Source organism: Chaetodon auriga, chromosome 6 (assembly GCF_051107435.1).
Source record: "Chaetodon auriga isolate fChaAug3 chromosome 6, fChaAug3.hap1, whole genome shotgun sequence".
In the NCBI taxonomy this organism is placed as follows: domain Eukaryota; kingdom Metazoa; phylum Chordata; class Actinopteri; order Chaetodontiformes; family Chaetodontidae; genus Chaetodon; species Chaetodon auriga.
The window spans coordinates 8,953,441-9,011,263 of record NC_135079.1 but is presented as its reverse complement, the minus strand read 5'-3'; the positions used below and the strand labels follow the sequence as shown (position 1 = coordinate 9,011,263).

Below are 57,823 nucleotides of genomic sequence, written 5' to 3'. Positions count from 1 at the left end.
ATACTGACCTAAAAAACAATTTATGTTAAAAAGCACACTGAGCCTGAAAATCTACATACGACATATAAACATAAACAGCACATACAGTGAAGAATCTGGTGAGGTAAATATTAGGAATCAGCTCCATCTGCTGTTACTTAATAACCATTAAATTAGTTCTTAAAGCAGATAAAACGTTTTTCACTGGAGCTAAGATACAAATTATGATTATCTTACCATTGCTAGTATAAATCCTGAAATAAATACTGAAAGAGTCACATAGTACTTTTAGATATCATGTGATATTTTATGGTGAGCGTATTGAGGGAAAAGTTGGTTTCTTCTACATGAATAAACGTTGTAAAAAGGCACTTTTGGAGGCAACCTTCCTATCAGTCTCGGATTATGGTGACATTTTATACACCTCTGCTTCAGCTGCGACTCTGAAGCCTCGGACGCTGTTTATCACTCTGCACTAAGATTTATGACTGGTGATATTCAGAATACTCATCACTGAGAGCTGCATGTTCAGGCTGGGTGGCCCTCTCTCTCTCTGTAAGCCACGTTAAACACTGGGATTTATTTATTTATAAGGCCCTTTCTGCTTTCGTGCCCCCTTGCATTAACTCTTGGCTGTCTTTTAACATGGGCGTTTATCAAATACACTGAAATGATTGGACGTTGCAGGGGCTGGCTGCTTTTACCAAACTTGGAAAATCCAGTTTCTCACATTGTGCACCCGCAACCTGGAGTAACATGCATCTCATTTTTATCCTAAGGGTAATTCAAATTGTTTAGCCTCATCTGATAACTTCTAGCTGTTCGTGTTAACTTGATTTGTCTGCTTTAAATTACAATTGCTTAATTTATCCCAAAGGTTTCATTATTTTATTGATTTGGCTTTTTATTGCCGTTATAACCATGCTTCCTATTCCTGTCTCTTGCTCTCCAGGATCTTCTGTCAATGTTTTTTACTCGACTGTATCTCTACCTTAATGTACTGCTGAGATAAAATGAAGGCAAACTGAAAGATTGGAACTGATACTGTCAATCAAAATGAAATCTTCTGCAAATAATTCGAGAAACATGACTGAAAGATGTTTTTATTTTCAAATACCTTGACCATCATTTTCTGTCCGCATTAATTTGTCCATAAGATGGATCCATGAATTACCAAGTGCTGCCCATTGTCGCCTTCTTGGTGCATTCTATACACAAATCTATGTACACAATTACTTCAGATCCACATGATGATGATGTCAAACATTTGACAAGGGTTGCTGCCCGATCCTTTGGATTGGCAAACGAATAAGAAATAAAGGTTATAACCTTTAGCAAAAACAACATCTCACAAATCGATTCACATTGACACGTATTTTTTTCCTTGAAATTATTAGAAAATAAAAAAAAAAGCAAGACCATGTAGGAAAGTGGTGAAAAACACACCGTTCTGATTCCTTCAAAATACAAACAAAATCTGAAGAAAAAGGAACGGCCTGGAGACGATGACGCATAAAATACTATGTACAATAAAAAGCGCAATCTACTATGCAGGTTTCAAGGGTTCATTCCTGAATGGGCCTGGAGTTGATTTTAATCGTCCTCTTTGTGAGTTGTGCTCTACTGACTGGTTACTGAGGAGTCAGAAGAAGGAGCAAGGTAAGAGTGAAAACAGACTTCCCATAGGATGCTGTGTCATAAATACAGTACGTTATGACCACTTAGTGATCGTTCTGCGGAGCACTCTGACTGGCTGTCGACTTTTCACAGTCCAATGTTCCAATTACAAATGGCACAGCGTGTCACACCCCAGAGGCCGTCTGGCTATTGTAATCGGTGGACTCCATTTTGAGGATGTACGGGATGATGCTGTCAATCTGCACGTTGCCAATGAGGCCAGCGAAAAACAGCTCCTCGGTGACAGCTGCACTTATCAACCTGAGGGCAGGAAGACGCAGCAACAGCTTGGATAACCTGAGAGCAACGAGGGAGAAAGGAGGCATTAATTTGAAACAAACCGTATCGAGTACATCTATGTTACTGTCATGAATCTGTCTTGCTAAATATAAAGCAGAAGCAAAGCCTACTGACCGATAGGAGTCTTCTGGGTAGGTACTGGTTACGTAGTCCTGCAGCTCCATGTAGGCCTTCTCCTGAAACCGTTCTATCTGTGGAGTATTATCTATGCCGGGGTGATCTGGTACAAAAACAACATATGCTCACAGTCAGACATTTTTCAGGATTTCCCTCTAAGGGTTCTGTATGTCGTTTTCATTTTGTAAATTAGCCAGCTGTGCGCACCGGGACTAAAGAGAACGATGGCTTTGAGGTAGGCATATTCATAAGAGTCTGGGGACAGCTTGGTCATGCTGTTACAGAACTCCTGCATCCTCCAGATGTGCTCCATGACCAGTTTTACTCGATCTGGGGACAGCTTGTCTGCAGGAGACAAAAAGGTTCAGAGGAGTGAAGGATGCATGGGGCCGAGCACGAGTGTAGCTCTTAGCAAATTCAAGACAAACAGTGTCGCAAATGTAAACACGGCAGGTTTGCAGGGCATATCTTGGTTTCCCTTTTGTATCACACAGAAAAACATTGTAATCCTCTTGTCTGTATTGTATTCAACGTTAAATCTTGCCGGCAAGCAGCAGCAGAGCCCTCCTACCTTCCTGTAAGCTGGTCTGCAGATGGTTGATAATGGCACTTAGGATGGTACCAACATTCATAACGTTGGAGCACTGTGCCAGACCCAGGGCAAACAGTTCATTCCAGCAGGCTTTCATCAAGTTAATGTCATTGTCCTGACCACTGCGAAATAAAATTAGATCAATTGAAATGTATTACGGTATTACAGCTGCCATTTTGCAAATGACATGTAATGACACAGTCTGATAGCTGTATTTATGAAACAGTGAAAAATCTTGCGACAATGGCTCACCCAAGGGTTTGAAAGGCAGGAATGGAGCGTGCCCAGTGCATAGAGAGGAAAAGTAGCCGCGAAGCTGACTCACAGATGTAGTTGACATTGAGGTACTCTGGCACAGGCAAAGGCATCATAAGCTGCAAGAACAAATTACAGAGTTGAGGGAGAAAACATGACTGCAGTGTTTATCTGAAAAATGTGCGACTCAGTAAAACATAAGCAGGGGTTTTGGATTTCATCCCAAGGATCGAGGTCAGCGGTCACATTTACCTTGAAAGGGATATGGCTGTCAGAGAGCAGAGGTCCTTCCAACTCCACCACGGGACCCGACTGGTCCCCTGACATCAGCTGCATTGTGGTCTCCAAGGACTCTGCTTCTGTGCCATCACCAGGGTGTAGGACTTTGGCCAGGGTGTCAAAAGCTCTAATAATGTGCAAAATATAAAGACAAACAGTTCACATTAAAAGATCCACATTCTGATTTAGACATTTCATATAATGCAGCTCAAACAGACAGAAAATACAGCATAGAGCTCAAAGCACTGCAGTGCACCCTTGGCATACGGTACATTTTTGATTAACTAGGGGTGAATCTAATTAAGTCCATACGAGCGGAGTCAGAAACCACATGGCCCTACAGGAAATTGTATTAAAGCTTTGTGACAACCATAAAGACACAGCCCCTTGGTTTGTCTCGTGCTCCTGCAGATCTCCTGTATATAGATCAATTTATTCACAAACAACTACTGGTCAGTGTCAAAGTCACTTGATTCTTTATGACATCTCCCTCACCGAGTGATATCACTTGCAGTTTGCTCATCTCCTTGGATGTCTGTCATGGAGCTGTCCCCGTTGCTAAGCGTTTCATCTCCCATCATGTCATTGCCACTGTCACTTGCCTCCCTGGTCTTGTTGAGGTGGGCGAGGGATGTCACTACATTTGCCAGCGTGCCGAGGTCACCTTGAGATGGGTCATCCTGCTGAACAGTCATTATCAAGCATGTTTCATAAACACAGAAGACTGAATTTGCTTGCACTGCATTGTCGCTTGTGCCCACCATTGAACTACTTCCATAAAGAAGAAGGATATAGTAATAGCATGTCAGACTTAAGTCAAATGTACTGTCATGTGGCTACATCAGCGTTACCTTGTCAGGGGATGCTGGAATCAGGATGGTGTTTTCCAGCTTGGAGAAGGGTTGTTGGATGTTGAGCAACATGCTTGACTCAAGCAAACTTGTAGACCTGAAGTGAGAGATTTAATATTTCAAATTACATTATGTGATAAGGAAACATGTACTATAATGTAAACTCAAACTCTTAGCAGTTTATTTTGAACATGTGCACAATCTGATTTAATCCGTTCCAATGCAATGTCACACGTGTATCATACAAAAATACTGTTTAGATCAGTGCAATTTATTGTATCATATTAGACTGTACTGTATTCTAATAATTGGCTGTACCTGGCAGTTTCCTTGTCAGACACAAAGGTTGGTGTGGCAGCCAGGGGGCTACACAGGTTCTTGCGGATGTAAATTTTCTCAGTGGAGGCTGCACAGTTGAGAGATTTCTCACGGGTGGTCACCTCAACAGGCTTCCTCTCACACTGCACAGCTAAAGACAAAACACAGGCATCACACCTTATTAATGTGAGTCCGAAACAACATATCCACGACTGTTTATATAGGTTATTAGAGTCTCTTACAATCCTGTTTCATGCCCAGAGCTATGCAGCGCTGCAGTCGACAGTACTGGCAGCGGTTTCGGTGGAGCTTGTTGATGGCACACTCTCCAGAGCCCCTGCATGTGTACACTAGGTTCTTTCTAATGCTGCGTTTGAAGAAGCCCTTACAGCCCTCACAGCTGACAGCTCCGTAATGACGCCCTGAGAGATGAAAGACTTGATGGTTGGCAATAAATTGTACATGTGTGTTAATGCAAAATGAATAATGTTAAATCGAATTAATTTCATTTCCTACCTGAAGCCTTATCCCCACAGACAACGCAGTATTCCACAACCGGCTTCACAATAGACTGGTCTGAGCCTTCAGTCACAAACTGACAAACAACCGGAGACAATGGAGTAATTTAATACAGCAAACACTGCAATAAGTCTAGACTGACTAAACATGTTCATGCTTCAGTCATAAGACCTTTCAGTAATTTGTTTATCAAAACTGGCTGAAAGAGGTCACTAATATCCTCCGGCAATACCTGAATCTGCTGCCCAGCCAGTTCAGAGGAGGCAAACAACAGCTGGTTAACCCCAGAGCTGTCTGAAGAGGCGAGGATGACCTTGTTGTTGGGTGCACCTTCCTGCTTGGCCAGGATCACCTTCCCACCAGGGGAATAGTCAGCATTTGCTAAGATAAACTGCTGTTTTCCAGGGGAAGATGGCTCAAGTGCTGTGACGATCTGGATCTTCTGGCCAGTCTGCTGATCAGTTACAATCTATTAGAAATAAAAACAAATAAAACATGAGTACTGGCTGTGCATGCAGATTGTGGGAGAAGTTAAGCTAAATAAAAAACACAAAACAGTGTTTATCATTTGACTACTAAGGAGCAATCGTACAAATTTTAAGATTAAATTAAACTATTCAGCTATTCTTTGCAATTATGTGCAAATTGTGCAAATGTGTTTATTCACAAAAAATGTAAATAGTGTAACAGTCTCTAGCTGTGAACACGCTGCCACATCACCTGGATTCTGTGTCCTAATGCCATACTGCTGTCCGCTGACACAAGTTGAATCCTCTGGGTCTGTCCATCCATTCTGTTACTTCACACACCTTCTTCCACTGCTCTTCACATTAGTGCCCCATGAGGCACGCACACCTGTAGAAATATGTTGTATTTAACATTTTATTAAAGCAAACACTGGATTGGGTGGAGTACCTTTGAAGATCGGACTGACTTTACTTTTTTTTCCCTACTGTCATCAAATCCCATGAACAATAATTCTCAGTACCTTCCGACTTCCCTGTCCTGTCTGTGACATTCAGGCCCAAGCCCATTATATCCTACTGAATCTTTAGAAAATGGTCACAAAGAAATAGATACATTGTTTAAAGGTCAAGCAATTTCCCATAACAGCTTGGCATTGTAGGTTGTCACAAGTATTTAAAAGCAGCAAATAATGATTTTGCTGGGGACTGTTTTTACGCAGATTTGCACACAACTGGGGCACTGGTTAGTATCTATAACCAGTGTTGGATTGTCTAAAACTAAAACTTTTTGTCATTTCATGGGGATTTGTTGACAAGAAGAAAAACACAGAATATCACCAGCCTTATCCTTCAATATATGTTTGAGGTTTGTGTTGAATTAAGCTCCCATGGAACATTTCATTAAACTTTGACCACGTGTGTAGCTCCAATTCTGTTGTAATAATACTGATGTGTGTGAAGAGACCCGGAGCTCGGACTAAAATCATTTCCAATATAACACACTGTACCATAGCTCAGAGCTGTTATTGAGATGACCACTAAGAGCCTGTAAGTCTAACTAATGTTAACATTACAACTACTCCTATCCCTAACGTTTACTAATTTACCTCTCCCGTTAGCTGGAAGATGTGTCTAATGCTTGATCAGTGTTTCTGAGCACAGTTAAGAGCAAACCAAGTCAAATTTGTCTTGAAAGGATCTGTTACGAACCAACTGGTAAACTACAAACATCTGATCTATTTCATAGCGTGTCACAAACTGTTAGTTTGTGGCCTGTTCTAACGAATCTAGCGTTAGCCTGCGTTAGCTCGAAACTGTACTATTGGTGGCCTGATTGTACAAAAACAGCTTGTAATCACTGTAAAGTGACAAGGACTGAGCGGTAAAGCCGTAGCAGCAACATAAACAAGCTCTTGACAGCCCACTATTTAAAATCGATACGGAAGATAAAGGTATTTCTTTTCCTGTGGGTGAAAGGTCAACATTGAAGGGTTAAAGCACGCTAGGGTTCAGGGCCCACGATGCGAATCGCAGCGTCAATGGCGGGACTACGGTTTTGACAACTAGGCAAAACTGTCATTAATTTTTTGCACCGGACTTCCACATTACTCAGCAATTAACGAGATAGCTGATGATTTAACAGTACGACACGCCGCTGTCACCTTCAGAGTTAAATGAATGATGTGGCTGGTTAGTTTATGGAGACTAGTTAGCAAAGCTAGGACAGCAGCTAATGTCAACTAACGGTAACAAGGTTAGCTAATACGGCTAAGCCTGCCGGCTAAGTAGCGTTTCCGTGAACAGTACTATTGTTGCCGAATCGCTTGTCACAGCTACACGTAGGCATGTGAAGTTTGTCAACGAATCTGCTATGCAATCGAATACACACAACAGCATTATTGCATACTTGCGATTTTTAATTTGCGCTGGGCTCCGGACGACAGTGCTAACGTGCTAGGTTAGCTGTTTGCTAGCTGGTAGCTAATGGCTGCCTCCCTGCTGTAGACCCACTGAACACTCCCTCCCTTCCTGTGTTAACGTTACTGGCCCTTCGTGTCTCTTTCACAAACCTCTCATGCGCTCACATTAGTTAACATTTCTTACCTGTGAAGAAAATGTTAGGTCAGATGGTGTACACTCCTCAATAAATTAATATTTTAACTGTTTTGCTGCAGTTGGTGGGAGGGTCAGAGTTCGTGACCTTTTTTCATCAATAAAAGAGTTGTGCGCATGCGCAGTTGGTTTGCCGGACTTCATGGCTTCCCTGGTGTGTGTATGTTAACAAAATGTTATTTTCCTATGACTTAGCCTCATCTATTTTTAGTATATTTTATTTTATTTTAGTCACAGGACCAATACCGTGTCTCTGACAGCATTGTACTACAATATTTTATTCCGGATTAATTAAAGCTCATTCAGAATAATAGTTTTTCTAAAGGGATAAGAGGCCACCTTATTGAAGGTAATATTATGAATTCAGTTAGCCAAGAATGAAAGTTCAAGTTTTAAAACTGATGATACAATGAGCAATGAATCACCCTGCTGCTCTCCGCTGGCTACTCAAGGAGCCACAGTTGCATTATTGCTGGTATTTCTGTGACACTTTAACCATGTTTTTACAATTAAATGGATTTTTCATAGTCCCATATTTCAGTACAAAAAACTTCGGCAAAAAATATGACTACTACTACACAGTCAGTTACAGTACAATGAATACAACACTTATTTCCGCATTTTCTAACTATTCACATTTTTTCCCCTCTTTGTACAGTTGACCACCACAAAAACAACAGCCAACCAAATTTTATTTCAGTGAAATTTGAGAACATTTCATTTACAATCCACTATATTGTACAACTGATTTGTGTGTTGAGATATAATCTATGTATAGCCATTTGAGTTGCTTAAGTGCAATACACATTATGGTACAGTTATGTTCAAACAGTGAATATTCCCCACGATACACTATTAAGACTGAAGGTTAGTCTCAAAGTTACAGAAAGACTTCATGATACAATGTGAGAGCTTCTTATACAAGCATTAAGAGTGCACATTGTGTGTTCTACAGCCAATTTCACACCTGTGAAATAAAGTAATTATTCCCAAACAACACAAATCATCTGTAGGATTTGTTTCAACCTCTAAAAGTTATTTGGTAGATATGAGCAGGTTGCTAAAAAAAAATAATTAAAATGTGAAAAATCAAAGTGCAGCAGTCTAAAATAGCTGCAGATGATTGCGGCGTGATTCCACCACCACAGAAGTGCTCTAAAAACAGAGTGAAAGGTAACAAGAGTATCTCTGATAAAAACAATAAAATATTTGGATTTTATTTCAGTGCAACGGCAACTGAGATTAAAGCACTGTGGCTTCTTTGAATGAGTCGATCCATCTGTTAAAAAAAGAGAAAAAGATTATTATTAGTAGAATTACTGCTGTCATGATAGACAATGACGAGTGTCTCCCGTCTTTATACTGTACCTCTGTGCTGTTTTGACGTCATCAGCTTTAAAAATGTAGTAAAGGGTGTTTTTGTGGTAAAGCTCAAACTGTGTCTTCTGCAAAGAATTGACTTTCAGCATAAACCCTAACAGGGGTTGACTCTCTAAGGCTGCGACATCCTGCGTGAAGACACAATAAAAGATGATGTTAGATGGACATGAACTCCTGACACCCTCTGGTTGAATTAGGACATGACGCTGGTAAAAGCAGGAGACCTTACCTCACTTGCAGCGTACGTGTACAGGACCTTGTCTTTGATGACGAACCACAGCCTCTTCCCCTGCTTCTTATTGCCCTTTGACCTCTGCAGGTACCCACTCATGGAGGAGTCTGTGTTCGCCGACACCTGAAACAAGTAAAAACCCATGTGATGAAACATCAGGTCATTATCAGAGCTGAGGGCGATCGGGACAAAGCGTGACTCACCTCTTTGAGTGCTGCAGGTATCTTCTTCTGCTTCCTGGAGAATGCAAAGGTAGCTTTGTTTCCAGGGGATACGGCTGCTGACGGCGCTTGCCCGCCTGATGAACAGAAATGTGCAACACGGAGTTGTTTATATATAGAGAAAATACAGAGAACACAAGGTCTCCCTGTGTCTTATCCACAGTGATGTTTCAGCCTCAGAAAACATTAAAATATGAGGATGAGAGTGTGTTTGGATCAGAAGGCAAACAATGTTGGAAGGAGGCCAGACTCACTTTTCTGTTGGTGAAGAACAAGGAAACACTGGTCACACACTCTTGCCAGTTTGTTCTTTCGGTATTGAAGACAGTGTTTGTTAGAGGAACAAGACTGGCACACCACCTGATGGGAACATAAATAAAACCCACTTGGTAATGACAGTAAAAGAGAACAAGGATGAAAATAAAAACAAAGACAAAGCATAGCATGAATAAAACCACATCTCAATAAAATGTGCATGAAATCTGCACGCTTTTTTGTCTCCTCACCTTCCCACATGCACGGCAGTGGTGTCGTCTCCATGTTAGGGTGAAGTCACAGGTGCAGATCATACACATGGTGGTGCGTGTGTCAGGGATCCATATAGGGGCTTTGGATCCCAAAGGAGCACCATCAGCACCATTCTTCAGTTCTACCTGTAAAGAAATATAAAAACACAGGATTTAACTATGGTTCCTCAAACACACACTGTAAAATAGACTTGTTTGTATTCATCACTGTAACAGGCTCAGACACTGAATAAAAAGAAGTACAGGAGGTTCACTTTTAAGTTGTTATCTCACCTCTTCTAGCGACTTGCCAGATATAAAACTGATCTTCTTCCTGGTGTAGTCACTGATCGCCGTGGAAATTGCCTCAAGCCATTCATCTCGCTCTGTGGCTGAACTGCAGAGAGAAAAAAATGAGACTACACACCTACACAGCGTTCGCAGACCTGTGCACTTCAAGGAAAAACACTGGATGACTGTTATGAAATGACTTATGAAACAACATGTTCTTAAATTCTTATTATCTTTGATCATTACCTCGCTGAGAGAATGAAGGAGCGCTCCACGCTCTCGATGTTCAGCTCATTCTGATAGGCCTCTTGGCTTGGTTTGCTAACCTGTAATTATTTTCATTGTGAGCCGTGATGGCAGCGTAAAACATATCTTGTGATAATTTAGAACGCATACATGTGAAAAGATGAAGAGTGCAAGGAAATAAAGCGTGAAGTTCTCACCTTCATCCCAGCCAGAGACAGCATGTTGTTGAGCTTGCACTGGCCTGACTGAACAGGAGTGGTATACAGCAATGTGTCGTTAAACTAAAGGAGAAATGCCAGAGAAACATAATTTATTTGCTTTTTGACACACCAAAGAGGAGCTCTGAGTAAGATTAAGAAAAGGCATGTTTTAGACTCACTGATGGTAAGAGAGTGTGCAGGAAATCAGCTTGGGCAGGTGAGTGCACTATTAGTGTGATTCTATTATATACAACTGAGAATGAAAGAGGGAAGAGGGAATTTTTACTGTACCAGGAAGAACATTCTGGGCTGCATGACCTTCCTGGACAGCTTGTTAAGGATCCCCTCTTTCAGGAAGATCTGGACCACAAAAATGTCATGAGAACACATTGAGTCATGTTTGTTGTTTCACTCATTAAAGTTACTGTGTTTGATGGTTATCGTCTGACTCCTGAATGTAAAAATGTCACTCAAATTTACAGCAGATAGTGCAGACAGTGTGGTTGTTCTGCTCGTGTGATTTCCCGTTTGTTGCATTAATTCTTACAAATTAACAACCTCATTACTGATACTATTACTTATTACAAAATCTAATGTGAGTACTTCTTAAAACAGACTTACTCGCCCAGGCAGGACGATCTCATGGTGGCCTTTCAGACTGCACTGCACCTGGATCAGCTTCTGGAAGTTATCCTGAGACGAAAAAAGTGGACATCAGCAACGTGCATGGGGCCTTTTATCAACATGCTAATAGGAGATAGAGTAGATGCCTGATTTCTTGTTAGCTCTCACCCCTTGTTTCATGATGTCGTTGGCATGATTGGCCACCTCTTTCACTAGTGCGAGGGCAGCTGAGTGGATAAAAGAGTGAAATGGTCATTAATATGATGGACAGTGTTTTCATTCTGTTGACACCATCAGGTGGGTTTGATGCACTTTAAAAAAAAGGCCTGGGTTTACCTTGTGTGTCCCTGTAATCGGCTGAGTCTTGGGACAGGTTTTTCAGATAGTCTGAAACGTAAATTGCACACACTGAATAGTCAGGATCAACAGTCCAACCAAACAAGTGAAAATGCCTTCACACACTGGGTTAGAAGTGCTCAGTATTCTGCAGTAAATTCCTAGAATGTAATCTGAAATTAAAATCCTGGATGAAAAGGTCTGCAGGTGCTTACATAATACAATTATACAAGAGTGACGCCAGGAACATTCTTCGCATTTTGGTACTGAGGGATCGGCCCTGAGCCATTAGATTCATGAAACACTAAGCTCACTCATGTAAGAGCTCGTGTTATGTCACCAAATCTGATTTGGGCTGCACTTCAAAAATCTTATTATATGAGGATTGAAGGAGCTGAACAGGAATTCCAAACTATTGTTGCCTGTCTGGACAGCAGAGGGCAGCATGGTGCCTGTGATGAGACACGACAGGTTGGTGAAACGTGCAAAGCTCAGGAGCCCTCAACACCAACGCTGAAGTGAGGCATGACTTGACTTAGAGATACTGGGTCAAGAAATTAAATGAAATATGAATGTGATGATGTGATGCTGTGAAACGACTTGTTTGCATTCGTACCTGTGAGCAACAGCTGATACTGAGGAATCCTCTGAACAGGCTTCAGCAGGTAATGCTTCAGAGCCAAGTTAGCACAGCATGGACTGGCCTTGGGCCAAAGAAACAAAACAAAATGACAACACATCCCCGACACATGACTAAACAATGAAACCTCAAAGACCCAAAGGACACACCCCCTCAGACACAGAAAACAGGTCAAGCAAGCGTCATTACCTCGAAGTCCCGTACCACCCCGCCAAATGCCGGGTTCTTCTTAGTCTGCTCTTCCAGTAGAGCCACATTCTTGCCAAACTCTTGGATGTATGAGGAGTACATCTTCAGAAAGGGCCCTTTCACCAGGAAGATGTCTGCTAGCCGTGCATTTTCATCCCTGCATACAGAAAAAAGCAGAACGAGATAAACCACACACATCCTTCAGTGTAACATACGGTGGAAGCTGCTGGAAATTCTATATTTCAGTAGGAATAATTCCACAGTATTATTTTGGATTGTGACAAAATTCGTTTTTTAACAACTTTATATAATTATCATTTACAGAGAATATGAATATTTATGTGTAACATTTAAGTTGCTTATTCATGTTTCCTTGTCTGTATTGTTTTAAAGGGGAAAGGAGGGACTCTCAGGCTGACAGACTGGTGGCAGTGGTGAGATTGGGTAGTTTTTCCAGTTACTCTGGAGTGTGGGAAACAAGTGGGCCATAGGGCTTCTTATAAAGGAATAAAACCTCAATCAATACCAAGACAACAAGACAGTAAAACACCCACCTTCTCTCCCTCAGGGTCCACATCACGCTCTGACCATGGTGCACTGCACAGTTTAGTTACCTCACCTTATTTATTGATGTGTAAATAATTACAGAAAATCAAAATGTAATGTGCACGAAAGCTGCAACGATTAATCGTTTAGTTATTAAATATTAGCAGCAGCTAATACAACTATTAAATTAATCGCCAGCTATTTTGACAATCGATTAATTAATTTTTCAGTAAGTAATTTTTTTAAGGAAAAAAAAAATCAAAAGTCTCTGTTTTCTTAAAGTACACAGTACATGGCCAAAAGTATGTGGACACCTGAACATTATACCCATGTGGTTGTTGAACTGATCTAATTGAATAACTGTGAGTGTTAATATGCAACTATAACACCCCTCACCCTTCTAGGAAGAGTTTAGAAGCTAGCTGCAGGGACTTTCTCCCATTCTGGCACAGCAGCATGAGTGAAGTTGCCCACTAATGTTGGCTTACAGCTTTTGACCCAGTTTGTGCCAAAAATGTTGAACAGGGTTGAGGTCAAAGTTCTGTGCAGGCCAGTAAACTCTTTGAATAATGCATAATTGAGTCAGCATTAATACACACACAATGCTTCTGTAATGATTAAATTGTACCAGTTGGCCACTCTCAGCTCCAGCTCTCTGAGCAGGTCTTGATTGAGTTTGTAGAGCTGTGGGAGGTAGTACAGGATCTGGTCGAGGAGCTGCTCCTCAATCACAGGCTTCCCATTCTGACGAGACGCTTTGGACACGGCATCACGGAAGTCCTGTGGGTCAGATCATAAGAGAGACAAAGAGTCAGCTGGTCAAAAACAGGAAGTCAGACACAGAGGGGAAAACCTAGAGTGTGCCAAATGAGGTATTCACTAAAATGCAGTCTGATATAAAAGGATCACAATGGTGATCCAGTATTGAATCTCAATGAGGATGGACCGAAAAAATACAGGTCATGTATCATGGTTTCCGAAAACAGAACTACAAGTGAGTAAAGCTCCATGAAGCTTAAAAGCAGACTGTCCCTTTAAGTTAAAGTCAGAAAAATACTGCTGACCCATGACCTACACACCTGACTCGCATTAAGCATTCTTAAATTTCCAGGATACTGTGAATCACAAATAAAAAAAAGCAAAAAAAGAGCCTGAGGGTGCTGTTTGTGCTCCTCTTTCTGATGATGTGGTGGTTTTTTTGGGGTGGTTTAAGGGGACACATGGCAAATAAAACTGCTTGCAGACTCAGCAGCCTGTTGAGAGCTCCTGTGGTTAACATGCGTGATCTCTTCCTACTACAACAGCTGACTGCGCAGGAGAAGCGTCATGTAGAAAACGGTTCAGAAGGGGAACTCGTAAGGAATACTGATGTTTCATGACATAAGAAAAGATAACAACAACAGGGTTTACGAGAAGCTGTATACTTCAGTGTGATTTTCATAGAGATTACATGCTCGCCTGTGGGTTGAGAATATTCTCTGAACGCTGTGGACATAGACAAAACCATGCATTTTCATCAAGCCAAAAATCAAAGCTGTTTTATCTTTCTGTTGCTGGAAACGGTGAATTTTCACCTGACAGAATCAGTAAACAGAGCATAACACAAGCACTTCTGAAAATATGGCTGAACTGATAACTCTGATAAAAACACACAACAAATGGCACGTTATGTTATCGTCTATCACCGTGTGGAGAGCTGGCCGGGTGCCTCGTCGAGATGGAGAAAGAACAAATACTAAGTCACCTCAACATTCTTTTGAACTTGTTATGACTGTTTCTCATTACTGGACTCCATTCCTCCACAGTCTGCAGAGACCCGAGCACATCCTGTCTGTGCTCTGCAGTGAGGAGTCATCATTTATGACTCAGTACTACTACAATCTCTTTTCATGGCCTTTTTCTCCCCAAACATCTGCTCATATGAGCACGCTCATCCTTTCTTGTGAAAATAAAGAAGTGGAAAAACAACAGCTCAGGAAAAAGATCTTTAAATTTCAAGTAAGGGACCTGAACTGCGAGCACAGGTTCACATAGGCCTCAGTTAAGGCGTCAGTATGCTCCAAACAAAGTGTCTGTTGACTGAATAATCTATGAAATCTTTCTGACTGCAGGGCTGCATCTGCAAATGTCTGTAAAGGTGGAGGCACACTTGAAAAAAAACTAGTTAACATTTGAAGGTGGAGTTTAAAGCCAGCAGTCAGAGAGAGGGGGGAGAAGCATTATTGTTTAAATTTGGGGTTAACGGCACACATCTTTGGGTAATCTTTCCTGGATAGCATTTAAAGTATAAAATGTACACGCCAAAAGTGTCAGAAATTGTTGTTTATGAAGAACGAAAGCAGACCCTGAGAGAGAAGTTTAAATCCTGCTTCTCATGCACACCTGGCTAATTGCTGCATGAAGTGGGCGTGAACACATGAGTGTCGGTTTCGGAAAGTTACAGAAATTGTCAGATGCCGCCTCCACAAGTCCAACTTTACCTTTCCGAAACCAAAAATCTGACAAGGCCAGTTCACGTGATGATTGTCCAGGTGGGAGGAGGTGAGAGAACAGGGTTCTTCCTCTCTCTCAAGCTCTCCATCTCTATTTCTGACACTTTTCATGTGAAAAACCAAATGAAACTTCCAGAAAAGACTGTCTGAAAGTGTGTGCCATTTTTCCCCAAATGTAAACAATTATTGCACGTCAGACCTCGTTATGATGCTCATTCTGTCTTTGGGTTTGTGCCATTCAGAACAACTATAAACACTTTTGCCCTCGGAGATGGTCAGATGATGTGTCATATGACCTAGTTCTTTTAGAGCATAGCTCCACCTTTAACAGGAATCTTTATCAAATAGTTGTTCACTTTCAGCCTGTGAGTCCTGTTCTTCTTGCAGAGTTTGATATTCAGGATACTGTCATCTGTGTGCATGAACTGTTTTTTTGTCTAAGGGAGTTAAGAGATTCATAAATTTTACATGGAGTTTTGTACAGTTATATCACAGGCAGTGGATCTTAATGTAAGTAATTTCACTTTTAAGATCATAAGAGGATGATTGAAAGCCAGTTAATACAAATATTAGGTGTGTTTTCTGACATTGTTTCTCAAATATATTTTGGGGGATTTACAGCAAAGAAACCACATCATCATATCATTTTGGCGGCTTCTATCCGTCATGGATTAAATTTGTCAAACCACCACGAGGAGAAAACAGTGACGTCCAGACAAGGGTTGTGTTACCATCAGATCACACTACGACTGAAAGTCAGGGGAAAACCGTGAGGAATGTGAGGCGTGCGGGCGAGACTGTGGGGAGTCTGGTCTACGCTCAGCCTTATCCTGCATGGGGTGCGCCCCAGTGGCTCGCATAATCAAACACATATGGAGAATGTGGGCTCAGACGGTAGACTAGCACTAGATACACAGAATAACACCGTCTTATCATAGCAAACATGGAGCTTGTTTTTGTGTGCAGCAAAGGGTGATGTGTGGGAGTACTCACAACATGGAGCAACTTCAGGACGTCAACAAACCTGGGAGGACAAAGCATTACAGACGTTAAAGAGGTTATCAAGGATGAGTGGAGTTAAAGTGTTACTTCAGTCTAATGGTAGCCATGCTGATAAATGTGGTTTTATTTGCCAAGGTTTTGAGATATACTGTGGTTTGGAACGGAATAATGTCTGTGATGTTCACAGCATGAAAACACATTACATTTTAGAAATTCAAAAGCCAAGCAGACCTTGCTGTGTTTTCATTTTTTTTTTTACTAGAGAAAAAGTCCCTGTGAAGCCTGTTGACAGGGGCGTGTGTGGATTAACCAGAGTAATGGGAACAACCATTTCTAGGATGAGGTTCAATGTTGTGAGCAACACAACTTTTTTTCCTCTCAACTCAAATGAACTCAAGCAGAGGTAGAAATCTCAAAACCTGGGGAAATAACAACAAAACCATGTCCATGGCTAAACACCCCAGGGTGTTTTCAGAATTTGACTGAAAAATTAGGACTCTTACACTCTCTCAGAGCTCATAATTTCTGTGGCGATGTGGTGAATCTTGCTCTTCTTCTGTCCATTCTGTGTCTGACAAAGGTGCAGAAACACGGATTAGAATTACAATGCACTGCAATAAATCACTGTGTCGATCACGTCTGCTCAAACAAACCTTCTCACAGCGGACACGCGCTGTGCATCATAATGTATTCATGCAGAACTCCTGTTAGCTACAGCACGTAGCTGATATACATGAGGTCAACACAAAAGAGTTAAAGGGTCAAAAGGAAGAAAGGTTCTTCCCCATGTGAGTCTGTGAGAGGCTGCAAAGAACAAACCCCGTGAGATGACTCCAGGAAGTATTTCTGAGCACTTCCAGGGACTAAAGTCATAAATCAAACAGTGTCTGCTTCTCACCGGACTCTCCTCGCGCTGCTCAGGGTCTCCTCTACTCGAGATGGAGCTGCTGTCATCCTCCTCATCTGAGCTGCTGGCCAGGATGTCATCATCAGAGAGGCCATCATCCAGGGATGCCACCTCCTCATCGTCAGAGTTCCTGTCAAAAAGGCGGGATGTTAGAGTCAGAGGAGAATAGAGGCCACTGCCAGAACATGAACACATGTACAGGTGTTTTTGGACACACAGATGCAGCTGCAGGCATCTATCAAAAACCCTGTGAATGCAGCACCCGATGACACACATTTAGTCATTCACGTGCTGCATGATTTGTACAAAAAGCACAAAAACGTGAGGATGCTTTTTATAGAAGATGGGAAAAGAGATGAGGTTTGAAATAAAAACACCTTTGTCAGCATCTAATCAGGGGGAGAGCGTCTTTCTGAAAGAAAAAATGTCAGTCCAGCAGTATTCAAACATTTCCTGCTCTGATCTAGTGGGAGTCATAAAAAAGAACACACAGGAAAGGGAGCACTTGACACAACCGGAAAAAAACATTTGGTGATAATCATCAGCACTGTCACATAACCCTAGCCTTGGGTCCGGCTGCCTGTATTCAGTCACAGAGCAGCAGTTTGGCTAAATGCTGCCATGTCCAATAGAAACTGAAACACCGGACAAACCAAACACACTTCATCGCACACTTTGCTTATCTGACCCTGCAGCGCTACAATGACTACATGTGAATCGCGGAAAGAAAACTGCACCAAAGAGAAACTACGTAGCTAAAATGCCACAACTCCCTGAGGGAGCGCTACATGCGAAACAGCGGCACCTCCCTGAACAAAAATGCAGAAAAAGACGTGGGCCAATGCTGAGTCTTACACTGTGTGGCAGGTTTGCATTAGCTGCTGCATTCGACTGTGACTGGTCTCTGTTTGTGAGCTGCTCAGCGTGTTTTTAAGCATGTGACTGTGGCACAGTTTGATCTAAAGAGGGGTGACACACTAAGCTGCGCGAGTGTACAGTTACACAAACCGTAATCCTATTTTTCCAACTGACTTCTGCTCACTAGTCATTCACAAGACAACAGACTTTGCATAAAAGGATCATTAAAAGCAACACATAAACATAATTAAAGTTTTACTTTGCTAATTAAACACCAGGCCGGCTGTTCTGTTCTTCACCTTCCTGAGAGCTACTGTGTATCTGCACATATATCTTTACTTTCGATCCCATGTTTTGAGCATTTCAAAACTGAATTAGAAAAGGAACAGCAGCGTCTTGTTCCAGTAGCAATGTCTCTATTACTCTGCTTAATTCACAAACCTCACTATTTAAGAGACTGTTAAAAACTTTCAATTACCGGCAACATGTGCTGCTGCTCTAATAACAAGTTTTACTGCTTTATTGCTTTAAACAGCACAAATCAGATCTTTGTATTTGAGTGAGTCTCAACAACTGATACTGTCTCTGAAAACCTGAGTAACAACAACAAACATTATGTGCAAAGGCTACAATAGAGATTAGAGCTGAATGATATGCAAAAACTATCATATTGACAGACATTGCAAATGCGATACGAGTCACATTTTAGTGGGAACGTTCATTTTTGTAGTGGAAAAACATAGAAAAATGATGATGTGATCATTGTTGAGGCCTATACCAAACAAATAAACTCTCCTCTGTTGGCCAAGACATCTGTGTAGCACCGATTTAATCCAATATATATACCGATTTCAAACATATTTTAATTAATTGCAACTCTACTAGAGATACTAAAAAGCGTCTTTAAGAATAGAAACACTTGGAGTTTAAACGCCTTTTTAGTGCTTCCACACTGCAGTGCACTGGAGCACTGCACCCTGTAGGCTCTACATTTCTTGACAGACATTTTGTAGTAATTGCACAGATACTCCTGCCTTCTGGCAAAAGGTCATCTTTTGTTAGTGTTGCTGCTGATAATTGCTTACGGCTTTGTGCATATGTAAAGTTATGAGCAACCAACAAGCCATCAACACTGTGTAAGCACGTGCACCACTCGTCAAACTCCCCTGACGGGAACCTGTAACAAAAGACACAGAAACAATGGGACCTGCTTCTCTGCCATCTTCCCCTTTTACAAATGACTGGCCAATCGGGGGCAGAGTAGGACGGGTCTTGACTTCACCATCCTGGGCAAAAAAAAACCTGTATGCAGTATGGTGAAAAAAGCAGTTACAGGTGAAAGCGGTTCTGGATTTTCAAATGAATGGTGGGACACAAAAAAACACAAACTCTCCAATTATATTAGTAGGACAGGATGAAGTCATTCTATAATTAACTAGATCGTTTACAGATAGAGCCTCTGGTGGTTTCCTGCATCTCTTTCAGGAAACAAGGGTAATCACCTACAGCATAATAGTAAGATTGCAGAAACGCAGAGACAGAAATGAAAGCCATCATTATCTACCTCTCACAGTCTGTTGGTGTCTGACACTGTTGGTGTCCAGTGTTTTTCTCGAAGGACATATATGGCTCCTGCTCCTCATAAATGCCCTCATCACTATACACTGGGTCACGCCAGGCCGTCGGCTGCGACAGGGAGGCCTGAGGGGATGTCACGGCCGGTCCAACATGCGTGTTCATGTAGTCTGGTATCTCCTCGTAGTGAGGGGCGTTCTCATAGTAAACAGCGCCTTCTCTTCCAGGCGAAAAGTCCTCTCCGTCCACGCTTTGCTCTACTCCAATCAGCGGGCAGGATAATTTCCGTTCAGCCCTGGGATGCTCGTGGAGGTTCTGAGACCTGTCCTGGTCCCCGTCCACACTTTGTTCGTTATCATTGGCGGTGCGGTCTGGGCTCTGGCCTCCTTTCCCTCTCAGCTTGGGAAGCATCTTCACCGAAAGCTTCAAGTCCAGCAGTTTCAAGAAGGAGTTCCTCTTCTGTCCGTCAGAGCGAACGAGGTCGGCACCAGAGAACGACTTGGCCCTCTGTTTGCCCAGGCTGGACCGAGCAGGCTTGATGGCCTCGGCTCTAAAGAGGTTTCTGCTTGTTTCTTCGGCTGGAGGAGAAGGCAGCTTCCTCATTACTCTCTCTTTCAAAACACAGTCGTCCACAGAAAGGTCCGGCCTTTTCTCCTTATCCTCTAATTTTTGTTCTTCTGTCTCCTCAGAGGACTCGTTCTTCTGCATCCATGCCAACGGGCTGCTGTGTCTCTGGGGCTTCTTTGGAGCTACCTTGACCAGTACATCCTCTGCCGTCACAGTGATGGCAGGAGGCTGGCTGAGCTCTGGTGGATTGAGCGAGCCGCTAGAAGGAGGACTAAAGTCAGTGTAGACTGCCTCCTGATCATGCGCTCCTTCTATCTCCTTCTCCACCTCTTCATCCTCCTTATCAACCGATACCTCCATCTCATGGCTGCTGCTGTCCCAACCCAGGTCTTCCTCCTCCACATCCTTTGGGAGTGTCTGAGGAGCAGAGGTCGGTGCTTTCTCAGGTGCAGACAGTAAAGGCTTTTTCCTGGGCGGAGGGGCTGGCATAGCACAGGCTCTTCTCGCAGACAGAAATATTGGCGGCTTGTTTTCAGCAGGTACGCTGACACACACTGACGAGCTGCCCTTCCCCTCTGATGACACCTTCACCTCACTGACGTTCATACCCCTCCTTTCCTGGCTAATAGTCTCTTCCCTCTCCTCCTCCACCTTTTCCTGGCGGGTCAGCACAGCCATCCTGGGTTTCCGTGGCACAGGGACAGGGACGGGCTTCCTAGGGATTGCTGGGACTGGTTTGGGTTGGGGCACGCAAGACATTTGCTCCAAGCCAAGAGCATCTTCCTCCTGTCCTCGCCCAGGTGCACTGAGAGGTATTATGTTACCATTTGCCTCATCGCTCCATGTTCTGTGAGGAAGGGACGGCCTAACAGTCACTGGATTGATGTCTGTGTTGAGATTTTTGTCTGAAGTAAATGTTTCTTGAAGAGGTTTGTGGTTTGTGAGGTGAGTATTAGTGGAAGCAGTGATCATTGTCTCTCCACTGTCCTCCACACTACCTTGAGATGTGGGAAGAAGCTTTCTGTTTTGGTCAGTTTTACCCTTGTGCAGCGTTGTCAAGTCTCTCTCCAGTTTGTCTGTGTTTGCTGATGAGTTACTGATGCACATGCAGTTTTCATGGTTACACAGACAAATAGGAATAATATAATCCCAATCTGGCTTTTTGTTCTCTTGCTGTATTCCATTTTGGAAGTTAAGAAGACCTTCGGTCCGTGGGCTTTCTGTTCTGTTCTGTACAGATGTTTGGTGCAGGCTCTTTGAAGCCAGTGGTTTGGATTCCACAGCAGTGGTGAGTTTGGAGAGGCAAGGTTTGGGGGCCAGTACTGGTTTAACCCTCCTCGGTGTGCCAGGAGACGGGAGCGAGAGGCCCTCTCTTCTGGGGGTTGAGGGAGACAGCCCTGGCCTCAAGGGTTGGGCCAGCTTTGGTTTCGGAGCCACAGGTGGTTTGTGCATACCTGAGAAGAGAAAAACAAAAGATATGCAGGTTAGGTTTGATGTAAAGTTTTTTCCTCTGAATAAAAACAAAATCTAATATATAGATCCAGATGTCATCTGACAGATGTTGCCCTAATTAGAGTTCACTCTTTAACTCTGTAGTACTGATCCTAACCTAGTGACAGCTTAGTTTAAAACGACTGCAAAGTGCTAAACCCCACCGGGGGGTTCAGATATCACATGCCATTTGTTTGTCACTCCACACGGCAGCACAGTAATCCGGCTAATGGCCCATGTCAACAGGCAGAGGAGGAGAAGGAGGAGGAGGAGCAGATGGGAGATGAAGAGGGGGAGAGAAACAATGGAGGTGGTGCAGGAACTGGAGAAAAGTCACGCAAACTGGTACATCTGGCTGAACTGGTGTCGGAAAATTTTCTGCGGTCGACTTAACAGTAAGATGCTGCCAGGGAAAGATGTTGTTATTTTTCCCCTCAGTAAATCACGTATTTCCTTATCCAGCAAGCCACGGTTCAACTCTGAACAAATCTACAAAAACACTTTAATAAAGCTTGATTTTGAGATCCTGGGAAAAATCAACCACTGACTGACAGTCATAGAAATGAGTGAGATATGTTGCATATATGAGTGACACACATGTTAAAGGACAGCAGATATTTCACCTCAAACACTACAATGTATTTCTAAAAATCACATGATTACCAGTCATTAACCTGCACAGACACACACAGACAAACATATTCACGGCTATTTTATCTGATCTGTTGTTTTTATCTTCTTAAAACACTAAAGAAATTTGTTTTGTTGTTTTAACTTTTAATTCCAAAAGCGTAACAGGAGACTGAGAGCTGCAAATTAGCTCCAGCGAGACGCACCACAGTAAATACTCTACATCTGTTGCATTGCTTCTCCCTGTGTAACACGGTATATCTGTCCCAAATTAATAAAAAAAACACGCTTCCATCGGAATTTAATTTCCTGATTTGTGGTTTATTTCTCTTCGGTGGCCGCGCAGCCACCGACCAGAATCACCGAGTAACAAGTTTCGGTCACTTACCTGAGTTCATCATCGCTGCACTCACTTGAGTTTCTCTTTTATCAGCTCTTATAAATCACTGCAGCGGACACAGATCGTGTTTTGCGTCCCGGAACATTGCAAGAAGTCGATCCAAAAGAAGTTGTGTGTCAAAAAGCCACCGCCTCCGCTTTTAGTCCGAGCGGCGTGTGTGATCCTGCGGCGCACAGTTCATTCTCACTACAGCGGCACTGGCTGCCTGCCAGCTATATGAACCTCTGAGCTTCCTTTTTGTTTCTGTTAACAGTCCACTAGGGGTCCCCGGGAGCCACAAACCACCAGAACCCATCAAATCAAAAGGTTGGTAACTGCAGAGTGTGAATAAGTGCACCATTAAGCCCTAAGAGAGAAGATCCTGAATGCTTTCATGGCAGGTTGTTGTTGTATAAACTACAATCTGCTCCCCATCAGATCAACATTTCTACACTCTACAGACTTTGTTATTGCTCATCATTACGCAGGAATTTTCCAGTACCGCGTGCACATATCTTTCCACATACATCATCATCATCATTGCTAATATTAACACCACTGGTATGACTAAGAAGCCAGGAAGATGAGTGGGAGCCAACTGATCCTTTGTCAGCTGTATTTGATGCTCAGTTGAGGAAGTAAAACTAAAAAAATAAACCATCATTTATCGGTAGTGTTCTCATCATGCAATGACATAGTCACCAGGTTGATTAATCAGTCATTCACACCACAGTTTGCTTTATGTCTGCGAGCGTAATGGCGTAAAGATATTTTTAATCTCAAATGACTCACTCCTTAAATAAAGGTTCAAGAAAAAAGAAAACAGCTCTGGATAGTTTTAATAAATCTGCTCATACTCACTGAAAAACCTTTACAGTAATATTTCCCTTGGATGTTTATATAAAATGAGATTTATTCAGAGAGCACTGAAACATCAGATTATCAGATTATAGATCTTTAGCCCTGATGCCTCGAAGAGTTCTCAGTGAACTCCTTGAGGCCAAATGTTGAAGGACATTTTGCATTTCAGTTGCAGATTAGTTTTATCAGTGGTGCCAGCTGCATAGTAAGTAAATGAGGCATTTGCAGTTTGACTGCACATGAACCTTAAGTTGATACAGTTCGGAGAATCTGTTTTTGTAATGAGTACAAGTGGGCCAATTCCCGTCACCAGGGAATATTCAGTGTGTGATAACAGGAACAACAGGAAGTGCTGGAGTCCTCTTTGGTTTGATGCAAGAGTCTCTGCGTCGCTGCTGTGAGACCTCAGGAATTTGATTGTTTTTTCTGTCCAGGAGGAAGACATTAGACAGAAAATTCACTTCACTTTAACACAGGCAGGGTGATGAATCTTAACGAGAGCACAACGCATAAATTATAGAAGTGCATGTGTCCTGAACCGTCAAGTTACGTTTCAGGAATTTGCAGGAATCGTAGAAACATTAAGCCTGTCACATACATCTCACTGGCCTTTTCCACTGAAGCAGTCAGCGTTATGTCATCCTTTCCTTTCAGTGCTGCATCTTGTGAGCTGTGTGCATCCGTGGCTGCAGGAGTATTCACTGTATCACTGAAAGGAAAGGACAGAAAACTATGAACAGAGACAAAGTAATGAACTTCATTCAACCAAATTCCATCTGTCTGAAAGCTGTTTCAGCAAAACAACTGACCTGTGTTTTGAAAAGCTCGTTTTTATTTAGTTTATTTGTGGTTAGAAATTCCACGATGATCACTGACAGCTGCTCAAAGTTGCATGTACATTCACACTGTATCACTGGTTAGTGATGAGAGTGAATTAGAGTGATGATCAGCTTGTTACAGTAAATCAGATTCACACTGGTGAATGAGGTGCAGTAGTACCTGAACTTGTAGTCTGAAGGCAGGCTCAGACCTAATCTGTAGTCTCCCCTGGTTCTGGTGATTTGGTTTTGAAGGTCCCTGACTGAGCGGCTGTGGCCACTGAATACATAGCCCACAAACAACAGCTTCCCTCTGATGTACATCTGCCACATTAACAAGGAGAGTAAAGATTATGTGTGTGATGGGAACACACTACAGTTTTACTTGTGATGTTTAAGAATCATCACTCAGAGTATTTTGTTTTTAGATTGCAAAGACATGATTAGCACAACCATGTAGATTCTATCTTTTCACAGCGTAAGTCATGTCAGTCATGCAGTTATTTTTTGATTTCACAATAGAGGAACCTACAGTGTGTGCTGCATGCATCATAACAGCTGCTCTTCCTGAGTTTCTGAGAACTCTTGGCCTAAAGTATTCCAGTGCAAGCATTTTTCACGTCATTATGATTCAAGTAATTGCTGTTTGATTTATGGGCTGATGGAGGGATTATTCATTTTACAGCAAAAATCAGTGACTTTGGGCTAAAAATTAGAGCCACCTTTTGTAATTAAGAAGTGTCATCCCTCACCGCTTGTCAGCCTACAGGACTTCTATAATAAATGCCTGGGTTTCTTGGAAAGGACAGCACCTTACTACAGTTGTCCTGGTACCATCCTCCCCTTCCCCTCCCCCATGATATGGCCTCCTCTGCTTCAGGCAAGTAGTGCTGCTGCCACCCAGTGGGAGCAATGCAGACTTTGGCAGAGCCAGCAGCGAGGTTTACTGACCAGGACCATCCCAGGAGCAGCGTTGTGCCGTTGCTGCAGCAGGATGTTCTCCACTCCACAGCTGGCCCTCCCTCCCGACATCTCGTACCTCACCAGGCGAAATGAATCCATCTGGCACTAGATTTGACAAAAATAACCTATTACTGGGTTTCCAGGTGTACATAATGTGCAATAGCCTTCTGACTGTCTTTTGCTGAGCCTTTGCTTTATTGAGTATGCTGTCTTTGTAGAATGAGAATCAATATGAAGAAGAGTTTCTGCACATTTAATGTATTTGCTGATTATGTAAACTGGATGTTATTTACTACAGTGTGGCAACAAACAAGTGATGCACCACCCCATGAATCAGGGACTGTAATGATGCTTACATACGGTATTTAACAGGTGGCCACGGTGAGAGAAATTGTCTTTCTATTATCTTCTCTGCATGTAAGACAGCATTCACACCTGAGTGCACGGCATGGTTCTGTGCTTGTTCCTCCTCTTGTAAAGCCACTCCAGCATGTCCTGATCGGGCGCTGCATGCGTGCTGACCGGCAAAGTCACACACACCACCAGGATCTGATGACTGTGTGGAGGCTGGCCCATAACGAAAGCATCATACTCCAGGTCTGTCACCGCTGGCATCAGTGTAGCGCTGCAGCAGCACCGCCTGCGTCCCCCCTCCCCCTGCAAGGCAGCTCTCAGCAGTGCAGGGCACACAGTGATGGGGCCGGAGGGGGTGTACGACGGCGGGGCTGGACAGAGGGTGACAGCAGAGGGCTGCAAATCTGGACTGTTTGGAATAATCACTGACCTGGCAGGGAGGGGGTGACAGTGAAGCTGTCATTGTAAATATACTCTTGCTCTTAGAAAACTGCAGTAAATGTCATTATCTACACAACAACAGTTTCTAATCCAACCTGTCTGTCAGTAAAACAAGGGGGTCATACTCAAGTTTGATGTTCCCATAAATTTGAAGGGGTCCGATCTGGGTGACGCAGGGCTCCTCCTTTGTCCGCTTCTTTGGTGTCCTGAAAACATACAGGTCAGAAGAGTGAAACAGCCCTTTATAAGGGCTTACATAATGCAGCACACATCCTTGTGAGGTCTAGCAGAGCTGAAGTACTTGAAACTGATCAATGAACAGTGTCTTTCTGCCACTACTACAAAATCAATAACCGGCATCTATTCAAGGATAGATAGATCAATAGATAGATAGACAGGCAGGAGGATGCTTGTTCCTTTGTTTACATGCAGTTACTTATAAATACCCGTCATTATTTTGTGATTTTGGATTACAACAGTAACTACAAGTTATTTTCTATCAATGCAACCTACAACCACTTTTTTGGCCACTTGGGGGCAGCGGAGACACATTGTGAGCACAACATCAACATATCATCACCTTTTAAGTTGATGTGACAAACAAAAACCTCTGTAAGTTCATCACTACGAGCGAACCCTGTCACTTTGTATTGATGATAAAAACATTTGTAGCTGTTTGAAAGTCCATGCCTTTATTTGTGATCTATAGTTTTAAACAAGATATGCTTGTGCCAAACATAGTCACACACCAGAAGCAGAATAAGATAAAGAATTGTAGTTGCGTGCCATTTAGGTGCTTTAGGTAAATTTGTCCAGGACACTTATCGATGGTGAAATCACTCAGCTTATTAAGACACTGTTATTTATGGAAGTTGTCACAGTTTTTGACGTAAAAGCTATTAACTGCCCAACAATCATGTCTCCATGGTCTCCAACACCATGCTCCCAGTTTGTAACACAGGCTTTCTATTGTGAGTTTGTTGTCGTAACCCTGATGACATCACATGGGTCATTTTCTTGCCAGAGTTCCCCCAGAGTCACAGAAGACATTATACTACGACTCTTTTCACGGGCTCTACTCTTCTCATGATTAGCACATTTACTTGGATGTATTAAATTGTTGGAGTTGCCCATTGGACTTTGGTCAAACGTTCTGGTTCTACGTGCTGGTGTAAAGTGTGCACCTTGGCAGCTTGACACCGGAGTCCAGCAGTCCATCTGCTGGTGCTGATACACGTCTGTGCAGATCCTGTAACTCTTTCCTGCCCTCCTCGGGCTGCACTGGCTTAGCATCAGCCCGCTCAGGTGGGTTCAGAGAGGGCAGAGCGGCTGACTGTACCTCTCTCCTCAGCCTGGTCCTCAGTGGGGCACCTGGCATCCGCTCCATGTCAGGACACTTGATCCCTGAAGGAGAGGAAGAGGTCGCTCAGAAATGCACACACACAACGAGTGACACGAGCGACCGTGAACAAGATCCTGATGGAACTATTCAATAATGTTGAGTTTGCAAGATGAGGTGATACTCGGGCTTTTTGAGCCACTCTAAATAACCTCAGAGTTACTTTTATTTGCACCACATACTTTAATAACTCATAATGCACAGTCCATCACACCCACTGGCTGCATTTAAGCACATTCAAAAGAGCTACTAAGGCTGTGTTCGCTGCTCAGTACCAATGGCCACACGGTAATAATCCAGCCAGTCATCCAGGGTGTTTCGTACTCTCTGCTGAATCTTCTTCAGCTCCCTGCCAACATGCCCTCCTCTTCTCCATAGTGCTGACGGATCCTCCAGCCCCTCCACCTCTTTGACCATCTGGAGGACCTCATGGGAACACACAGACACCTGCCCTACATCATTACCCGCATGGTAGATTATATGATATAGAACAAGGATCTTTTCAATAGGCAGTGACCCGTGAAGGCATCTTCAGAACTTTTAGGGGCCAAAAAAGAAATGAAAGGTATTGTTGTAGAATAGATTTTACATGCCTTCACTGAGGCATTGTCATATTGTGAAAAAGGTCTCTTACAGGTGTTAGCGTCAGGTTCCTCTTGCTCTCCAGGACCTCAACAGGGGATTTTGACAACAGGAGGTCTTGAGCAGCATCAGAGATAAACTTTCCTTCAGTCTGCAAACAAGGCTGTCAGTGCACAGCAGACATTATAGATTAAGATAGTTGACCATAAATCTAAAACATTGTGGCCATTTTCTTCTTAATCTCACCGTTTGCTTTGATTGGTTAATGTTAGACAGGGCAGAAAGAGGAAGTTGCACACTTTCGTTGTTCCACCTGAAGCCGAGCGTAGCAGAAGTACCACTGAGCAGCCTCACAGAGATTAGATCTGACAACTGCTGGAGACAAAAACACGTTTACAGATTTCTTAAACATGGAAACCATCTTTAAATAATAATTATCAGAATCATGAGCACTCATAGACTTTGGTGAATCCATCCATGGCAATCTAATCCGCACACTATGTAGACCTGTTATAAAACCTCTCTTGGTCCTGTCAGGGGCAGTTAGTGTTCGTTCATCAGTAGGTCATGCGTCATACCTCTCATGCCCTGCTTTGTTTCCCCTAAATGTGACATTTCCCATATGCACATCTCACAATTATCTCACATGACAGGCTCACTCCAGATTCTTTAGTCCCTCTGACTAGCCTTGTCACTGAATATATGTCTTGTCTGGAGATTACCTCCGGCCTGTTTCCTGCGCAACATGCTGCTGAGCTGAAGCATACAAGTTTAGACACTAACACAATGTGAAAAGAAAAGTAAAGAAAAGAGGAACAAAGGAAGAAAATGTCTCTTCTCCTTTCATATTAAAACTGTGTCAGGTGACTCTCTTTCTTTATAGCACAAAGAAACTGGACATACTCTGAAACATTATCATTGTAGCTCTGTGGCTGCACCTGTATAACAATCTTCTCTCTCAGTGGGCGTCCTGTCTGCCAGCTCCACACCTTCATTATGTTACCATGACGGTCACATGTGAATCCACCATCCTGGTCCCATACTGCTGTGATGGAAGAGCTGGAGGAAGAGATAAAGAAGAATTACACTGCAGTTACATAATGATCACAGACAGACCTTTCAAAGGCATTCAGAGGCAGATATATCAAGAGTTTGTGGCCATAGTATGTGTCACACACTTGCTAACGTAATCACAGAATGAGAATGATGGCGGATGTGGTGCAGGGACAAAGAAACATTAGTTACATCATGAAAAAAAGAAAGTCTGTGTCCATGTACACAAAACCAAAGATGAAGTTTTGTGACTACTTCACAAACTGCTGTGAGACTGTGTTTAAACATCTTGTGCAAAATCAGTGACGTGGTCCTTTCATTTATTCAGATATTCTCGTATATCAGCACTGAACGTGCCTCAGAGGGTGAGTAACAGCACCGTGCCCAGACGCTGTGATAGTGGCCAGTATAACGGGTCGCTCGTCGTCACTGAACACGTTGGTGTAGAAGCCTCCACAGGGCAGACCTGAGTGGCTCTGGCATACAGCCATGCACCCAGATGGGTAGCTGAGAGGGCAGAGCCAAAGGTCAAAGGGTCAGCTGCAGCGACACATTTCCCATATGCAGTGCTTTGTTTGTCAAACAGCCATTAGAATTAAAATAGTTCTGAATAAACATGAGGTGGATACTATATGAACGAGGAGCCGTCGTCGATCCTGTAGTGTAGTTTCTGCTGTGCAGGATCCTGCTGCTTCACTTCGGGTATCTGGGACAACCTGTCAACTAGAGTGGCAGGATGGGCTTTTCTCCTCACTCTCCCGTCCTTCACTTTTGCCTTTGCCTCACCATAGTGACGGAGCATGAGGGGCTTCTCCAGGTCCTGATATGCTGTTTGCAGTTTTCTATGTGAAGATGGAATATGGTTAATATGAAATGGCCAAATACAAAATTCAGTAAAGATATGTTACCTCTCATGCTTACTAAAAACCATCAACCCCCAACTGAGAGTCTACAGGCCTACCAGCACCTAGATATATACTTTGAACTAAATGCTAATATCTGCATGCTAACATACCTACAATGACATGCTTGAATGCTGATGTTTAGCAGGTATAATGTTCAGCAAGTTAACCATCTTATTTTAGCATGTTAGCATTCTAACATTTGCAAATTATCCCTAAAGTATAGCTGAGACAGATGGTGACAAATTATTGGAATAAGTAAAATTTGAACACGATGAGGGAATCACATGAGAAATCAGGGAATCATCAACGTTATTACAATTCATCCGGAGTGAAGGCATGAATGTCTGTTTCAAATTTCATGGCAATCAATCCAATAGTTGTAACGACATAAAAACTAGAATTGGCAAGCTCACAGTGGTGCTAAAGGAAAAGTAAGAGGTTCATCAAAGTTAGTCTGAGAATCATGAATAGCTGTATGGTATTTTGTGCCAATCCATGAAGTAAATGTAGAGATTTGTCACTGGATTTGTGAACACTTTGACCAGCTGGTGGCACTTGATGAAACACCAGGGGGTCAACAAACCATTAGGATTTATCCTCTGTGCACCCTGGATATTCAGATATTGAGATATTTCAGTCTGGACCAAAGTGGACCAGCATTGCCATCTCTAGAAAAATCTCATTATCAGATAAGAAACTTTGCAACATTGCAATGTTTTGCAATTTGACACAAATTGAGGAGGAAAAAGTTAGCAACACACTCTGGATTTCTTGCCACTTGGAGTCGCTCCACCACCCACTGACACAAACTGATCCACTGAGGCTCATCACAGCAGGGCGGCTTTGGCTGGATGATCCATCCTGGAAACAAAGCACATCCGGCTGAGGCAGCAGGGCCACCGCAGTGAGAACAGTGGACCACCGACACAGCAGCCGGCCACAATGCCCCTTCAGCTCCGTGTCTTACCTCGATGTTTACAGGTGTTGGATGAATTGGCAAGACTGATGGTTGCAGAGTTGTGAGCTGTTGGGGAGCGAGAATATCAGTCAACTGATGTCTTATATACATCTTTTAATTCAATCTATACGGACAGTAATGATCATACATACTGTAAGCCACTGCTAGTGACATCAGGGTACTTAATAGTGTAACCGAGTAGCCCTGTAACTGATTAACAGACAGCTGTACATCTATGCCCAGCTACCAGCTACTTTGTCCTCGCTGGTAAGCCAATCCTCTCACTTCCACAAGTTTGCAACCAAAGCTGTTCTCAAGTTCAGTCCTAAAAGGTCATGAGAAATTACTGAGGAGGTTTTCACTCTTACAGTTTCACTCTCATTGTGCTTTGCCTAAAATAACTAAAAGTTTTTTTAATTGCTGGAATATGAAACTGCTCTGTCATTCCTGCCTTACTCTTAATTTTCTATATTTGTACCCAGACAACTCTAGCATTTTCTAATTACGCATATTTTGTAAGGATTTGTGTTGTGTAAGGGCTTAATTAATGATGAATAATCATTTATTAATTCTTTATAATCTACTTTACGACCGACATTTGGGTTGCCAAGTTGTAAAAAGCCCTTTGACTGGTGCATATCCATTATTAATGACTTGATAATGTTCACATATGGCCCATATTAAAGACTTACTCACTTTCTAATAATCCATTTATACAATAATAAACCATAAAGTCTGCAGTTGTTCATAAATCAATATATTGATTTTGGTCCAGATGCTCTGCAGAGCCTTTATAGACAGATACGTGGTCAAACCACTTGTTAAAGGGGTATTCCCTGTAAATTAAAAGATGAGGAGGACAAACCCCAGCATAGTGGATTTTCACAAACTGGCAAAAGTTTTTCTTATTATTCACCTTGAAGGCTCTAATAAATTAATTATTAATCCTTAATAATTATTGGTTTCATGACGTCCGCCATGTAGGCCCTTTCCCGCCAAGACTGACTAAAATGAATATAGAACACACTCATGCTAAGTCACAGTTATGAGATACTAAGTCATATTTAGTGACACAAAATTAGACAGTGAGTAAGTCAAAATATATAATAGTATGTTAGCCTAGTTACGGTGAAGTAGAGGTTTATCGTGGCCTGTCTCATGAGTATTTCAGACATTTTAACTTTGATTGAAGATGTTTTTTTCTTCCTGGCAGAAATGAGCTTCCATAGAAACGTGGCCCAGGGATTCATTTAATCTGACGTTACCTCTGTGGTGACTTTGTTTGCGCTTTTTGACGCGTGGGTTTGAGCTAACTTGTGGTTTTACACCCTCCACAGCACATGAGCCTCTCTGCCCTGCCTCCCTCTTTTCATCGGGGGACACCTGACGGGATCGAGCTTCATCCAACTTCAGAAATGTGGACTTTTCCTTGCACCTCTGTTCCTGAATACTCGCCCCCGCAGTCAGATCTTGCCAGGAGTAATTCAGAATATTTACAATCCCGTGAGGAATACACCCCTTCTCACACCACTTATGATGAGAGAGCAGACGAGCCAATTCATTTAATAGGTGAGGGGCTGCTCGTTTGTATGCATCCATCGGATCGTGGTTCTTTATGGTCAGCGCAGCACCGACAGCAGATGTGGTGTCAGGTTTACCGTCCCTGCATGTTTCACCTGACAGCGTCTGAGCGAGCTCATCACTTTTACCTCCTTTGCTGTCAGTCTCTCGACCACTACGGGGAAAATGAGAGAATTTACAACAGTCATATGACAGAAAAACGTCAACGAATTTTTGTAGCAGTGAGAGACTTTAATTAGATTACCTTTCCACTGCATCGTCTACCTGCGCTCCTTCATTTGCCATGCTGGTGTACAAAATGTTGCTTCTTGTCCCTTTAATCCTGTTCCGGTTTGTTGGCTGCAGAGAGGTGAATTGCGTGGTTATTGACTAGTTTCTTTCAAACTACAGTCAGCATAGTGAATCATTAGCCCACCTGGTCAAAGAAATACAAAGGGCCCGTCCTGGATTCTGTCAGCGCACCAGAAGAAGTCATTATTATATCTTCCTCTAAACATTCGCCACGCAAAACGCAGTAAACATCCTTGCAGCAAAACCCAAACAAACCCAAACTGTGGTGCTTTAAAATCCGCCTTTCACTCCTGTTAATGTGCCCGCGGTCAGTGTGCTGCCGGGCTTGTTGCTTGGATACACACTTCTACGCCCGTCTCCAAACGTACCCGCGTTATGCACCATCAGTGCTCCACTCCGGCAAACATTGAAACGCTACCTGTGACAATACAAACCACAAAACGTCACTCACAATAACAGATAAGGTGTCGAGCGTTTGACAATGTGGACACACGGGTGGGAACGCAGTGGAGGAGCTGCAGTCACAGGTGCGCGCACAGACAGGTAACCTGAAACTCAGCGACTGGACGTTCAGGGAAATGGATAATTCTAGCATGCAGTGCAGCTTTTACAGGCCACGAATCAGGACTTGATGGTCACATCACCAAGCATCAGCCTCCACAGAGTACACCGGGGTTGGGTTGCTGTCCTGTTACAGTTTGTCCCAAAATGTAATTTGCCCTACAGGAAAAAAAAAAACTGAGGATAAATGAAAGTTTTTGCTCCTTGGGACAGAAGAGGATCGTCTTCCTCTACTCGGGTCAAGTTGTTGCACAGAGATTGTCTAATAGCTCATTATTGGCTCAGCTTCCTCCAGCACACTTTTCTGCTTTGACCACTGGAGGCTCCCAGCAGCTTATGCGTCACTTCATCTCTCAGTCGCTGATCATGGCGGAGCTACAGCTACAGCATGAAGTGGAGCCTCAACTTCTCAATGGGGACGACTTGAACGAGGAAAGAGAAGATGCAGATGCTTCGGAATCAGTCAAGAAAAAGAGAAGAAAGAAGAAGAGGAAAAAGACCGCCGCACCAGGTAAGAGGCATCACTTTGCGGGTCGAGAATCGTTGGGAAAATAGCGCAAAATTGTCTCCTCTGGTGCCACTCGCTATAGAGCACGAGCGTCAGATATGCGGGACAGGAGACTTTTCAACCTGTCAGACGGTCTTCTGTCCAGCTGTCCCAACTCTGAGCGGCTGCTGCTAGAGCTGAGGGCGCTCATCTGGAAACGGGACAATCTCTGAGAAACGCAATTTAACATCAGAACTGATTGAAAGCTGTCATTTGAAGATATGGTTGGAATAAAATGTAATTTTACCCCAGATTAAATATGTTCTATCCAATAAATCCTCCTAAGCTGCATGAAATTATGTAATAGAAGTATCCACAGTTTTAGTGCAATAGGATGACAACCACTCTTATGCAAAGCAGCATGATGGTAATTACAGCCTTACTGCCTCATAATGTGGAAAAATCAAATCTCAAAAAGCCCTGGACGCTGAACCTGCCATAAGTCAAGTGTGGTCCACACAGCTCTGGCTTTGAAGGGCTAAATGTCATAATGCTGCATGGTACATATGCCCTTGAGGATATTGACTCCCAAGGTATTGAAAGAATTTATGCACAGACCCTGCCAAGTTGAGCTCGTAGTGGATGCACTTTCTTGAGATGACTCTGAACCACAAATAATTTACTCACTCTGTGTGTGTGTGTGTGTGTGTGTGTGTGTGTGTGTGTGTGTGTGTGTGTGTCTGTGCATGCTCATGCATGTGTATGCACACCATTGGTGCATGCGTGCGTGTTCACCTGCACATGCATGCACGAGGGTGTGTGACTTTGCAGCAGGGACAAATGAGGCTGAGGGGGATGGAGAAGCCGGAGGTGTTGGTGATGTGACGAAACAGTTGGAGCAGCAAACACTGGAGGACAAAGAGAGGGAGGAGGATGGAGAAGAAGGTAACTCCTCACCACCACCATCATCATCATCATCTGCAGTGGAGGATTGTGTTGAACTTTAGGGTCCTGAAAGTGCACAGTAAAATTCAGCTGCTCACATCTGCAATGTGATATCTGATTTTCAGTAGCACACTGGGAATTGTGCCCAAGCCTCCTGTCGATATCTCTCACTTTACAAAACTGTATTGAAACTAATGATGCTTTCAACAGATGGGGATGAGGGAGAGAACTCAGCTGGAAAAAAGAAGAAGAAGAAGAAAAAGAAGAAAGGATGTAAGGCATTTTTTTTTCCTGAGTGCAGCAACCGCATCTCTACAGTCTACAACAGATTGCTCTGTTTGAATTAAATTCACATTTACTCCGTTCAGAATGTGAACTGAAGCAGCTGCAACTCACATCACTGTGACAGAATATTTATAGTCAGAGAGGCGCAGCAGGTTTTATAGACGGACAGAATAGCGCGGTGAGATGTACATCCTGACTGGGCTGCATCAGAATCACTTTGAATCATTTGTTAAATACAACAGGTGCACAAAAGCAGTTTGACTTGGTTAATTAGTGTGATGAGAGTTACATAATGCAGCACTGACGGGGGAGTTGTAGGACAAAATGCGACAGGACCCTACATGTCGAGCAGACAGGACAAAATTAATGACAGCATAAACACACAATGCCAGTGTTACAGTGTGGAGCGAGCGATCCTTGATAATATGCTGTATATATATGATTATAACCCACTATAAGTGCTGTTATATTTTATATTACCACAGATATTACTGCCATCTTAATTTAGTGGATTTCTTTCTCTCATGAGTCTCTTACTTGAATTAGATCTGTAAGTCAGGAACTGCACTACACTCTCGAGCTGAGTAGGAATATGAATGTCATGAACATGGAGAGGATAACTTATGTTTTCTTTTCTCTCTCCTGCTGCTTTCCTCTGCTTCTATCTGGGCCACAGTGAAGGGACAGACTGACCCTCCCTCAATCCCTATTTGTGAGCTCTATCCCAGCGGAGACTTTCCAAAGGGAGAGGAGTGTGAATATCCACCATCGAAAGACGGGTGTGTGACCTCCACATCGTCCCTCACACTCAGCAGTAGTCCTCCACTGTGCGACATGCCTAGTTTTTCTCTAAATCTATCTGCTTTGTGCTGTATTCATATTGGACATCATAATGAGGTGGAATGTTTAGTGTTTAGTGTGGTTTAATTTCCTCTTCAGAAGCACATAAATCATTTTTTCTATATTTGGCCTCAGATGAAAAGTATCAACACTACTTTCACCTGTGCACAGTGTCATATCCTCATTACAAATATGTGTATAATGAGAAAATAATGAGTGCCTTCTCTCTGTGGTGTGCCTGTCTACCTCCCGCCAGGCGCAGTGCAGCGTGGCGGACCACCAGCGAGGAGAAGCGGGCTCTGGACAGGGCCAACGAGGAGATGTGGAGTGATTTCAGGCAGGCGGCCGAGGCCCATCGGCAGGTCCGCTCATATGTCAGGAGCTGGATCAAACCAGGGATGACCATGATTGACATCTGGTGAGACATGCACTGAAATATTGTCTTTGAGCCCCTTTTAATGGACTTTAATCTTGGCTGCTCATACCTGCCAGGACTCATTTGAACCAGAAAGTGATGTGAAATTGATATAAGCACTTCTTTGTGCCAGCCTGCAAGAAACAGTTTTAAGATGATCAAAGAAAGCAGGAGAACTGCTTCGTGGTCTCAGCCTCTTGTGGATGCATTATCTGCCCTGACAACAGTCTCATTGTTCCTGTCATCCATTGTCCCTTTGTGCTGCTCTCTGTTTCTGGCAGTGAGAAGCTGGAGGACTGCTCCAGGAGGCTCATCAAAGAAAATGGGTTAAAGGCTGGCCTGGCCTTCCCGACCGGCTGCTCAATCAACCACTGTGCTGCCCACTACACCCCAAACGCAGGAGACCCCACCGTGCTGCGCTACGACGACATCTGCAAAATTGACTTCGGAACGCACATCAACGGCAAGAGCTCGCTAATAACTTTTTAAGTGCTTTTGGAGTTATGCTGTGCCATTTCACACTTGGCATTTATTATGACATGGTAAAATGATGATTACATTATAATTCTCACTGCCAGAAATACACTGGTCTCACAAGTTAATTAACTGCCATTTTTTTAGATTAACACATGCTGCATATTCCTGCAAAATGATCACCTCATAGAAAGTTTTGAATGAATAACCAAACGTTATGGTCTTTCAGGTCGAATAATAGACTGTGCCTTCACCGTCACTTTCAATCCAAAGTTTGACAGGCTGCTGGAGGCTGTGAAAGATGCAACTAACACTGGCATTAAGGTAATACAGCTCTACCCATCATGCATGGTGCTTCACTGCGCTGCTGGTTACACTTTATGATACAACAAATCAGCAAGGGTCAGCATATTCAAAGCACATTTTCTTTAATATTCATATCTAAACTGCAATTTCCTACAATTAAGCCTGTAAAATAATAAAATGATTGAGAATTTGGCTCTACCTGGCTCTAATGTTGGACAAGCAGTGGCTATATGTGACTCAATGTGGTGCCAAAATGGTAATGATGTGGGGGCACACATATAGTACATTGTGTGGAAGTAATGATTAGGATAAGAAAAATGTCACAGCAGCTGAAACAAGTACAAGACCAGATGCATCGTAATAGATAATGTATTAATCTGCGGATCCTCTAGAATGGATAAGAAAAAAAAAAAAAACTCAGTAAATGCTCAGGAGTTTGTGTACTTTGCTGCAAAGCCTATAAATAAGACACATCACAGAAGGGCTGGTGAATTATTTCTTACTATCCAGACTGTTTGTGTGTGTGTGTGTGTGTTTGTGAGGAGTGTAATGCTGTGTACTGCTTGTGGTGTAAACACTTCTCTGTCCCAGTTTGCAGGCATTGATGTGCGCCTGTGTGATGTTGGTGAGACCATTCAGGAGGTCATGGAGTCTTACGAAGTGGAGATAGATGGGAAAACATATCAAGGTAATGTGAGGTCATTTATCATCTTTCCTTCCTGTGCAGGATCAGCGCTGCTTCCTGTTAATTCAACCTCCGTGTGCTGTTCTCTTTACAGTCAAGCCAATCAGGAATCTCAATGGCCACTCTATCGGACAGTACAGGATACACTCAGGGAAGACAGTCCCTATTGTGAAAGGCGGAGAGGCCACGAGGATGGAGGTTTGTGCAGCCGTGGATACAGCTTACTCAACTTCGAATATCATTTCATCTGAGCCAAATGTGGATGTGACTAGATTCTGCGGCACAAAACAACACTGCAGCCTCTTTTTACTGGAGTGTCTGAAATTAAACCTTTATTAGCTGCTTGACCTTGCGTATAAATAAACCCTTTTTAATTCTTAAGTGTAATTGGAAGAACATGTGGCTGGTTAGGGTTACGACAGGGTGTGGAGAAGTGTTCCAATTCACCGCTCTAACAGCTTCTTAGTCACCCTCGTCGGCACTTTAATTACTCCTTTAATGGAATTACCAGCCACATCGAGTAGCAACACGTGTTCAAGCTCCAGCCCCTCATTTCACCGTGAGAGCGTTGAATTGTGGGCATCCAGAGTTCATTAACAGGCCGGTACTTCACCAAGGAGAAACATGGTTTTGAACTATCTTACATTTCCCAAGACTGCGCTGAGATCCATGCCTGCATCACACCCGCACAGCTGCAGCACATAACTGTATTTGGACAGAACTGAGCATTTTAATTGGCAAGTTGCTGCGTCAAGCTTTTTACCTGATGGCTCCAGGAGGGTGGGGTGGGGGTGCTGCTGATGTGGCAGCTTTGCATGTTGTATTTTTAGCTGAAGTGTGTTGGTGTAACAGGGCCATTACCCTCTTTGTGATCAGAGAGTGCACGGCTGGAGTGGCAGCTGGGTGTGCCACGGGGCTGCTAGCACTTTGACTGATTATCGGTGCAGTGAGAGAGGGTGTCGCAGTGTTATCAGCTAATACCACAGGGACTCCAACAACAGCCACGCGCTGATAGAGACACTAAACGCCAATGAAACCCAACCAATCAACTCGCACGAGGCGCTGCTCCAGAAAGGACACAACTGTCCTTAATAGACTACACATGAATATGTCAGCCGCTGGCATCTTGAGGGTTTTGTTAAATTTACTCAGTCCCCCTGGAGTGTTTTTGTCCTTTCAGTAACATCATACCCACTGAGTCCTGCATGAAAGGTGTGCACATGCACTTTGATATCATGACCTTCTCTTAGCTATACAAGACTTCCACATTTTACATCAACAACCAAATAAAGAGTTTTTACCTTTTTTTTGTTGCCTCTCAGGAAGGTGAAGCTTACGCCATTGAGACATTTGGCAGCACAGGAAGAGGTGCAGTCCACGATGACATGGAGTGCTCACATTACATGAAAAACTTCAACGTTGGACACGTACCAATAAGGTTGGTTCTGCAGAAAATATAATTTTTATAGGTTAATTGGATAGATCATATCTGCATGTTAGTTTCCAAGTTATCTCACTGTCGACTCTGTGCGGCAGACTTCCAAGGGCTAAACATCTGCTGAATGTGATCAATGAGAACTTTGGGACCTTGGCTTTCTGCCGCCGCTGGCTGGACCGCCTGGGCGAGAGCAAGTACCTGATGGCATTGAAGAATCTGTGTGACCTCGGCATCATAGACCCATACCCACCTCTCTGCGACATCAAGGGCAGCTACACCGCCCAGTACGAGCACACCATCCTACTCAGGCCCACCTACAAGGAGGTCGTGAGCCGGGGAGACGACTACTGAGCATGCGCCAAGAACTCGAGATGAACCAGGAGGAGCTCTGAGACAACAAACCTCTGCAGACTGATAGCAATTATGCAATATTTCTCTGACCTAAATTTCCACTGCTTGAGTACCTTTAGGTTATTATTCTAGCAAGAGCATAAGACTTGTGTCATGGCAGTAGCTTACTAGTGCTTTTTTTTCTCCAAAGGATTGAACAAATAGACAAAGGGCACATCTTCAAAAAAAAATGTAGTGTTATCATTTTAGTCATATCTTCATGTGCTGCTTTTAGGAAATATGCAAAAAAAAAAATAATAATCATGCAAAAAAGGTTTTGGCAAAGAACTCGCCTAACAATGCTATGCTTCATTGCCTTGTTAAGACCTTGAGAGGAAAAAACAACTGCTATGAAATATTTATATTTCTACATTTCTTTGCTCTATTTTAATTTGAGGCAGTTTTCTAAGAAATAAATTGTTATAAATCTTGCATTGATTACTGCGTAAATATTTAAGAGCTCGGCGTACATTACCAATAACTGATGATTTAAAGGTGTATTTCTCTCTTTTATCCAAAGGAGGGCGGCACTAAAGCATGGGTCAAACATGAGTCAGTCACCTCTGCTGGTGAAGGTGTTACAGTAAGCTAGTCATAGATTTGTGCTTGTGCACCATGTAATGAAATAGACTTTTCCCAGAGCCATTAAGAATGAGCACACTGACATGGAGTTTATGCTGTTTAGATGAAAAAAGAACATATAGGACACTCAGAAACAGCTTTACAAATATCACATTGACAGCAGAGTACATTCACGTACCCTAAATCACCACTTTGTCCTTTACAAGAAAATCCAGCCCATTTTCTCTTATTTTGGTAAAGTCTTTGGGACAAGGACATGGGTGGTGATGTCATGGTTGAGGAATGCATCATGTCTCCTCACAGTTTGTCCTTCTCCTTAGAGACAGCGGACCAAGACTATTCTTAACTGGACCTGGCTCAAAAATTGCCTGTGGACTCGGGATGTGATACACTGTGATGTCAATGAATACCCAGGCTTTTAATACATATTTATTTTGGGGCAGCAGGAGTCACAGGCCAAAAAGAAACGCATATGACAGTGTGTGCTCTCTTTCTGCCACACACACACACACACACACACACACACACACACACACACACACACAGAGGCTCCCACTGGGTCGGGTTCAGAGAGGCCCTCTCAAGTGAATCCTCCTCATATGGAAGCAGGCCGTACGAGGATGGCAGAAAATCCTCACAGAATCAAGTCTGACTTAAACAACCCGACAATGATCCACTCCTGTAACTGAAGCAGCCGTAGGAGCAAACTCAGTCCTGAGTGTTTTAGCCCATCGCATGTACTCCAGACCGGAGAAGGTGGAGCGGAGTGTGTTTTGCTCTTGTCAGACAGCAGGCGGGTGAGGGTGCCGGAGCAGAGCAGAGCTGTTCAGATTAGGCCGTCTGATACCTTTAATGTTTTTTTTCATCCTCTCCCCTCATCCAGGAGTTACTTGTTCTGACCTGCACAGTCCCAGTCTCCCCCGCCAAGGACATCAAGCGTACACACACATCCACACTCACACACACACACACTCACGCATTCTGATGTTGACTTATTCGTGATTTATCGCCAATATCTGTGAGACGACAAGGATAATTCAGTGTGCACCTTTGCGAGATTTCAAAGTAAACAGCTCTCAATGAAATTGATACAGTAGGACGTGACTGTGTTTTAGCTGACAGCATCTTTGGCCAGGAAATAAAGTACAACTGTGTATTTAACATGCATTCCTGATTGTTTTACAACCTGGAAAGAATTATGAGCTGAGCTGATATCATACAGTAGCACAGGAATGAAATACCAACATCAACTTTGTCCGCATGAAAGTCTTGACGGTCTGCTTTGTTCTCTTTGATTCTGAAGTGACTGTAGTTCTGGTGAGGTATCTGCTTACAGTACCTGCTCATTTCTGCCACAGGGTAACAACAACCACAGCAGTGCAGTGTTGCAGCTGTTTCTTGAGGCTGTGGACTCCACTTTGGAAACAGAAGAAAGAGTGAAACCCCTGAAGCAGCCACAGGGTTTTGCTTTCATATTCGCGTCCAAGCAAAATGCCTAATTCAGTCTCTTGGTTCATTTTGCACACTCCGTCACTCATCCTGCAAGTCATCCTCGTGTCACAGATGACCCTCCACCTCTCCATCCCTCTGCAGTTCTTGGTGATTCTCTACCAGCGGCCACAGTCTTTTCTGAGGATGTGGAGGACTTTGCGTCCCAGGCTCGGCTTCCATGATTTAACCAGGCTCTTGGTGTTGACCATCAGCCGTCCAGTCTTCCAGTCTTCATGACCAGCGACCACATACTCGGAGCCTGGAGAAGAGAGAGCAGAACATAAACTGAGAATGTCACTAAAATACACAGAAGAGGAAGAAAAATCCCCTTATGTAAAAAGAGCATGCAAGATTATATAACTATAACCAAGCAGTTAAATACTGTGCTACTATGGCTGGCTTGGATGAATGTTGCCAGGAGTGATTATTGTGAAAGTGTTAGATGTAAAATAGTCTCATAACAGAGAGGTGGCTGTAATCTTTAAGCTGTAAATGGCTATTCTAAATGTGCGATGCTCGGGCATTGGCACCAGTTCAAAGCCTCCTCTATAGAGCCTCGATTCAGCACAAAGCTGGCACGTTGTCTGCACAAGAATTGGTTAATTAATAAGCTTCTGCATAGTGAGCAATAAAGTCAGTCGCTGGAAGCGGCTGCAGCTGACCTGGGTTGAGGATGGGACAGGTACAGCCTTGGGTGGTCCAGGACTCTGGGTAAAGAGTGACGCTGCCCCTCTGGATCTTCATCTGCGGGTTCTGGTGCAAGACCTTCCTGACCTTGACCTCCACCTCTGCATGGGACCCTCTATCATGAGCTGACATCACTCTCACCACCAGCACTGCCAAAGCAACACAAACAGTCATTCCACAAATCAGCAGCCTACCAACCACTGCACTGACTTTCCTCGTCTTAAGCATTCAATCTTTTACATCCTCTTTTTTTTGTTGTTTTTTTAATTTCTCGGGGTTAATGGGGAACTTTTACACATCCAAATCATTTTACTAGTACAAGGAGACCTATCAAGCCCCTGAAAAGAGTTTTATAATGTCTTCTGTGGTATTAGAGGAGCTTTTCAAGTCTTGGAAAATAACCAGAGTGTTGTCCTTGGGATTTCTTTTCTTGGCTTGGGTTTTGGAAACTGAAAATGTTTGACAGACAGCCTTCATTATGGGGTCGTGCAATTTAAAAGATGTTTGCTTTTACAAGGCAGGGAGAGCCTAATGAAAAGATGCTATCGAGCTGCACAATCCAGTGCTGATTCATGGACTAAAAGTCAGGTATTTTGGCCTCTGCTGCCTCCATTTTTACCATTACTTTTCTCCCAGCTCCAAGAAAATGCAATACTAAATTTCAGGAGTACTAGTAGTGGTGTGGAGCTTTTTTGTTTGTTTGTTTTTTGTCAGTGGGTCTTTGCTTTGTTTGTTCTGGTCCATGTGCATGACGATGGGGTGCTGATGTACATTACTGCCCATGGTTTCACACTATTCCACTAATCTGCAGGTGGCGGTAATGGGACAGAAACACAATAAAGTGCCAACAAATGCAGGGAAGAAGACTGCTGGCAAGTAAACATGGTGTAAACAATGCAGGTTTGAGAACTTTCCAATATTGGGAGCTGCAAATGTTTTGTGTGGAACAAAATGCATTCAACACAACGGACTGGCCTCAAGGATACACAATGTGTTCGGGTAACACTGAGCGCCAACAGAAGCTTTGTTCACATGAAAAATCTACAAGCACCTTTAAGGAATCACTACACAAGAAATCAAGTGGAACAACCAGGGGCATTTTTCAACATTCAGAAATGTATTATGGACAGATCCGATGGCTTTTAACAGCTACAGACTCCATTATGTTGTTGAATCTCCTCGCCCTCACACAATACTGAATCAGTTCCCTCCTTCAAACAGCACTTACCATAGTCGTACTCTGCAGCACAGAAGAGTTTAGGGCTGCCAAGGGTTACTTCTACACACTCACATTTCTCTAGAAGAATAAAACCGGATTAATATGATTCATATAGATCACTCAATCATGATGTGTAGATTTCAAGATCAAAACAGCTGCATTTCATCCAAATGGCTTAATGCGTGTGCAGTGTATTTAGTGTGATATGACCTGTGACTCACCAGAGTGGTGCAGTGCAGAGAAAAGCTCCTCTGCCCTAAAGAGTGCCGTCTCACTATTATTGCTGCTGTGTCCCATGTGGCCAGTGGCTGTATAGAAGACCTCCACATCTGAGCTGTGCCGCAGAGGTAAAACCAGTCAGAGGCAGAGCTCCACTCAGTGTTAATCATCCAGAATGCACTCTAACTCTACACCATATGTCACTGTATCCAAATACGAACACATATACATATGAGATTAAGTTTCAGCTCTCACCCAGAAATGCAGTCGCCTGTGTAGGGGTCACAGTCCCCTGTACAGTCACACGGACGGCAGCCGTATTCATGAAGCCCCCAGTATCCCAGCATGCAGCTGTCACAGCGGGGGCCCCCGACACCAGGCTTACAAGTGCACTCCCCACTGCTAGGGTCGCAGAGAGGGCTACCCCGTGAGAGGACTGAGCCTACAGGGTGGCAGGAGCAGGCTGCAGAGGAGACGGGTGACAGAACAAGAGGAGTGCATGTTAACATTTCTGTTTGGAAGTCAAAAGACGTGGCTCCTTTTCTGGCACAGACCTAGCAGCACTCAGCGTGCATTATGAGCCTGCGCGTAGTCAAAGGACAAACACGCTCGCAGAAGCACAAACAAACATATTTAGAGAGTACACAGTGAACTCCCAAGGCGACATAAAAGTTAAATGTATTTCATCATCGTCCTATAACAAGCGACAAGCTGGGAGTATGTACTCAACATGCTTTAAGCAGCTGCAGCAAAAACAAACAGTATATCATTCCCTCTCTGCGCTGTCAGACCTGCTGCCTGATGGTCGCTTGTGATGACAGACTGGTTTTTGTTACACTTGCTTCATCTGTTTCCAAAAACGGCATGTTTGTTCTTAAAAAATGCTGCAGCGTGCCTGGCGGGGGGAAAGGGCAAGAATGGGAAAAATGTGCTCGCATTGGTCCATGGGAAATTCCTCCATTGTTTGCAATTACAGTGCGGCCTCTGTAATTCCAAGGAGTGGAGTAGAGTCATCTTACTGTCTCATCACTAGCAAGGCACTGACTCAGAAAGAGTCAAAAGAGATCAATCGGCTTTAATCTGAAGGGTGAAAAGAAAAATCAAATCTCCATTACTGTCCTCAAAATATCAAAGGCTTCCCTTCTTAATTGGCTGGCATTCATCCAGGCAGAATTACTGTGTGGGGAAAAGAAAAGGAGCTACACTCTGAAGAGTTCAAAGGCCTTACGTTTGCAGGAGTCCGGGGCGGTTTTAGGTCGGCCGGGGTCTCTGAAGAAGCCCCTCTTGCAGATCTGGCAGTGGCGGCCCTCTGTGTTGTGGTGGCAGTCGTCACACACGCCGCCACTCCGCCGTCCTGTTGCGAGCCACAATCCACGACTGAAGTGACAGCTCGTGGCATGACCGTTACACTTGCACTCTGGGTTTAGGTGGACACAATCGAAACAGACTGATAGGTTTTTCTTTTGCCCAGCTGAACTTTCAAAGCCCCGCTGATTGCAGTGACGACTCTTACAGCCGCTGACATGAAAAGAGGGGCTGCTCTTTTATTCATCATGCATGAGATTCTGAAAGGTTACATGTGATTTATGAGACGAAATCCATTTGCAAGATAAGTCTACATGCTGTGTGTCCTACAAGTGCATTTGACTCTCTTGCCCCATCACTCACTCTGGCACTCATGCGGCGTCCCTGTGATGCCGTTGGCAGCCTGCCAAGGTTGGTCATTGTAGAGAGGTGCACAGCGCTCGCAGTGGTCACCGGCTGTGTTGTGTCTGCACACACACTTGCCGTGAACCTGCCAGGCAAACAACACAGAAAGAAAATGATTTGAAATTCGTTGTATCTGCATGCTTTTAATTGTTGGCTGAATTTATTTTAAAGATTGCTTAAAGAAACGTGACCAAGTAGTTAGTAAGTACTGCAACATACTGTGTTATATTGTTCTTGAAGTGTCAGTTGGTGTGTCAGAGGTGTTTATCACCCTGGGCAGGTTGGATGTTTAACCACGCCTGTCATCACAAAGCCTGTCATCAGCCTATTGCTGTATATAAAGGGTGTGGTGACCATTTTCAAACATTTTAGCCTGATGAAGATCCGACTGGGATCAAAACATTATCCACTTAAATAAATTTGTGGTTTGTAGTCACTGTGTGGGCGTTACTCTTTTCATTGACGCTGATTTCTAGCAGCCTTATGACTAAATGTGATGTGCGTAATACTTCTTAAGTATTGCAGCATACCGACATCTACATGCACAATGGCAGTGGTTGCACATTGTGCAGCTTATTACTGCCTGGGTAACATGTCTACACCCCCTTAAAGCATGTTGGAATTAAACAAGTGCTTCTATTCTCCATTTACAGTAAAGAGAATAACATGACAGAGCCTATGGGTTGTTAAAGCATTAGGCTGAATACCATAATTAAGGTTTTCCACATCCTTAAGTCCCTGTAATGGTAGGTAAAGCTGCGGCCTAATATCCAGTCTTCACTGCAGCCTTCAGATTCAGCAGCACATACCAGTGCACAGCTGAGTATTAAGGGAGTGGTGGGAACAAAACCCCAAACTATCTACTCCCAATCTTACCACATATAATAAATAAAAACAGAGACAAAATGAAGCCATAGGCGGTCTTTAGCTTGACACAACATCTCAGCAAGTTTTCACAACAGAGCAAACTGTGCAAGAGCTTTACCTTGAATATACACCGCCTGCACCTGCAAGCTGTGTATGTTCACACAATCCAGCTCAAAATGGCTCACCATGCTGCTGGTCTTCTGTTGGCTGGGCTGGTAGCCGCTGGCTGGGACACACTGGTCAGCATGCCCATTGCAAAGGCAACTGCCTTTGACAATAAAATCATAGATGGCATAATGGTCTGTGGGGAGGACAGCGGCACCAGGATGTTTGGCCTGGCAGGGACACGGCTGGCGCTGCAGCAGGCGAACTCTCAAGTTGGTGATCATGAGCTGGTCCTGGGCGGCTGGTCCATAGGGATCCACTGAGTCCCATGGCGACAAGGCTCGATAGATGACCTGGAGATTGAAGCAGACCAGAAATACAAGGAAATCTCTCAGAATCTGTGTTGTTCCACATGCACAAGCCTTTCTAACAAGTGAAAACAACTGACAGACCATGACCAAAACAAAAATCATGTCCGTTTCTCTTTTTTCTTGTTCTGCTAAATAAAAACCAGGCATCTGTTTTGCCTTTCATGCTCCTCAAATAGCTGCTATTCGCGGAAAATCAAACCAGCTCCAAGATAAACATGGACAAATGGCTACGTTCTCCTTCATTAAGCTGTGTTGCATGTTGATCTGTCAGATACATCCTCTGTGTCTGCATATGGAAATGTGCATAGATACTAAAAAATAATACAATAAGGATATAAAGTTCTAGACCCAAAACTATATTAATCTGGACAAACGTTATCTTCAATACATTCTCTTTTATTTTTCACCAAAATCTCATTGCAGTTCTGTGTATCAGTGCCAAAATTTCCTTTTTCAAAACCTAATAACTTTTTTGAATTTAACTGAATCGAATTAAAATTAACTGAACTGTGACATCCAATAGTTTTAAATCATTACCTCCCACAGCCTTACTAAAATGAATAAAGTTCCCACATGCCATTTTAACTTTATATTCTACAATCCATTTTAAATACCTTGCATCGTGTCTCTCTTTAATGCTGTGTCATAATGAATATATTCTGTACTATGACATCATGTGGTTAGCGATACAGTACAGATGTAAACAACAAGATCTATTGTGTAATCATTGCACACGACAAATAAGCTAATTCTGATTTATAATTTAAAAAATTCGCTTGTGGTGATCGCATGTATACTTTAGCTCATTACTGCTGGCAGCTAGTTTAAACTAAGTATATGATGTCTGCAGTATTACATTATCACTGGAACTATTTACATTTTCACACAAGGTTTTGGGGATGTCTTTGCATGTCGAGCAACAGAGACACTAATTATGAAGGGTGAGGGGCTTACGCAAGAGAGCTGACTTACTGTAGCGAGACACATACTTGTTGCAAATACACTGCAATTATGAGATCAGTCAAAGCCATATATTCATTCAGACGTTTAACCAGAACCTCCCAACGTGGTCTGAGGCCCTTTGGAGCAAAACAAACCTTTCCAAGCCAGTGAGAGTCTCTCTTTTACACCATCAGCCTGAATGAACAATGTGCTCATGAATTAACCATGGCTGCTTATCTGGCTCAGACCTCCCTGATGATACAGCAGGTCCAAAAAATGCTTTGAGGGAACATCAGAGGTAAAAGTGAACATTGATATTCTAGCCGTGCATGTCAAAGCTGTTTGCGGGCTTAGAAGGCCAACCTGACAAAAAAGGTCTCCCACAGCTCATCAGAGGAGATCAGCTTACAAAGCTTGGTCAACTGTTTGTTCGGTGGTTTGTGTGATATCAGCTTGTAGCGCATCCCGGTGCCAATAAATGGACAACAAGAGCAGAGCAGATGGTGAGTGTTATTGCTGTGAAGTGCGGGGGGAATGTCTAGAAGCGTGTTTTGATGTGGTCACTCTCAGATCTCAGACATAAAATCACAATCCAATACTGAAGGCTGAGCATCTCGACCTCCTCACACCTCAAAGATTATCATACAAGTGTATTTATAATAGAGTTAAAGAGGCTGCATGGTAATTCTATATTAATGTCCACAAGCTCTCCGTGGAATCATGTTGAGACAACACATCATTGATTTTCCAATACCTGTTGGGATTTAGCTCATTTTAATCAATAAGCTGTCAGTGTTCTTGTGTTATAGATGTGAAGAGTTTTATCTGGTGTGATGCATAACAGCAGAACACAGCTCTTTGCACTGAATGTCATCTTTACCATTTTATAGGTGATATTCTTCATGCGTGTTTGCAATAACTTTGTCATTCTGGTTGTACAGATTGGAATTTTACAACTTTAGTCTATTTTGTAAAGCATGTATAAAAGTTTCTTCCTTTTTTCCCTCAAAGTTTTTTTGGAGTTCTTCCTGATCTGAATGGAGGGTGCTTTCTGCTGCACAGATTGTGAAATTGTAAAATTTGTGATTGTGGCACTGCGATATATAATCAAAATTGGCTTGCTTTCACTATATTTCTTGCATTTTCCATATCAAGATATATATAAATATATATCAGTATCAGAAAAATATACAACTAATCTCAATTTCAGTCACATTGCAGAGCCCTAAAGGATATTAACATAACATTCAGACACTTTAAGTGTACTGGTCTCTCACCTCTTTGATGTTTAATAACTTCATTTTGCCCTGGCAGGACTTCATAGTGTCAAGGGCATATTTATCTGAAAAGGTGTTACGCTTCATAATAACAGACAGAGTGATAATTTTTGGAGTTTAATTAACACCTACAGTGCTCAAAAGTCACCCCGGGGTGGATCGACGGGGGGGCGGCTGCTATCTCTACTATGAGGATTCCAACCCCAAACTGCACCCGCCCCTGCTTTCCTGCTCTACGTGCCTAAACTGCAAAATACACTTGAACTAGTGTCAGAAGTAGACAGAAAATCCATAATTGATGATGCCACCCTGCTCATGTTTGTTCTCTCGTTTCCAATAGAGTGGAGTTGCAGGGTAATACTGTTTTCCTGCAGAAGTTGTAAGTATTTTCATTTAACCCCCACCCGCACCCCTCTCATGCCACACTGTGAAAACCACATGCTCCCCCTTTTCTAGACCAGCCCCTGTACGCACCTCTCCTCTGGCGCAAGGGAAAGCTCCTGAATACTTCGAAGTGCAAGTTGCTCCACTCTCCCCAACTGGCGACCCCTCGACCAGGCCGAACACCTCCTCACAATCTCTGGCAAAGTACCTGAGGGCCTTCCATGTGCGCCCATGGTCTTGGGAGCGCTCCAGCACCATGGCACCGGGGCGCGGTGAGCGGAACACCAGGATGAGGTGGGTGAAGAGGAACTGCGTCTCCAGGTCGAGCTGGAGCGTCTCCTCCTCCACCCCCCCTGCAGACTGCCACCAAGTGTCAGGGTAGCGGAAAGAGGAGTCGCTCATGGCAGAGGGAGGGTGTGCCTGGCTGGGGATGGCAGAGTTGCACTTGCTGCATTTTGCTGCCGAGCAGGACTCCCTGATGCGGGGCGCAGCAGCCTGTTTGTAGAGGCAGTAAGGCTCCGAGGAGTTGGAGCCGCAGACCGACTGGGTGCTCAGTACTCTACCCTGGGCCAGATTGCCCATGCGGGGGTTGCAGGCTCGGCCGGAGCAGCGGCTCTCCGCAGCTGGACCTTTGGGTTTAGACGTTTCTGGTGAGAAAAATGTTTTTGGTTTAGTACAATATGAATGAAGGTGAGGAAAAAAATGACTTTTTGTCACTGAACATATCAAGCCATTAGACATCCTGTTACCCTCTCTTGAAATGTGTCCACTTATGATGCTGTGAGGCATACTTTGTTTAATTCATTCACATCTTCACAAGTTGCGTGCGTAAAAGTCCCACAAGTCGAAACTCACCGGCTGAAAGGGGGGAGGATGCGCACACCGGGATAATGACAAGTAAAGTCCACAGTCTCATCCTGGAGGAGTTGTTGCTCTTCTACATGAAGTCACCTGTCTTATATTCCGCAAAAGCAGGAACGCGCACTCAGCGGCTTGGTCCGAGGATATCCAGACGTTAATAATCCAACATGTTCCTTTCTTTCACTATAAAACAACTACTGACAAACTGTCACGACGCAGAAGTGAAGAAACAGACAGGAAGATTATTTTCCGTCTGTCATGGAGTAGAAATGCTTCATTGGAATTAACTCGTATTATCTGAGAGCTCCGCAGTCTTTATCCTTAATGATTCCATCCCACGCACTTCAGTGTTCAACTTGTTGTGGAGAGTTCATTGACATTTAGGAATATGAAGAGGTTAGCAACGCCCTCGTCATGTCTTTTCCCAGACCCCTCCCACTCCGATCCCTAAAATCAGACTTTCCAAAAGCAGCAAAACCATCTCTGGCAGACTTTCTGGCATGCAAATGTTGATTAAAATAATTCCAATGTTATTCTACTTTCTCATATATTGTCTTCATTCATGAACAACCTCACACATAAGCCAATTTTTACTTGCCACAGACTAATAAGTGCATATTTTACCGTACAGCAGCATTATCATTTTTCTCTGCATTCCTACATAAGAGCCCTTAGCGAAAGAAGTTAGTTGTCATCAGATTTGGACTGGAAAAACACCAGTCTGCAACAATAAGTGAGACATTTAGATGGCCTCCACAAGCCACCCAGGCACTGGAGCGCTCACCGACAAGTGTGTCATTGTGTTGCATTCCTGCCACATATCACCACTTGTTTCTAACTGCCACTCATTCACCACGCTTTACCTGCCTCAGACACACAACAGCCCTGGACCTGAGGGGTCGCACAAGGCTTGACACCAATAATCATCCAGTTGCACACCATTTAAAAAAAAAAAAAACATAATAACCATGACATCATCTTATTGAGACAAAAAAGAGAGAGTTTTCAAGACAAAAATGGGTATGTGAAACTGCATGTATAGCTTTGCCTGTGGCTAACAAGATGTATCATAATCATTTGATGCCATGTAAAAGCTTAAAAGTGTGGAAAGTCTGAGAGAAGTGCAGCCTAACACAGGACAGGCTGGTGAGTGAAGATGAAAAGGGAGCAGTGTCATTAGTACATCATACCTGTGAAAACATGAGGTCAGGAGTAATCTGTTCTCACTGTGAATGTGACCTGTCACATGAATCATCCTCTCATATGTGTGCGTGCATATGTTAAAGGAGAAGAAGGGGGGTTCATGAGCATTCTCAGTCTCTTCCCTAAGGCATCGGGACGGATCAGGACATTCCTGGAATACTGCGACTCTCGTCACAGTGTTGGCCTCTTCGGTTTAAAGGGAACAGAGTTCATGTCCGTGTGTTTTTAGATTTTCATGGGTTATTTCGGTTGCCTCCAGATGATCGGCCGGGGCAAGGGGTGATGCACCTTGAGCTGTTCTCTTTGTACATCACTTGCATGTTTTTCGATCCTCAAATCCCAAGAGTCATCATGAAAAATGCTGCAGGAAGGATGTCTAATCTCGGCCAGTCTGTGGTGTATTCCCCTGGCAGGATGAGAGCGGCACACATCACAAACAAATTCCTTTACACTCGTTAACACCAGCTGTTCGTTGTTTCCTCTGTTACAAAACTTGAATTCTACCATTACAGGAATAGTTTGTCATTGTGGGAAATAAGCTTCTTCTCATTCTTGCCAAAAGTTACATCAGAAGGTCGACACCATTCTCATGTCTGTGTGGTAAACATGAAGCTATAGCCAGCGACTGGTTAGCTTAGCTTAGCACAAAGACTGGAAACTGGTGGAAACAGTTAGCCTGATTCTGTCTGAAAATAACAAAACGTGTCAAACTGTTTCACAGCTAGGTGCAGTCACTTCCAGGAGACAAGACATTGTAGTGAGGTTGAGCTGAGACTCCAGGAGGCCACTACACCCAGCAAAGAAATAGTCCTGCTTATAATAACCCCCCTTACACTTCAGGTTTTTGTATGGATTAAACAACCGAGATACATGTGTTAATAAGTGATGAGATGTTTATGTTAAGACAAGGTCAAACTCGCTGTTTCCAGACTTTGTGCTAAGCTATGTTAACTGGCTGCTGGCTCTAGCTTTATACTTGCAATCCTCTCATCAGACTCTGAAACTTGTCCTTTAAGAGAAAAACACAGTTCTCTCATTCTCTTATAAAAGCTGGCTCACACCTCACTAACCACTAATTGTTGAATGATTTTGTGATACAACCACAGGCAAAGACCCACAGATCCATGTGAGAATACTGCAGATAAGAGCAGTTATGAATGTAACATCAGGCGTCAGAGTACAGTCAGAGGGGTTAATCCAATAACACATGAAACACTCCTCTCATGTTAAACGACCTCCCTGCCTGCCACAGTCTGGTGCTGGACCTCCACGGCCAGTGGCTCTGCAGTGGCCTCGTCATCTAATGGCCCAGTAAGATGACAGACGCGGGGCCTTTCCGCAGCCGCTGGCCCTGCTTTATTTCCAGACTGTAAAAGGATATGGCTCCCTCCCCCCTCATGCTGCTATGTCACCTAGTACCTCCAGCTCACTGAACCGTCTCAACCCTTGCAAGTAATCTGTCTACTCTCCTGTAAAAGCCAGACAAAAAGCTAGACATGCTTCAGGCAAGGAGGCTAGGTGCATTGCCCACAGGCTAGGCATTAAACACAAGGCTCTAAACACCCTCTGTCACTGCTTTCCTTTCTTTTTGCTTTGAGTTTTATGACGTTTATCACTGCTATCAGTCTGCTTACTCCTAGCCATAACATCGCCCTCATCCACATTTCATCAGATGGCTTAATCTGTAATGACAAAAAAAATGAAACAGGGTCTGCGCTATGTAAATATTAGTCCTTAAAAGCAACTCTTCCCATGATGTAACCCATTTGGCATGAATACTGTTAGTTATTCATATTATGCTACGACAGACTCATGATACTACTTAGCACAGCAAGGCTTCCCCTACCCCTCCAAGCACATTCCCCTCACCCCCTCAACCCTTTCCATCCAGACACTTCTGGAAGTTTATACTCTGTGTTTTACGTCACCTTTTGACACACTCTCTCATTGTACAGGAAGGACTCAACAGATGACTGAGCACAAACCTGATTTTTAGAGTAGGCTCAGAAACAGGGGAACTGTGGGAGCTTCACCTTCATAAAAGCGAGGCAGGCGGATGTGTCCCATTTTTAGTTTTTAGTGTTACGGGAGGGGAATGTGTAACTGTGTCATGTCATCTGCAACTTGGTATGCATAAAAGCCGAAAGGAACATTCAGTATCATTAAGAGAGGGAGAGGAAACAGTGACACTTTTTCACATCCAAACCATGAGTGTGAGTTCTTTTGTTTAGCATCTGACAGGTGATAGGAGAGTAGCAGCCAAACAGGCAGAAATTACGAATATTACAGAATTGCTTCTTTCATTCCAGCTGCAGTTGGGTTTCTTGGAAATGTATACATGACATTGTAGTTTTTTTTCTTTTTGATTTTGCTTGCTATCACCTGTGTAATCACTGGCACTATTGGTGGAGAGCACAGCCACGTTTTACATCACTAATAACTGCATATAGCTTTCATTTCATTGTTGCTTATTTTTGAAGTCTGAATGTTGTAGTCTGTGAATAGTCAAAACTACTAATGTGGACAACAAAGTTAAATTGGACTTTATGTCTTAAATGGAAGCTCTTCTCGCAGCCTTAAATGGTGATCCTCCTGGAAAACACAGAAATGAGTTCAGCAAAAGACATTTTTACTTACTATCTGTGATATTTTACACACAGCAGCAGCTCAATTAACATTAATTATGATACATATGGACCTATCATTTCCTGTCAGTACAAAATGAATCTCCAAAACAGAGCACTATGAAGATTACTACTCGGTGTATTCTTTCTAGTACAGCATATTGGTATGCAGTATAGGAATGGGAGAAATATGGTTGAGGCAATGTCAGTGTTATGAGTGTTTGATCTTCATTGTGTAAGGCTCATTAGGAAATGCCCATATAAGACAGCTGAAAGAAGCTGTTTTCCATTTGATGAGGTGCATAGCAAACCACTGAGGTTGTATGTACCTCTCTCAAAAAGCCAAGGTCACATGGGATGGCCCATGAGGACGTGACGGACACAGTGACCTTAGAAAGCAGATTGAAGATTTATGCCAGTTGTTAATCATGAAGATGCCTTTTGGCTCTTCCAAGCTTTGCTGACAGAAAATAGTCCATTACTAAGATAAAATTGCACCTACTCTGCCATATAATTGTAGCATTCACTGCTTTCAAACACAGTTAAATGAAGAAAATAGTGCAAAAAGACATAAAACATTTGAAAGCTGGTGCTAGATTGAGGATAATCATAATGTTTGTGCTGTGAAGCCGTCTATTAGAGGTTATGATTGATGGTAACATGTCTTGAGGATCCACCCTTCAAACTTATCCTGTGTTATGAGAAAGACTTGTCTGTTGCCTCACCAGTGTGACCCTGCTGTGGGCTCCGTGTCAGTCCCCGTGCTGCTGTAATGTACTGTATGCAGGAGCCATGACACATGTTACACATTACCCTGCTGTCTGACAGGTCAGAACAAGAAGAATACATCTTCATTTTGGATGAGTGGAGATGTACAGAGAGCAGCCTGACAGCAAGTCATATTTATCATTACAAGCCTTTAATAAACCACAGAGAAAGCAATTATTGTCGTCACTTTTCTGCTCAACTAACCGAACTTAACCCAATTATGAAAGAGGCACTGAGATGCTTCATTAAGCTAAAAGTGGCACAACCAAAATGTGAAGATACTCTGCTGCAAGTACACAAATACACAAGTGTTATCAGGGAAATACATATTAAGTATCAAAGATAAAAGTACTCATAATACCCTGCAATCCTTTACAGAATGTTATATTTTGTTTATGTATTTATTTAACTATTTTATCCATTGTTAATGTGTACTAATGCATCATAATTTATAAATTGGTGTTTTGTACTGTATGTAAAATCTGAACCTGCAAAGCAACAAGCAGCTCAAGTACAATATTCCTCTGAAATATTGCAGAGTAGAAGTAGAAAGTAACATTAAATAGAAATACTTGTGAAGTGAAGTGAAATTCACGCATGGTACCTTAAATTTGTATTCAAGTAGACCTGACTGTTGCAGTTTTGTGCAGCTTGTGCAGCTAGAGGCTGCGCTGCCAGAAGACACAGGTGTTTTACTGTCACTGATACCAATATCTGTTCAGATTGTACTTTCCCTCCCTTGTGAATGTACAATGGATTTAGTAAGCCTGACTGAGGGCTAATTCTGCAGGTTGCATATCCTTTGCTTGCCGCTGGCAGGTCACAATGTGTGGACCTGCAGTGTGTTTCAGTTTAAGAAGCCAGGGAATCAGGACCAAACTGACAGCTATCACATTATCAGCAGGCTGGAGGCTGATCTGACAATGTGATCATACCACACCTGAAAAATCCTCATTATGTGCAATCAGCATGGTAAACCCTTAATATCCTCATACTCAAACCCCAGACAAGCTCCTAAAGTGAAGCATATACTATATATTCATCATTGAATATACATCTTTACTCGCATGGCCAGTTTTCATCACAGTGGTAATAGTATGTGTTACATAGTGAAAATGAGTTTTTATTTGTAGGCTACATTGAATTTCATTATGAAGAAACTGTATGTCTTAGCCTGTAGTGCTGCAGGAGTGTTGACTCAAGGAGAATTTTTCATTTCTTAAAATGAGGAAATATTACCTCCTAGTGGTTAAAATTGGATTTAGTTCAACAGAAAAGTGATTTATTTAATTTTTAATGGCTAATTAGCAACAACATAAAAATATAGTGTACAGAAATGACATTATTCCTAATATAAACTGTTGGGGTTTTAGACGAATTAAAGAAAGTCATTCTCAAGCTCCTCAGTGCTCATCACACATAATTTGGTGTGATAACAGGAACATGAACCTGTGATGTTTATGTCTCAAGTCTACAAATAAACTATTCAGGAATACACTCAGCAGATATGATTAATTTATCTGCTTCTAGAAATGTTATCACTGTATCTGGTATATTGAGATCCTCAGTAAAACGTTTCTTTAGCGGCATTTCTCAGATTTATGATAAAAGATCAAATCGCAAGCCTGTTCTCCAGACATGTCCCATGTGTCTTGTTTTTATGTATGGAGTATACATCTTTCCCTTCAGGCACATCTCTTTTACTGCATTTTATCATCACACTGCCCAGAGAGAGAGAGCATAACATACTTTTGCAGCGATTAAGTAATTCTGCAGGTAAATGTGTAAAATGTAAATGCAAAAGCTCCCTAGTCTCAAAGAGCTTTTTCACTGCTGTCTAATAAATGAGTTTACTGTAACCTAACCTATTAAATGGTGACTTTAGATGTTCCTGGTAAATTTATGCCCTGAGAGTGGTTGTAAAATATCCTGTTTACTGTCAAGTGCAGTTATCTTAATATACATTTTACTCATTAATCACTTAATGTTACCACGCCTTGATTGTAGTCGTTACTACTGGAAACAAGTACAATGTATGTTTACTTCACAGCAAACCATCAATAATATGTTAACCACAGCAGCAATGGAAGCAATGCAGAGACAACAACAGAGTGTTTTCTACTCTACAATCATAAACTCTCTGCAAACATAATAACAGGACTATTTCCTGTTGTTTGGGACACTGTAAGAGATGGCAGTGATGATAAGAGGAGTAATACAGCCCGTTGTTCAGTGGCTTAAACTCTATTCACATATCTTCAGTGTGTTTAAATGGCTTAATTTGTCCCCTGGAAACAACTTCTCTAATTACTGCTTTTAAAACAATCTTGGGCTGATTGATTACAGTTATTTTTGTTGATTGCAATTACAGTAACTCCCAAATGATGTTGTCAGGCACCAATAGTGATGCAAGCTGATAATCAGTTGTTGAAACCTGTTAAGTTTCTCATACTGAGATTCAGAACACCTGTTTGTGTCCAAGGCGAGGGGGCAGAGGTGCGTGTGATGACGCTAATTTATTCGTTTTCCCATCTTTAGAAGAGTATTTCTTACTTTGTTAAAATTGGGACAGTTCGCAGGTGTTCTGTTTAACGAAATGTCGTTAAATTTTTTTTTTATTTTTTATCTCGGTTCGTGCTTTTGTTGCAAAGGAGTGTGCGAAGTTTTTACTACGAGATGAACTAGCCACAGGTAACTTAGCAT

General features: G+C 43.0%; 7 protein-coding genes across 11 annotated transcripts; 1 reads left to right on the top strand and 6 right to left on the bottom strand.

The window, feature by feature from the left end:
- Positions 1 to 1,057: 1,057 nt before the first annotated feature.
- Positions 1,058 to 7,587, bottom strand: nr2c1 (nuclear receptor subfamily 2, group C, member 1). Of its 4 annotated transcripts, none has more exons than XM_076733124.1 (14): positions 7,458 to 7,587; positions 5,608 to 5,742; positions 5,120 to 5,356; positions 4,885 to 4,963; positions 4,611 to 4,790; positions 4,369 to 4,519; positions 4,051 to 4,147; positions 3,695 to 3,882; positions 3,173 to 3,326; positions 2,918 to 3,039; positions 2,645 to 2,787; positions 2,281 to 2,418; positions 2,071 to 2,176; positions 1,058 to 1,953 (listed from the first exon to the last, which is right to left on the bottom strand). In XM_076733124.1, exons 2-14 carry the CDS (start codon positions 5,677 to 5,679, stop codon positions 1,782 to 1,784), a joined length of 1,839 nt encoding a protein of 612 aa, XP_076589239.1. In that variant the 5' UTR covers positions 5,680 to 5,742; positions 7,458 to 7,587; the 3' UTR covers positions 1,058 to 1,781. The 4 variants fall into 4 exon arrangements, with proteins under 4 accessions (XP_076589239.1, XP_076589242.1, XP_076589240.1 ...); XM_076733127.1 differs by having other exon boundaries at positions 3,695 to 3,879; positions 7,458 to 7,570; XM_076733125.1 differs by lacking the exon at positions 7,458 to 7,587 and adding an exon at positions 7,261 to 7,395.
- Positions 7,588 to 8,114: 527 nt separating this feature from the next.
- On the bottom strand, positions 8,115 to 23,032 carry LOC143322153 (FYVE, RhoGEF and PH domain-containing protein 6-like). 2 transcript variants are annotated; one of them, XM_076733122.1, is made up of 21 exons: positions 22,788 to 23,032; positions 19,701 to 21,732; positions 17,270 to 17,408; positions 16,875 to 16,942; positions 16,363 to 16,393; positions 13,506 to 13,657; positions 12,332 to 12,488; positions 12,119 to 12,206; positions 11,503 to 11,553; positions 11,335 to 11,393; positions 11,164 to 11,235; positions 10,834 to 10,902; positions 10,540 to 10,623; positions 10,343 to 10,422; positions 10,100 to 10,202; positions 9,806 to 9,952; positions 9,554 to 9,659; positions 9,282 to 9,376; positions 9,076 to 9,201; positions 8,835 to 8,974; positions 8,115 to 8,745 (listed from the first exon to the last, which is right to left on the bottom strand). In XM_076733122.1, the coding sequence occupies exons 1-21, from the start codon at positions 22,798 to 22,800 to the stop codon at positions 8,709 to 8,711; spliced, it is 3,849 nt and encodes a 1,282-aa protein (XP_076589237.1). In that variant the 5' UTR covers positions 22,801 to 23,032; the 3' UTR covers positions 8,115 to 8,708. The 2 variants fall into 2 exon arrangements, with proteins under 2 accessions (XP_076589237.1, XP_076589238.1); XM_076733123.1 differs by having other exon boundaries at positions 16,875 to 16,936.
- Positions 23,033 to 23,820: 788 nt separating this feature from the next.
- Positions 23,821 to 25,975, bottom strand: LOC143321654 (uncharacterized protein C3orf20-like). The gene is made up of 5 exons (XM_076732110.1): positions 25,856 to 25,975; positions 25,409 to 25,525; positions 24,639 to 24,781; positions 24,238 to 24,348; positions 23,821 to 24,065 (listed from the first exon to the last, which is right to left on the bottom strand). Exons 1-5 carry the CDS (start codon positions 25,910 to 25,912, stop codon positions 23,960 to 23,962), a joined length of 534 nt encoding a protein of 177 aa, XP_076588225.1. The 5' UTR covers positions 25,913 to 25,975; the 3' UTR covers positions 23,821 to 23,959.
- Positions 25,976 to 26,006: 31 nt separating this feature from the next.
- LOC143321790 (uncharacterized) lies at positions 26,007 to 29,421 on the bottom strand. The gene is made up of 7 exons (XM_076732430.1): positions 29,135 to 29,421; positions 28,443 to 28,568; positions 28,249 to 28,359; positions 27,890 to 28,061; positions 27,400 to 27,619; positions 26,311 to 26,421; positions 26,007 to 26,145 (listed from the first exon to the last, which is right to left on the bottom strand). The coding sequence occupies exons 1-7, from the start codon at positions 29,189 to 29,191 to the stop codon at positions 26,007 to 26,009; spliced, it is 936 nt and encodes a 311-aa protein (XP_076588545.1). The 5' UTR covers positions 29,192 to 29,421.
- LOC143321789 (uncharacterized) lies at positions 29,191 to 32,711 on the bottom strand. The gene is made up of 6 exons (XM_076732429.1): positions 32,378 to 32,711; positions 31,122 to 31,178; positions 30,916 to 31,015; positions 29,879 to 30,091; positions 29,629 to 29,756; positions 29,191 to 29,255 (listed from the first exon to the last, which is right to left on the bottom strand). The coding sequence occupies exons 1-6, from the start codon at positions 32,709 to 32,711 to the stop codon at positions 29,191 to 29,193; spliced, it is 897 nt and encodes a 298-aa protein (XP_076588544.1).
- A 1,170-nt stretch (positions 32,712 to 33,881) lies between these two features.
- Positions 33,882 to 40,242, top strand: LOC143322172 (methionine aminopeptidase 2-like). The gene is made up of 11 exons (XM_076733164.1): positions 33,882 to 34,056; positions 34,864 to 34,977; positions 35,188 to 35,250; positions 35,939 to 36,041; positions 36,359 to 36,520; positions 36,799 to 36,980; positions 37,221 to 37,315; positions 37,889 to 37,985; positions 38,077 to 38,180; positions 39,305 to 39,420; positions 39,519 to 40,242. Exons 1-11 carry the CDS (start codon positions 33,882 to 33,884, stop codon positions 39,769 to 39,771), a joined length of 1,464 nt encoding a protein of 487 aa, XP_076589279.1. The 3' UTR covers positions 39,772 to 40,242.
- Positions 40,243 to 40,435: 193 nt separating this feature from the next.
- On the bottom strand, positions 40,436 to 50,769 carry LOC143322239 (netrin-4-like). The gene is made up of 10 exons (XM_076733294.1): positions 50,520 to 50,769; positions 49,755 to 50,311; positions 46,771 to 47,043; positions 45,677 to 45,803; positions 45,237 to 45,425; positions 44,264 to 44,471; positions 44,011 to 44,123; positions 43,799 to 43,867; positions 42,546 to 42,719; positions 40,436 to 42,142 (listed from the first exon to the last, which is right to left on the bottom strand). Exons 1-10 carry the CDS (start codon positions 50,578 to 50,580, stop codon positions 42,000 to 42,002), a joined length of 1,914 nt encoding a protein of 637 aa, XP_076589409.1. The 5' UTR covers positions 50,581 to 50,769; the 3' UTR covers positions 40,436 to 41,999.
- Positions 50,770 to 57,823: the final 7,054 nt, after the last annotated feature.

Coding starts and splice junctions, on each gene's coding strand:
- nr2c1 (XM_076733124.1), bottom strand. CDS start 5,679: ATGGATGGACAGACCCAGAGGATTCAACTTGTGTCAGCGGACAGCAGT. Junction 3,883..4,050: donor TTCCAGCATCCCCTGACAAG/GTAACGCTGATG, acceptor ATGACTGTTCAG/CAGGATGACCCATCTCAAGG. Junction 2,177..2,280: donor CATCGTTCTCTTTAGTCCCG/GTGCGCACAGCT, acceptor TTTTTGTACCAG/ATCACCCCGGCATAGATAAT.
- LOC143322153 (XM_076733122.1), bottom strand. Junction 9,660..9,805: donor ACTGCCGTGCATGTGGGAAG/GTGAGGAGACAA, acceptor TGTTCCCATCAG/GTGGTGTGCCAGTCTTGTTC. Junction 8,746..8,834: donor GACGTCAAAACAGCACAGAG/GTACAGTATAAA, acceptor TTTTTTTAACAG/ATGGATCGACTCATTCAAAG.
- LOC143321654 (XM_076732110.1), bottom strand. CDS start 25,912: ATGCTGGAGTGGCTTTACAAGAGGAGGAACAAGCACAGAACCATGCCG. Junction 25,526..25,855: donor GAACCATGCCGTGCACTCAG/GTGTGAATGCTG, acceptor TGTCAAATCTAG/TGCCAGATGGATTCATTTCG. Junction 24,782..25,408: donor CTGCTCCTGGGATGGTCCTG/GTCAGTAAACCT, acceptor TTAATGTGGCAG/ATGTACATCAGAGGGAAGCT.
- LOC143321790 (XM_076732430.1), bottom strand. CDS start 29,191: ATGAAGGTGTGGAGCTGGCAGACAGGACGCCCACTGAGAGAGAAGATT. Junction 28,062..28,248: donor GGAACCTGACGCTAACACCT/GTAAGAGACCTT, acceptor GATGTAGGGCAG/GTGTCTGTGTGTTCCCATGA. Junction 26,146..26,310: donor CTTGTTTTACTGACAGACAG/GTTGGATTAGAA, acceptor CCCTCTGTCCAG/CCCCGCCGTCGTACACCCCC.
- LOC143321789 (XM_076732429.1), bottom strand. CDS start 32,711: ATGGATGCATACAAACGAGCAGCCCCTCACCTATTAAATGAATTGGCT. Junction 30,092..30,915: donor CAAGTGGCAAGAAATCCAGA/GTGTGTTGCTAA, acceptor ATCTTCACATAG/AAAACTGCAAACAGCATATC. Junction 29,256..29,628: donor TATCACAGCGTCTGGGCACG/GTGCTGTTACTC, acceptor CTCTTCCTCCAG/CTCTTCCATCACAGCAGTAT.
- LOC143322172 (XM_076733164.1), top strand. CDS start 33,882: ATGCGTCACTTCATCTCTCAGTCGCTGATCATGGCGGAGCTACAGCTA. Junction 35,251..35,938: donor GAAGAAAAAGAAGAAAGGAT/GTAAGGCATTTT, acceptor TCTGGGCCACAG/TGAAGGGACAGACTGACCCT. Junction 36,521..36,798: donor ATGACCATGATTGACATCTG/GTGAGACATGCA, acceptor TGTTTCTGGCAG/TGAGAAGCTGGAGGACTGCT.
- LOC143322239 (XM_076733294.1), bottom strand. CDS start 50,580: ATGAGACTGTGGACTTTACTTGTCATTATCCCGGTGTGCGCATCCTCC. Junction 42,720..43,798: donor TGCTGCAGAGTACGACTATG/GTAAGTGCTGTT, acceptor TTGCTTTGGCAG/TGCTGGTGGTGAGAGTGATG. Junction 42,143..42,545: donor CTGTCCCATCCTCAACCCAG/GTCAGCTGCAGC, acceptor TCTCTTCTCCAG/GCTCCGAGTATGTGGTCGCT.